The 72089-nt window shown below is 41.2% G+C and overlaps 2 protein-coding genes and 1 pseudogene across 2 annotated transcripts; all 3 read left to right on the top strand.

Annotated features, from left to right (window-relative positions):
• Positions 1-14018, top strand: part of LOC119886543 — a 62951-nt pseudogene extending 48933 nt beyond the window's left edge.
• A 13027-nt stretch (positions 14019-27045) lies between these two features.
• On the top strand, positions 27046-50400 carry LOC119886473 (NACHT, LRR and PYD domains-containing protein 1-like). The gene is made up of 12 exons (XM_038697275.1): positions 27046-27108; positions 27618-27922; positions 28426-28620; positions 30306-30482; positions 30843-30889; positions 31332-31456; positions 35667-35722; positions 37303-37517; positions 39158-39423; positions 46240-46359; positions 46445-46586; positions 49323-50400. The coding sequence occupies exons 1-12, from the start codon at positions 27046-27048 to the stop codon at positions 49631-49633; spliced, it is 2022 nt and encodes a 673-aa protein (XP_038553203.1). The 3' UTR covers positions 49634-50400.
• Positions 50401-55888: 5488 nt separating this feature from the next.
• On the top strand, positions 55889-62826 carry LOC119886407 (protein NLRC3-like). Its single transcript, XM_038697154.1, has 5 exons — positions 55889-56004; positions 56474-56623; positions 57756-57934; positions 58111-59914; positions 62547-62826. Exons 2-5 carry the CDS (start codon positions 56493-56495, stop codon positions 62824-62826), a joined length of 2394 nt encoding a protein of 797 aa, XP_038553082.1. The 5' UTR covers positions 55889-56004; positions 56474-56492.
• The last annotated feature ends 9263 nt before the right edge of the window (positions 62827-72089 follow it).

The following is a 72089-nucleotide window of genomic DNA, read 5'->3' as shown; positions in this document are numbered from 1 at the left end:
TGACAGGAGCGACAACAATGATCAAGCAAGAATGTAAAAATGGTACAGATATTTATAGTAGTGTTAATGATAACAATTGTAATATTAATGATAATAACAACAATAATAATAGCAATAGGACTAGTAACAATAATTGTAGCAGAGGGTGTTGAGCAGGAACAATGAGGCAGCAGGTGACTCGCAACCACAGATCGAGACTCCACAGCTCCAGAGCCAGAAACACCTGCAGGAAGTGATAGGAGGAGAGAGGAGAGAGACGAGAAAGCACAAGACTACCGGAAAGGGGAGAAGTTGTGTTAGTAACATGCAATAATGGGATGAGGTTGCATACAGAGGGAGAGAAAGTAGAGGAGAGAGGAGCTCAGTCCATCATGGGAAATCCCCCGGCAGTCTAGGCCTATAGCAGCATAACTAAGGGATGGTTCAGGACTCACCTGAGCCAGCCCTAACTATAAGCTTTATCAAAGAGGAAAGTCTTAAGCCTACTCTTAAATGTGGAGATGGTGTCTGCCTCCTGAACCCAAACTGGAACCTGGTTCCACAGGAGAGGAGCTTGATAGCTAAATGGTATGGCTCCCATTCTACTTTTGGAGAATCTAGGAACCACAAGTAACCCTGCATTCTGGGAGCGCAGTGCTCTGGTGGGGTAGTAAGGTACGATAAGCTCTTTAAGATAAGATGGTGCCTTCCCATTAAGAGCTTTGTATGTGAGAAGAATTTTAAATTCCATTCTGGATTTTACCGGAAGCCAATGTAGAGAAGATACCCTGCTGCAGACACTGGATGAGTGGCATGGTGTTGCAGGAAGAAGTTCATTCATGATGCTGTGCTCATTGAAGGGAGAGTCATTCTGACATGAGATGCTGGCCAGCTTGGATGAATAGGTGAAGTTTCATTCCACGCTCCTGGAGTGTGGAGGGACTTCTCCCAATGACACTCTTTGGTTTAGATGAATCAGACTCTTCTGGTCCTGGATACTTCATGCTGTCTTTCTCAACAGTTGTTGAGCCTTCTCCCATAACCAGAGAGTTCTCAGGCCTGACTGGAATGAGCTATGTGGTGGCGTTATCTCTTAGACTTTGGGGGTTCTCAACCACAGGAAGGGTTGGCCCCAGAGGGTGTCTTGTCGCCCCAGCTTTTTCAGGCGAAAACCTCTGTTCTTTCTCTACTGTTCTTGTAGTGAAGTGTTCTCTAACTCCTCCAGAGCAGCTGGGAGCAGGATGCACCTCTACTGAAAACCTCACACCTTGGCTTGGCTCCATGATCGGCTCTTTTTCTTTTGAAGGTGTGGTTTCTGACCAGGCCAAGATTCGAGTTTTATGTATGTCAGGGCTTAGGGTGTGTCTTGGTAAGTAGTAGTAGTTGTTGTCATCTTGGTATTCTGAATCTGAGGGATCTTCTCGCATTTCGGGTTCACTATTGACTTCCATACTGGAATGCCTCCTAGTTTTTAGTCTGCTGACAGCTTGTTTGGGAGCTGTTCCAACTCAGCAATGGGTAGAAACCCACAAGGCAACAAGAGATCACGGTGTAACGTCCGAGGAGGACTATCCTTCCCTTTTGGTTGGACTGTATACACTGAAAGGTTAACAGCTCGACTAATCACCAGGTGGATGTCAGGTTCCCATTTGTCAGCCAATTTGTGTTTTCCTCTTATTCAAACATTTTTCAGAAGAACGCGGTCACCCACCTTAAGGGTGAAGTCAATGACTCGCTTGTCAAAATGAAGCATATTGTGTTCAGCTATCTTTGATGCATTCTCAGTGGCAACTCTGTAGCTTTCTTCTAAGCGTCCTTTCAAATCATGCACATACTGGGAGTGTGACCTGGGCGAACTGTTTGCAGGTAAGCCAAATGCCATGTGAACTGGCAATCGAGGTCGTCGGCCGTGTACAGTTGTATGTATGTACAAGATGCTTGACGAACTCTCGCCAGTGATACTTGTCTTTGTTTTCCAGAGTGCCCAACATCTGCAAGAGGGTCCGATTAAATCTTTCCACCGGATTCCCTCTTGTGTGATACGGTGTGGTCCTCACCTTTCGAATACCAGCAATTTGGCACAACTCTTTAATGGTCCGGCTTTCAAAGTCTGGGCCTCTATCACTCAGAAGTTTCTCAGGGAAACCATAATGCACAAAAAAGTTTTCCCACAGACACTTTGCCACAGTTTGCGCTTTCTGAGTTCGAGTTGGTATGGCAACTGCGTATTTGGTGAAGTGGTCTGTGAGCCCAACACATCTTTGGTGTTACTCTGGTCAGGCTCCAAGGAGAGAAAATCGATGCACACCAATTCCAAAGGTCTACTGGTCCTAATGTTCATCAAGGTGGTCACTCTCTCCGGTGGGATCTTTTGTCGCACACATTGTCCACATGTCTTAATCTTTTGCTCTACATCTGCGGACATCCTAGGCCAATAGAATTGTGACCTCACAAGGTCAAGGGTCTGTTCTATGCCTAAGTGACCTATGTCATCGTGTAGGCCTTTCAGTGCAGTGGCCCTCAGGTCTGTTGGTAGCACTAACTGATGTGTGATCTGCCCATGCTCTTGTCTTGTTTTGTATAACACACCATCTTGTAGCTCCAATCTCTTCCATTCCCGAAGCCACAAACCCAAGTCAGGGAGTTCCTGTCGCAACGTAGGGGAAGGCTTGTCTCCAGATTCCAAGTGTTCAATAACTGCTTTGAGATCTGAATCAGTTCTCTGTTTATTTCTCAGTTCCTCTTCAGTCAAGTGGGGAACTACAGGGAGTCCATGACAATCCTCCTGCTGAAAGCTACTGGGTAGAGCGTCGGAATGGACAGCAAGAGACTCCACAAGAGCAACTGATGGATATGAGCCTGCAGAGTTTTGATGAGACCTCTGGACAACATGCCTTTCACAGAGAGCTTTTATTGCTTGGGGTAAGACCATGCCTTCAGTTCCCGGATCTGCTAGGTAATGTAGTGTAAACTGCTTGATTCGCTCACTTTCATTTTGTGAAACTGAATCATTCTTTAGCTCTCCATGTGGTCGCCTTGAAAGCCCATCTGTATCCTAATTCTGAGCTCCTGCTCTGTACTGGATCTTAAAGGAGAATGTCGACAGAGCAGATAACCATCGGTAGCTGGTGGCATCCAACTTGGCTGATGTCAAGATATACGTCAACGGATTACTATCTGTAACCACAGTGAAGTCAGCTCCATAAAGGTAGTCACTAAACTTTGCAATGACAGCCCATTTTAAAGCCAGGAACTCAAGCTTGTGAGCGGGATATTTTGCCTCACTCCTGGTCAATCCTCTGCTTGCAAAAGCGATAGCTCTCATCTACCCATCTTGGTCTTGGTATAATGCTGCACCAAGCCCTGTTGTACTGGCGTCAGTGTGTAGGATGTATGGCAGCTTGGAGTTGGAGCAGTTTGCAAACCCCAAGACAGGAGCGGTAGTGAGTTTGGCGATGTCATCAAATGCTCTCTGACACTCTGAAGTCCGCCTTTCTCTGAACAAGTCCTTTGGGTGGATGTATTGATTGCTGTTCGTGTTTCCTCTACCACTGTGTTTTCCCGAAAAACCAAGGAAGGACCGCAGTTCCTTTAGATTATTGGGTACTGGCCAGGTGTTTAGGGCTTTGATCTTTTCTGAATCAGTCTGTACTCCATATTGGGACAAGATGTGACAAGATACTTGACTCATGTCTGAAAAAATTTACACTTTTCTGGAGATGGTTTTAGTCCATACTTCTTCAGTTGCTTCAGAACCTGCAGTAGTCTCAACTCATGCTCCTCGGGGGTATCTGAGAAGACTATGAGGTCGTCAATGAAAACCAAGACATCTCTCCGGTTGAGGTCTCCCATACATCTCTCCATAAGTCGTTGGAACGTGCTTGGTGCATTTGTGATTCCCTGGGGCATTCTGTTGAACTCCCAAAACCCAAGGGGACACACAAAAGCAGTTTTCTCTTAATCAGCTTCTTCCATCTCTATCTGGTAGTATCCTGATTTCAGGTCGAGGATTGAAAACCACTTGGAGCCAGTCAACAGTGAGAACATTTCTTCCAAGTTTGGTAGCGCATAGCCATCTTTTATGGTCTATGGTCTTCTATGGTTTAGATATCAGCTTCCTAAAATTAATACACAGCCGCACAGAGCCGTTATTCTTTCGGACCACGACTATGGGGGATGCAAATGGGGACTCACGGATGATACCGGAATCCAGCAGTTCTTGAAGATGCTTCCTGACTGCATCCACATCTTGTGGATGGATGGGTCTAGGCCGATGCTTAAAAGGGGTGTCATCACTAATCTTGATGTGATGCTTCACATTGTCGGTGTGGCCACAGTCCAGATTCATGCTGAGCAAATACTTCAGGCATGGAATTTAGCTGCCTTGTGATCCTCTTTCCATTCAGGTGACAAGGGGGAATCACCAAAATCAATGTTGATATAGCTGGATTGGGTGGGACTTGAGTCTGCCGATTTTTCCTTCCCCATCACCTGCTGCACAGCATGAATCTCTGCTGAGGTGGAATGATGATGTAATTCTGAGTTTCATTTCTGAGTAGTACTGGCACATGGCAAGGCCGACTGACAGGTAAAGTACACAGAGCACTAGCTACAAGCAATCCACCTGGAAGAGACGACTCAGATGGAGCATCAACAGCAACCCACTTCTCACTGTTAGCACTTGTCACATGGACAAGCCCATAAGCCCATAAAGAACAACCGTGCCGCCTTCTGGCACCACTTCAGGGGCATTGCCTTTCATCTTCACCCACCCCGAAGCACCAGTGCCTGCTTGCCACCGTCTCACCTCCAGGATTTGCAGGACTACTCTGTATCCAGGAAGAGTTGAATGAGGACGACTTTCATTTTTTGCAAGATAACTGGAGTAAAGGACATCCAATGAGTTAGTTCCAATAAGGATTTGAGACATGTCCTTCACATCAGGGACTACCAATGCCAGAGTGGGAACTTCAACCTCTGTCCCCAAAAACCCATCTGGAAACATCAGGCTCAATTCCACATAGCCAACATATAGGACTTCCTACCCATTGGCTCCCTTCACTTCAAGCTCAACATCCAACAGGTCATCCAGGGACTTCATGCAATGATGTGGTAAGTGACTCTCGTAAAAGGACAGCGGGATAGTGGTCACTTTAGATCCCGTGTCGAGAAGACAGTTAATTTCCTTGCCTTCAATAGTGACTCAAGCATTGCATTTTGTTCCTACAAGCCTTGCTGGCATGCTGATCAATGCTGTCTCAGCATTTGTACACTTGCTGATCACCCTCTTGGTTTTTCTAGGGCACTTACTTTGTTTCACAGTCCCTGTTTGCCCTGCAACAGGAGCTTCTAGTGGTTTTACTGCTGGGTGCCTGTGATGTTTCTTGTTGTCCCGTTGTTGTTTCTCTCTGAGTAACTGTCTCTTCTCCTCAACTAAAAGAGGGTTTGGTTCACTCTCACAATTGAGGGCAAGATGCCCATCTTCTCCACGGCAGAAACAGTACCAGGGACGAGGTCTGGTGGCTGTTTGTCCACCAAGACTGAGCTGTCTGCCTACCTTCATGCCAACCGGCTGGTGCTCAGCCTTTGCTGAACCTCCCCGCATGTGCGCTGATGTTAGATGACTTTGAACTTGAGTTGTAGTCACCTGGGCTTGGATGTTAGCAAGTTGATGTTTCAGTGAAATTCCTGCTACTTCTGGGTGATTATTCTTTTTGTCATTTAGTGCTGTCTTCATGTTTGCCACCTGGGCCTGAATGTCAGCAATCTGTCTCTTCAGTGTATTGATTTCTGTTGTATCCGAACTGACTTATGTGAAGGCTTGGTCTACATAACAACAACCTGAGCTTGTATGTCAGTTATATAAGTTTCTTATAGAAACTTAAGTTCATAAGTTTCATTAATTCTGTCTCAGTAAGCTCACTCTCAGATGTAGCACAGGAACACACAATCAGTCGGTGTGTTGTGGTGCGTGGTTTGGGGACAGAAGAGCCTTGCTTATGTAATTTAAGATGTTTCCTCATATGATTTTCTTTTGCTGATTGTTTGTCTTCCTCTGTGATGATGAGCAGTACCAGGTCAGCAAAGGAAAGTGGTCTGTTTGTCTTCTGCTCCAGTTGGAGGTCAGTGATCAACCCATTATCCCAATAGCCTCTGCAGAACTGCTTCAAGAGATAACAACTTTGTTCGCTTTCTGCAATACCACCTCTTCTAACGACAGAACTTAAGGTGACTTGCAAGCAGTTTAGGTAGCTGGAAGGCTTCTCATTGCTGTTGAAGGGTCCCCATGAACTTGGCCAACAGCTCGTCTCCATCCTCTACAGAACCATAAACCGAATCTAGTAGCTGGAGATAAACGGATAGCAAAGCTTGAGGGCTTACATGTTTGATTACATCAGTGGCTGGAGGAAGCAGACTGTCAAGGATCTTTTGAGTTCTATGCAAGTCAGATATCGATAGGTCAGTCATCAGCAAATCCACATTCACTCTCCAAGTGTCATAGTCCAGTCCATTACTAGGATGTGGTGTCTTTCCCGAGAAGATTTGGAGGCGAAATGAAGACTGCATGGGAGGCATGCTTTCATTAGCACGCATGACGTGTTCAACAACCACACGCTGTACAACTGGAGGGTTGACATCACTTGCTGTGAGAGCTGGATGGAGCACTGCATTGCTGTCATCATTAGTGTTGCCCTGATTGAGCAAAGCGATGTACCAGAATACAGGGGTTCTTGGCAATGAGTGTTTGACTTAATTTGCATGGCAGGTGGTGTTATGGATGCCAGTGCAACAGGCATTGTCTGATGGTTCACCCTAGCCCGTGGGGACACTACATCTGATCTCCTAGCAATGATCGAGAACCGCTGTGTGTCAGCTGCTGTTATTGCTTGTTTGGCTCTAGTTGATCCAACCCCAGCACGTTGGGGTGGAGGGGATGGGGGAAACACCACTGGCATGTTCCTGATTAGTTCAGGTGAGGCAGAGCTGAGCAGTAAAGGAAACTGTGTCACCTGAGGAGCCGCTTCAGCTTACAGGACTCCAAGATTAACCTCTGCTGGATCAGGGCTCTTTAGTGGGTCATGAAGTGTTTTCTCAGAACCTGCATTTGCTGTTTTATCTGTTGCAAGTTGATTCACCATGCCAATCTTCTGCAGCTCATCTTGAAGCACCTCCTGAAATGACTTGCCACTCTTGTTAGCAATCACTTGCAGTTCTTCAGTATTCCCCTTGGTGGCGCTACTACTGGCTGAACTAGTGTAAATACTGTCTAGGGCACACACCTGGAAGGTAATATTAGCATCTGCTGAGGTCTTGTATTCCATTGGCAGTTGGGGCCTCAGTGTGTGCATTGCAGAGCTATGTGTGAACTCAATTATAGAGTGATGGTGAAACTCAGATTTTGGATCATCTATAAGCACTACTCGATTAATAGAGCCATGAGCTGCCAAGTGTGTCTCAAGTTCCTGATCTAATTCAGTATGTGTTAGACCACTTGCTATAGCTGAGTTAGGGACATTTATCTCTGCTTCTTTCACTATATCCATTGTATTTGAATGGTATTTGGTTCTTTACTTCTGCTACACAATATTACTCAGCTACTCAGCTTTCTCCCGGCTGGCTCGCTACTCTCTGTTACCAGTCCAGCTCCAGCTGTCCGCCCACAGGAGAAAGGAGCGACAAAATGGAGATATTAAGTAGCAGAACCAAAGAAGAATCGAAAATGGTTTAAGACTTAGAAATTTAAAATGTATTGAACTTGTATTGTAAAAAAAAAACAATGAGTAATGCGCATATGACCGTACAGCACAAGGTGCCCTTTTCTTATTTCTTTGACTGACAATGTAACTGTCCACTTACAAAGGTGGTCAAAATCAATTTTCAATTTTAAGAAAGTTTTTAGAGGCAAATTTATCCTATTTTAGAGTTCTGACTAGGTTTGGGATAGACAGCCAAGTTACTCTTTTTCTTACATCATGCACCTTTAAACCTCAGGAACACATAACTCCAATGCATGAAATATAGTGTGGTATATGTGACAGGGAATATGTTCGAATTCCACGTATCAGTCATTAGCAACAGTTAACAAGAGAATAACATAGTTCCAGCACAGTAGGCAATGAGTTAGGTAGCTGAACAGTCTGTATGTCCCTTATTTCAGGCCACTGAAAATTATGAAAACATCAATAAAAAGTCTGTTGAGGTTAGCCTTCGCAGTTCTGTTTTATACAGTCCTACCAGTACTCCAGATGAAGACAGTTCAGACCTCCTCGATTTCTATAAACAGCTAAATTGGCTCGCCACTCCTGCTGGACTCTAGGGCCACAGGTGTAGCTCTGAGAAGCAACAGAAGATATCCACCCTCCTCAGAAAAGTTCAGTGTTAATCCTACTCTCCTAGCTTGTAGAAAAATACACTCAATGGTTCTCATCCAGGTTTTCTCCTCCGCTCCACCCAACGCGATAGCTGGCTTCCTTCCGGTCAACTACCTTAAAACATGGATATCTCACCGTAAAAACACTTATCTCCGCAAACAAGGTAGAATATTTCAGGTTTAACGACACAGCTCACTCCGACATGTGTGACACAGCCTCGTGTGGGACCAGAAGAGAAAGGAGAACAAGAAAAAACTCTCCGCTACGCAACGCTGGATACGGCACCAAAAACTCTGATTGGACAGCATGATATGTCACTCTGCAATCACGAATATGACACAAAATATAATCACAATCACCTTACCAAAATCATTATTCCTTAGATTAAGTTGGTTTTCTTCTGTCTCCTATTTAACTGCTGTTTGTCTATGATTAACCCATTATTAATTTTCTTTATGGAAAATATTAGTTAGAATCATCGTTTCTTTTTTTGGGGGGGGGGGTTATTTTTTTTTCTACAGCCTTACACTTAGCGGGTGGTAATATGGGTTACACAGTAATCCAGCCTAGAAGTAACAAATTAATGGACTAGTTTTTCTGCATCATTTTTAGACAGGATGTTCCTGATTTTTGCAATATTACGTAGGTGAATGATCCTTGAAATTTGCTTAATGTGAGACTTAAACAATGCCTGGGCATGCTCCTGATGAGGTGGCGGATGGATTGCAGGGCTCTGGCAGTGCTCCTCCTGCTCCTCCTTGCACAAAGGACCGGAGGTAGCGGTCCTGCTGCAGGGTTGTTGCCCTCCTACGGCCTCCTCCACGTCTCTTGATGTACTTGCCTGTTTCCTGGTAGCGCCTCCATGCTCTGGACACTACGCTGACAAACACAGCAAACCTTCTTGCCACAGCTCGCATTGATGTGCCATCCTGGATGAGCTGCACTACCTGAGCCACTTGTGTGGGTTGTAGACTCCGTCTCATGCTACCACTAGAGTGAAAGCCCCGCCAGCATTCAAAAGTGACCAAAACATCAGCCAGGAAGCATAGGAACTGAGAAGTGGTCTATGGTCACCACCTGCAGAACCACTCCTTTATTGGGTTTTTTTTGCTAATTGCCTATAATTTCCACCTGTTGTCTATTCCATTTGCACAACAGCATGTGAAATTGATTGTCAGTGTTCAGTGGTGCTTCGTAAGTGGACAGTTTCATTTCACAGGAGTGTGATTGACTTGGAGTTACATTCTGTTGTTTAAGTGTTCCCTTTATTTTTTTGAGCAGTGTATATCTTTAGATAATGCGTCACGGAGGTGCTTGGGCCTTAACTTCAGTTTTATCTGAGTTTAACATTAGAAAATTACAGGTCATCCAGGTTTTAACATCCTGAAGGCACATTTGAAGTTTAGCTAACTGATGAGTTTCATTTGGCTTGATCGATGGATATAAGGCAAGGCAAGTTTATTTGTATAGCACATTTCAGCAACAAGGTAATTCAAAGTGCTTTACATAAAACATAAAAGCAACAGGGAAATATAATAAAAGTTACAGTGTTACAATCAGGGTTAAAAAAGTTAAATGGAAAATAAAAACAGGCTGAGGGGTTGAGCAAATAATTGAGTTACAATCATTTTGAAAAGAGAATAAACAGAGAAGTACACTTAATCTACTCTTTCTAGCTAGTCTGTACTTGGGTCCACAGCAATCTTTGGGTCCACTGAAACTCCAAAAACCCTCGGACACTACAGAGAAACCAGGACATGTCTGTCAGCAGGCCACTTTGACCCAGTTATACACTAGACCGATCTGCGCGTTTACAGGTGGACAGAGGTTCCTGCAAATCACTCGGGCGCGAGATTTAAGACCACTTCCTTCACTCTGTTCAATCTCATTCCCATAATCATCCAACTCAACTACCTACTCATTTCTCACTGTGTAAATATTTAATTAAAAGCAATGGTAAAAAGAAAAATCTTCATTCTTAATTTAAAAGAACAGACTGTTTCAGCAGACCTGCAGTTATCTGGGGGTTTGTTCCAAATATACGGAGCATAATAACTGAACGCTGCTTCTCCTTGTTTAGTTTTGACTCTGGGGACAGAAAGCAGACCTGCCCCAGATGACCTGAAAGGTCTGGATGGTTCATAATGAAGCAGAAGATCAGAAATGTATTTTGGCCCTAAACCATTTAGTGCTTTGTAAACTAACAGCATGATTTTGAAATCAATTCTTTGACGTACAGGAAACCAATGTAAAGACCTCAGAACTGGAGTGATGTGGTCCACCTTTTTGGTCTTAGTGAGGACTCGAGCAGCAGTGTTCTGAATCAGCTGCAGCTGTCTGATGGATTTCTTAGGGAGCCCTGTAAGGTCACTGTTACAGTATTCGAGTCGACTGAAGATAAATGCATGGATAAGTTTTTCCAGGTCCTGCTGAGACATAAGTCCTTTAATCCTTGATATATTATGCTGAATTTGTAATTGTCTTAATATGGCTGATATGGTCTGAGTCCATGACTACACCAAGATTTCTGGCTTGATTTGCGGTTCTTAACATTACTGATTGAAGGCACTGACTTTCAATCGTTCCTCCCTGGCTCCAAAAACAATAACTTCAGTTTTATCCTTGTTTAATTGAAGAAAATTCTGGCACATCCAATCGTTGACCTGCTCAATACAGTTACTCAGCGCCTGTATGGGATCATAGTCCCCTGGTGAAATGGTTATGTAAATCTGTGTGCACATGCAGCCCTTTCAACCGTTCAAATGTCTTCATAATGTGTGATGTCAATGCTACTGGTCTGAAGTCACCCGGGGTGTTTTTTCTTGGGAATCGGATGAGACATGAAGTCTTCCAGTGCACTATGACAAGAAAATCATGCGATTAATAGCAATTAAAATTTTTAATTGTTGCCCAGCACTAATAATAATGCATAATAATACTTTTATTTGGGGGACACCATTCAGGACACTCAAGGACATCTTCCATACCAGGAAATAAATGGTGCAATTAGATGAGGTGCATAATTCTAGCAAGTTTTAAAAAGTCTGAAATAAGAGGACAAAAAATTCACACAAGTCAGGGATAAAAAGTCTAAAGATTTTAGGCTTCACAAAAATTATGTGTTTTGAGGAGTTTTGTGAACAATGTGAGTCTGCCTGTCAAATATGAGGGGGGTAGTGTGTTTCAAAGCCTGGGTGTCGAGCAGCTAAAGGCTCAGGCTCCCATGGTGGAGAGGCGGAATGAAGGTGTGACAAGGAGACAAGGAGTAGGGGAGCGGGAGGGGGCATGGACTGGGAGGAGGTCAGAGAAGTACAACCCCAATTCCAATGAAGTTGGGACGTTGTGTAAAACATAAATAAAACCAGAATACTATGATTTGCAAATCCTTTTCAGCCTATGTTCAATTGAATACAGTACAAAGACAAGATATTTAATGTTCAAACTGATAAACTTTATTGTATTTTGCAAATATTCACTCACTTTGAATTTGATGCCTAAAACATGTTCCAAAAAGGCTGGGACAGGGGCATGTTTACCACTCAATAAGTGTTTGGGAACTGAGGACACTAATTGTTAAAGCTTTGTAGGTGGAATTCTTTCCCAACAATTTCAGTTGCTCAACAGTCCGGGGTCTCCATTGTCGTATTTTGCGCTTCATAATGCACCACACATTTTGATTGGGAGACAGGTATGGACTGCAAACAGACCAGTCTAGTACCCACCACGAAGCCAAGCTGTTGTAACGTGCAGAATGTGGCTTGGCATTGTCTTGCTGAAATAAACAGGGACATTCCTGACAAAGATGTTGCTTGGATGGCAGCATATGTTGCTCCAAAACCTGTATGCACCTTTCAGCATTAATGATGCCTTCACAGATGTGCAAGTTACCTATGCCATGGGCACTAACACACCCCCATACCATCATAGATGCTGGCTTTTGAACTTAGCACTGACAACAATCTGGATGGTCCTTTTCCTCTTTGGCCCGGAAGACACGACGTCCATAATTTCAAAAAACAATTTGAAATGTGGACTCGTCAGACCATAGCACACTTAGCGTCAGTCCATCTCAGATGAGCTCAGGCCCAGAGAAGCCGGTGGCATTTCTGGGTGTTGTTGACATATGACTTTCGCTTTGCATTTCGCTTTAACTTACACTTGTTGATGTAGCGACAAACTGTTTTAACTGACAATGGTTTTCTGAGGTGTTCCTGAGCCCATGTGGTAATATCCTTTACACATTGATGTCAGTTTTTAATGCAGTGCCGCCTGAGGGATTGAAGGTCACGGGCATTCAATGTTGGTTATCGGCCTTGCTGCTTACGTGCAGATAAATTCTTGTCTTTGTAGTGTATTTAATTGAATATAGGTTGAAAAGGATTTGCAAATGAATGTATTCTGGTTTTATTTACGTTTTACACAATGTCCCAACTTCATTGGTATTGGGGTTGTAGGTAGGTGCAAGATTGTGGAGGACTTTAAATGTGAGTAGGGTTCTAAACTTAATCAGGTATTGCACTGGGAGCGAGTAAAGTTTGAGAAGAGTAGGAGTGATATGTTCCAATGATTTGGTGAAGCGTAGGATTCTTGCAGCAGAGTTCTGAACCAGTTAGAGTAGATTGATGAGTTTGGTGGGGATACCAGTGAGGAGAGTGTTGCAGTAGTCTAGACAGGAAGTGACAAAGGCATGGAGGAGAGTTTCAGTGCTGGAGTGTGAGAGAGTCGGATTTTCGAGATGTTGCAGAGGTGGAAAGACAGTCTAGGTGAGGTTTTTAATGTAGGACTCAAGGGACAGGGTATTTAATTCACCGTGACACTGGATGTTCTGGGACTCGGCTCACTGGCCAATTATAACCAAGTTAGCTGTGCTTGCGTAATAAGCTCTGCTGTTGCATGCTCTGTCTGTACTATGGCAACTCTAAAACAGAGGGTAAATCCTTTTAGGTGTCACAAAATGTATTATTTTATACCATTTAAGTTAGCATGGCAAGTTAGCAAGTTTGTTTAGATGGAGCCACTGGTGGAGCTGCAGAGTTTAAGAGGTGAAGTCACTAAGTCTTTATTGAAGCAGCAGCACGTTGTTATTAATATTAATGAGAGCTCTTTTTACAGTATTTTACAGTTTGAACCTGCATCCCGTTGGGTTCAGGTGTTTGGAGTTTGCATTTTCTAAACTTCTACATTCTAAACCTTCTTCAGCTCTGAACAGATTATTAAACACTGAATGATTTCAAGCAGGAACATTGTCTTCTAAAGTTACATAATTTATTCTTTATTCAGACTGAGTTGGTGCAGTTTGTCAGAGATCAGCTGTGCTTCTCTGGCCTCAGCTCTGAAGTCCAACCCCTCCCATCTGAGAGAGCTGGACCTGAGATACAACAAGCTGCAGGATTCAGGAGTGAAGCTGCTGTCTGCTGAACTGAAGAATCCACACTGTAGACTGGAGACTCTGAGGTCAGTTCAGACTCTCTCACCCCATTTACACCTGATATTAAAATGGGATTTCTGTCCTTCAGAGCAAAACCTATGAGTTATTTGATGTGCTGGCAAATCAACCTGCTGGACAGCTGGAGGACAACAACTAATAGGCCTGGAGAAGTGGGTAGAAAGGGAAATAAATGCACACTGACACTTTTATCTCTATCCTTTATTCTTTATTCAGATTGAGTTCCTGCAGGTTGTCAGAGATCAGCTGTGCTTCTCTGGCCTCAGCTCTGAAGTCCAACCCCTCCCATCTGAGAGAGCTGGACCTGAGTCTCAACAACGAGCTGCAGGATTCAGAAGTGAAGCTGCTGTGTGATTTTCTGGAGAGTCCACACTGTAGACTGGAGACTCTGAGGTCAGACACCATTTTTTGCTTCACTGTTGAGATTAATATGATGTGAAAGTTGTGGTGACACTAAATTGCAGACATAAGGCTGATATTATACTGATCCAAACTGAGTATCTTAATGCCAAAATTGACTTCTTCAATGGTTTAGTCCTGTGTCTGTGGCAGAGCAATGTTGAGCTCCACATTTAAAACCTGAACACATCTGATTGGATTAGAAATGGATTTTTATCTCCATCATTTATTCTTTATTCAGATTGAGGGGCTGCTATTTGTCAGAGATCAGCTGTGCTTCTCTGGCCTCAGCTCTGAAGTCCAACCCCTCCCATCTGAGAGAGCTGGACCTGAGTAACAACAAGCTGCAGTATTCAGGAGTGAAGCTGCTGTGTGGTTTTCTGGGGAGTCCACACTGTAGACTGGAGACTCTGAGGTCAGTTCACTGACTCTGTTACTGTTGTATATCTGATATATTTAATTAACAATTTAAGCTAATTTCTGTTCATGCATAACTTCCATCCATAAAGTTGAAAATGTCCTTTTGTTCATATTTTCATCTTTCTTGTTCTAAATTTTTGCCAAGTCAAAGTAATTGAATTTTTCTAATTTTTGGTAAATGGGCACATCTGTATACAGAAGATCCTCTGAACTAATATAGGGCTGAAAGGATTTATCGAGAAATTCAATTAATTTTAGTACTAAAAAGCATTGACTATACATTGACATATATATATATATACATATATACACTGACTATTTAACTATATAGCGCACTGTTTTGCACGGACCATTATTATTGTTGCACATCTTGCTTACGCTGTGATCAAGTGAACATGACGTGATTATGGTGGGGCTGTTTGCAAAGTGGAGGAAGAGAGAGAAAGTAGGGAGGGACAAAGAATAGACAGGCCAGAAAGAAACACAGAAAGTGCCCAAAGTATGTGATTAGCTAAAGCTAAAAGAAAACAACAACTCTTTAATGTTACAGTCTGTCCAATGTAAAACGAAATTAAGGTAGCCTAGCCCAACAGCACGATGGCAATGCTTCAGCATCTGATCAGAAAGCACCTGATCTAACATCAAGTCCAAACAAGGTAACAGTAACGACAACTTTAGCATTTAATGTAATTCATGATTGATTGTTGAGTTAAAGGCTAGCAATCAGACGCAATTCTCTGCTGTAGATGTATAAACGTGCATTTGTTGTTATTGTTCTCTGCCTGGTTGGGCCATGAGTCTAGGTTGTAATGTTATGAGTGACACAGCTGATCCCGGGCACCAGGCACAAGTACTTCTTATACGATTGCTCAATGAATTGATTAAATAATCTGTAGAATACTCGATTGCAAACATCATTGTTAGCTGCAGCCCTAAACTAATATTTCCTATAATGACTTGTGCATTTATAGCACGATATAATGCTTCTATAAGACATTATAACAATTGTTATAATCAACTGGGGGGTAGCCACTGGGGTCCCCCAGTGGCTACCCCCAAGAGAGAAAGCCAAGGCCCAGTGCAACAACACTGGCTATGCACCACTGAAACGACTGCATGTTGTGGTAGAAGGCTGACATTATGATGATCCACAATAACACAATGACAAAGTCCCTCTACTCATTTTAGGGCATAGTAATGTTGAACTCCACATTTAAAACCCGAACACATCTGATTGGATTAGAAATGGATTTTTATCATTTATCTATTTTTTAAAATTTATTCATTTATTCTTTATTCAGATTGAGGGGCTGCAGTTTGTCAGAGATTATCTGTGCTTCTCTGGCCTCAGCTCTGAAGTCCAACCCCTCCCATCTGAGAGAGCTGCAGGTGAGTGGAAACAAGCTGCAGGATTCAGGAGTGAAGCTGCTGTGTGGTTTTCTGGAGAGTCCACACTGCAGACTGGAGACTCTGAGGTCAGTTCACTGACTCTCTGTTACTATTGTAGATCTGATATGTTTAAATAATAACTGAAGCTAATTTCTGCTCATACATAACTTCCATCCATAAAGTTGTAATTGTCCTTTTGTTCATATTTTCATGTTTCTTGTAATAAATTTAGTCTGCAGTCACAAGACTTGTGTTTCTTAAAGAAACTGTAGAAAATGTCCGCTGTCAGGCGTTAAAGTAAATTAATGTTTCTAATTTTTGGTAAATGGTCACATCTGTATACAGAAGATCCTCTGAACTAATATTTGTTTTAAACTGATTAAGTTTACTTGTTGAGGTAGAAACCAACACATTGAAACCAACAGAAACCAAATAAATATTTGGTTTCTGTTGGTTTCAATGTGTTTTCACAAATAATGTCTGATCACTGAAATTTATCCTTCAGAACACACACAGGATCACACAGGATGATGATCCACAATAACACAATGACAAGGTCCCTCTACTCATTTTAGGGAAAAGATCATTGATTTGGACATAGTAATGTTGAGTTCCACATTTACACCCTGAACACATCTGATTGGATTAGAAAGGGATTTTTATCTCCATCATTTATTCTTCATTCAGATTGTGGGGCTGCAGTTTGTCAGAGATCAGCTGTGCTTCTCTGGCCTCAGCTCTGAAGTCCAACCCCTCCCATCTGAGAGAGCTGGAGCTGAATGACAACAACCTGCAGGATTCAGGAGTGAAGCTGCTGTGTGGTTTTCTGGAGAGTCCACACTGCAGACTGGAGACTCTGAGGTCAGGGACCTTTTTTTCCTTCTGTGCTGAGATTAATAGGATATAAAAGTTGTGGTGACACTAAAGTGCTGACATCAGGCTGATATTATACTGATCCACACTGAGTATCTCAATGCTAAAGTCTATTTTCTTCTTCAGTGGTTTAGTCCATTGACTGTGGCAGAGCAATGTTGAGCTCCACATTTAAAACTTAATATAACAAGAAACATCTCCACTGGATAATTCACTCTGAACCTCTTAAACTCCTGATTTTTGGCTTCTATTCCACATCATGTCTTGAAGAAATGATAATAAAAATACATAAATACAATGAATGAATAAATAATCTCGGTAACACTTTCTATGAAGGTCATTGCTATTATGACTTGTGCATTTATAGTACGATATAATGCTTCTATAAGACATTATAACAATTGTTATAATCACTTACAAACATGCATTAGGCGCTATAGCAAAGTTCATAATGTATTATCACCTTTTGATTTAATGTTTTATAACTAATAGTAATAGCAGTTTATATCAATGTGCGGCAAGAATCTCCGACCATGTTCCATAACACATTATAACCAACAACTCTGCCTTGTTATAAATAGACTTTAGTCACCATTTAGAATTAGTGATGTAAAATGGAATAATAGCTTATAGTAATATTTAAAGTTATGTTTGCTTTGTTTGCTTTAAGTAAAGTGAAAAAATATCTATCCCTGTATAATATATTACAGGTGGACATAATACCATATGAACTAATTATAAGACCTTATAACATGTAATTGTTTGCTTTAAGTAAAGTGATACACATTTTGCGCAGGAAAACAACTTTTATTTATGTTTCTTCACTTTATGAACAATTTCTATGAATTTTGAACATTATGTAGTTTAGCACAAAAACACAACATAATTACATCAAGAACAATCATCTCAGATTGGCTCAGATTTTCTCACAGATGAATGGCGAGCCTATGGACAGGCCCTAACAGATGCAGTGGACAATTAAAGACAACCACTTCACAAAAGGTAGCCTATTAAAAGACATTTTAAAGTAACGTTAATTGCACGGGAATACTATTAGCTAGTGCTAACTGCCTTTACTTTTCCAGCAGTTGCGGAAACAACAGACTTAACGGACACACCGTGACCTACACTGCACATGTTGTGCCAGACTGACAACTTACGCAGTAATAATATTATTAAAAATAATATTTTACTCCGCTAACTTTAACCGTCACATACTGCTGCCCGCTCTCTCTCATTCATAATCAATTCAGAATCTTCCATGTCCGCATCGCAAAGAAGTATACTGTACTGTACTATACTATAATGTTCACGGTGTGCACATAACAGAGACCTGTGATCGCTGTTACTGGTCTGAGACCAGTGTTGTATTCGACGCATTTCACGCTGCTGAATGAAATTTGACATGGTCATCAATATGACTGCGACATTGACTTTCACCGGCACACCGTGCAGCAACACTCATCGTTGTTTTGGTTCCTGTGTGCAAAGCGAGTGTGTGCCAGCAAAAGAGAGAGACAGCAAGCAGCAGAATGGGGAGAACGTGAAGGTGAAAGTTAGCAGTGTGCAGTGTAGGTCACAGTGTGTCCGTTAAGTCTGTTGTTTCCGCAGTTGTACATCCTGATAGTTAAGTTAAATTATATTTACTTTATATATTAGTGTCCAGAGGAGTTGCACAACTGGTTGTTAAAGGAAGGACGCTGGTGACCACGGAGGAGCTGAGGCTACTAAAGTAAATCAGGGATGTAAACTAGTCCTTTAAAGCAATTGAGGAGACATTTCTTTTGGATTTTAATGTGAAAACGAAATGCTTAGTAATTATCCAGAAAGTACACAGAACAAATGCATCAAGATGGATCACTGCCCTCTGAATTGTATTAAAATTGAATCGTGAGGTGCCAAGAGATTCTCATTTCTACTGCCCAAACAGTATTCCCATTCAATTACTTTAAAATGTCTTTTAATAGGCTACGTTTTTTTTAAATTGTCCACTGCATCTGTTAGGGCCTGTCTATAGGCTCGCCATTCATCTGTGACAACATCTGAGCCTCTTCTTACATGATGTTGGTCGGCAACAGGTCTTCTCTTGAGCAATCTTTCAACACCCTGAGAGTGGGTGTCCTTGATGTAATTGTGTTGTGTTTTTGTGCTAAACTGCAAAATGTTAAAAATTCATACAGATTGTTCATAAAGAGAAGAAACATAAATAAAAGTTGTTTTCCTGCACCAAATGGGTGTGTCACTTTACTTTAAGCAAAAAATTAGGTGTTATAAGGTATTATAATTAGTTCATATAGTATTATGTCCACCTGTAATATATTATACAGGGATAGATATTTTAACACTTTACTTAAAGCAAACAAAGGCGTGCTATACAACATTAAACATTACTATAAGCTATTATTCCATTCCCAATGGTAAGGCAAGGCAAGTTTATTTGTATAGCACATTTCAACAACAAGGTAATTCAAAGTGCTTTACACAAAACATAAAAGCAACAGGGAAATATAAAAGCAACAGGGAAATATAAAAAAGTTTAAAAGCAACATAAAATATAAAAAGTTACAGTGTTACAATCAGGGTTAAAAGAGTTAAATGGAAAATAAAAACAGGTAAATATTAAAATTAAAAGCAATGGTTAAAAGCTAAAAACAAAGAAAAAGAAAACAGGACAGTAAAAGTTACAGTGCAGTGTAAGTTATCAATAAAAAGAAAAATCTTAAATATTTAATTAAAAGCAATGGTAAAAAAAAAAAAAGCCATCTGTCTTAAATTAAAAGAACTGACAGTTTCAGCAGACCTGCAGTTATCTGGGAGTTTGTTCCAGATATATGGGGCATAATAACTGAACGCTGCTTCTCCTTGTTTAGTTTTGACTCTGGGGACCGAAAGCAGACGACCTGAGAGGTCTGGATGGTTCATAACGAAGCAGAAGATCGGAAATGTATTTTGGCCCTAAACCATTTTGGTCTTAGTGAGGACTCGAGCAGCAGTGTTCTGAATCAGCTGCAGCTGTCTGATAGTTTCTTAGGGAGCCCTGTAAGGACACTGTTACAGTAGTCGAGTCGACTGAAGATAAATGCATGGATAAGCTTTTCCAGGTCCTGCTGAGACATAAGTCCTTTAATCCTTGATATATTCTCCAGGTGATAGTAGGCTGACTTTGTAATTGTCTTAATATGGCTCCTCAAATTCAGGTCTGAGTCCATGACTACACCAAGATTTTTGGCTTGATTTGTGGTTCTTAACATTACTGATTGAAGTCGAGCACTGACTTTCAATCGTTCCTCCCTGGCTCCAAAAACAATAACTTCAGTTTTATCCTTGTTTAATTGAAGAAAATTCTGGCATATCCAATCGTTGACCTGCTCAATACAGTTACTCTGCGCCTGTATGGGATCATAGTCCCCTGGTAAAATGGTTATGTAAATCTGTGTGTCATCTGCATAATTATGGTAACATATTTTGTTGTTTTTCATAATCTGAGCCAGTGGAAGCATGTAAAAGTAAACAAAAGAGGTCCCAGAATGGAGCCTTGGGGAACTCCACATGGCATTTTTGTCAGCTCAGATGTGTGATTACCTATAGACACAAAGTAGTCCCTGTCCTTTAAGTAGGATTCAAACCAGTTTAGTACTGTGCCACAAAGTCCAACAGTTTTCAAGTCTGTCTAGTAATATGTTGTGGTCGACCGTGTCGAATTCAGCACTGAGATCCAATAATACTAAGACCAAAATTCTGCCACTGTCAGTGTTTAAATGGATGTCATTGAAGAACTATAATTGCTCATTAGTGAACTGTCTAGATTGCTCTTTTTTAAGAGTGGCTTAATGAATGCAGTTATCAGAGCCTGTGGGAAAAAACAGACATGTTGACAATTTGTAGTAAATCTGAGGCCATGCATTTAGACACATTTTTGAAAAAAACTGTTTGCAAAATATCAAGACAGCATGAGGAGGATTTCAGATGTTGTATAACGTCCTCCAGTTTTTTATGGTTAATAGAATCAAATTGTCTCATGCTATATGAATTGTTTTTATGTGGACACAGGGACAGGACATATCCTGTAACTGATATGGAGGCACTGATTGCTTGTCTAATTGTTTGAATTTTGTCTGTGAAGAAGGAAGCAAATTCATTGCAGGTCCTGGTAGATAGAAGGTCAGAGGCTACAGACACAGGAGGGTTGGTTAGCCTGTTGACAGTAGCAAACAGGGCACGTGCATTATTAGTGTTTTTGGTGATGTCAGAGAAGAAGGACCGCCTTGCATTTCTCAGTTCTAAATTATAGATGCAAAGTCTCTCTTTATAGATGTCATAATGAACCTGGAGATTTGTTTTCCGCCCCCTGCATTCAGCTTTTCGACACACTCTCTTTTTTGAGTTCTGACCAGCGTGGCAGTTCAATGGAGATCTTCTCTTATCCAGAGACCACCTTCACCTTGGGTGGTGCAATAGCATCAGTAACATTTGTAATTTTAGAACTGAAATTATCTACAAGCTCATTGACTGAGACCCGTGAGAGGGCGGGTGTCGAAGAGAAAGCTTCAATAAATTTTTCACTAGTGTTTTCAGTGATGTGCCGTTTTGTGATTATCTCTGTTTTAACATTTGTGTGGTGACTAAAGTGTATTCATAACGAGGCAGAGTCGATGGTTATAATGTACTGGTCGGAGATTCTTGCCGCATATTGATATAAACTGTTATTCCTATTAGTTATAAAACATTAAATCAAAAGTTCATAATACATTATGAACTTTGCTATAGCGGCTAATGCATGTTTGTAAGTGATTATAACAATTGTTATAATGTCTTATGGACGCATTATATCGTGTTATAAATATATGCATAAGTCATAATAGCGATGACCTTTATAGAAAGTGTTACCAAAGTTAGGTGCTCTGAAAAAGACAGTATAAAAATCGGCTGTCTGTAGTCCTCTTAGGGCTGCAGTAAACACAGCCACTTGTTCCATTCGGACCGAATGCAATGATTGGCTGGGTGATTGTCACGCTCCCTCGCTGCCATGGCTTCCAGCCCTGCTGCCGGCCCTGTCTCAGACCTGACAAGCAGTCAGACCGGAGATAATATTTGCGTGGCTTTTCAACTATGGTGACAACTGAGGTACCCCATAGGTCTGACAAGTTACACTGTGGTCGCTTCATTTCTGCTGGACAGGTAATCTTTTTTCATTTTGATGGTAATTTGTTACTTTCATTGCTAGCCAACGCAGCTACCTACTTAGCATACAGCTAACGGCAGCTACAAGTGTTGGCCGATGTAGCAAGCCAGTGTAGAATGATGAATTATTGCCGACGCTGATATTAGGTAAGACAATGTAGGTGTAGACTACGCCGGTTTAGTTATTCACCACCTAGGTTTATTGTTATACTATGTTTACACTTATCTTTACCTTGTATCTAATCTATTTGTGTGATTATTTTGTGTCTGCAAGCCTTGCTTGACTGTATGTTACTCTTTTACAAATGTGGGGATTTAGCTGTGTTTTTGTAGTTATGAGAAAGACATGTCAACGTCATTGTACATAAACAACACTGGCTAAAGGTCCCCAAGTATCTGCGTTTCTGGTATAATAGCTACATATTATATACTTTGACCTTGTTTGTAGCTAAACCTACTGTGTGAAAACCTTTTACTGTAATTGGTGCTGTTGTATTTATTTTACCAGAACTAAAAAATCCTTTATGTTTTATTTCTAATTCCATAAAATATTAAACAGTATGAGGAATACAGATAAGGGTGCTAATTTGTTTTGATTGCATTGTATGTGGAAATGCTAACTACTGTATAAGAGAACAATGTCAGGTATTACAAACTTTTCACTAAGCTGATCCTCCCTTCTGTATTATCAGGTACAGCAAGGTGTACTACAAAAAGTCAAGGAAGTGGAGCTTGTACTCATTTTGAAATGTGGTAATCATGTCAGAGAGGTGACTGTGACTTATCATCTCCACAGCAGCAATATGATGCTACGAGTAAAGTCTGAACTTTCTTGATTATCAGTCAAGATACCTCTGGACACACCTTGTCTTTCTTGCTTTATATACTTATTTTTAATTATGTTTAAAAATTATCTATTTGTGATATAGGTTGTAGTTTTAGTAGTATATAATAACAATAAACAAGTGTAATACCACATTTGGATGTCATTATTGGAGACATAAGACATAAATGTAGTTGTTTGTTTATGCTGCAAGTGTAAAGAAAAGGCATTTACCATTTTCAATGTTTTATTTAAAAAAGAATGAAAATATTCTCCAGAACAGGGAAAAATATACTTTGTATTTTCTCTACCCTCCTGAGAATAAAACAAAAACAATGTAGAGGTATTCATCCATTCACAGTGGATGGAATTATTTGTGCAGCAGTTGGTGACATTACATCTTACACCCTGCTAGGATTACACCTCTGTATTGTCCTAGTGGATCAGGATAACACTTGCATATCTTCCAGAAACAGCAGCTCAGTATCACGACTGTCTAAGTAAGTATGTCTAAGTGCTCCACACTGCCACACTACAAACTGTCTGTCTGCTGCCTGACTGAACTGTCTGTTACTCTGTCCTGGGTCTGGAAAATCAGCCATGTGGTGCATGGAAACACAGTAGTCTGGATGTTGTCCACAGTTCTCAGGTTCTGACCTGTTCTTAGAACCCCACATTGGAAAGATTGGTGTAATAGGACTGAACATTCATCAACATGATCAGATATTTTTATTGAACAGGGGTTTGTTGTTCTCTAACAGGACTTCTGTGTCCACATTACATACCAGGTCAATGTACATCACACAGATGAGCCCATGGCTGAAGCAGAGCTGTCGTTGTGGTGTAAGCAGTAAAAAATAATAATAATAACAATAACAATAGTGATTACCTTTATATAGCACTTTATGTTTGACAGCCAAAGGGCTTAAGGGGAAACACCAGAGAAACGTTGAAACAAGTACACTGGGAAATAATATACTAATATTAAAATATATGTGTGTGTATATATACCTGCCGTTGTTGGAGTGTGAAGCTCGACGCAGGTCCTAGAATATGTGCTCCTGCACCTCATCCTCCCTGTTCTGCCTCTTCATCCCTCCCTCCTCTGCTTCGCCTCGACCCCGGTCCTATCCAGGTCTGTGCTTGGCTCTGGAGTGCATTCCTCATCAGAGACAATAATGCTGTCACCGTGGAAGCTCTAACATGTCTAACATGAAATTCATGTTCGTGTAATGTAACTGATGAAAACGGGAAAATGTGTATCAGCCTGTTTTTAGCTTTGCCCGATGTTACCGCAGCTGTTAGCACAGCTGTTAGCACAGCTGTTAGCACAGCTACCTGTCGCTAACAGTTAGCTAGCCTGCTCGTTACTGAATCAAAGTCATCCTTTTTAAACCTATCCAATATTAACATACTAGCTTGATAGTGAGTACTAACAGCTTAAATAGTTGTTTATCTTCATAATGATAAAGTTAAATAAATTTAGTCTGTTGCATTTTAGAAAACAAAAAATATTTCTAATACAAAGCAACCGTTTAACACACATGTCAAACTCAAGGCCTGCCACGTCAATTTATGTGGCCCGCAAAAGCTTTAAAGATTCATGATTGTCCTAAATTAAAAGTCTATGCTGCCATAAAGTACATGTCCCACAATGCATGTCGATTTTGTGACCCAAGAAGTGACTGCATCCCGCCACGAGATTGCGATGCTTCCACACCCACTACGGTAGTTTTCCGACAAGTGGAGATGAGAAGTGGATACAAACAATCCCTAAATGTCCAAGACGAGATAAACTGATGCAGAAGGAAAGTAATTTCACGAATGGTGGGAAAGTGAATACATGTTTGTGCTTCAAGGAGAAAACCCGGTAGGCTAGGCCTATATCTTTTGTGTTATGAGGCAGCATCAGTGATGAAGGATCAACATTAGTTAAGGCTTGTGCAGACTACACGACTTTCAGCGTCGGCCGATGGCCGTTCACACTACACAACTTGCCATCTTGTGTCGTTGTGGCGTTCACACTACGTGACTGATTAGTGACAGGGGGTCACAGACTTCACCAGCTGTAAACGACTCTGTCTCACCGACGCTGGTCTCCAAACCACGTTTTGTGAAGAAAACACGTGAAATGTGAAACGGGAAATGACGCATTTGTTATTATAAAGATAGCAATCATAAAGACAAAGAATCTGTGTGAAAAAATGGATTAGCACACGCAGGTAGCAGGGATCGTCTGAGCTACAGAGAGAGCTGGAGGTGAGTAAAATGTGTGTTGCGGTGAAAAAGTAGCTGCCTGCTCTGCCAGCTGCCTGCTCCCATTGGCTGGATGTGGATGTCGAGTCAGACGACTTCTGCAGATATTTGGCATGCTAGATATCTGGCTGGTGTTGGCGATCTGTCAGATATGTGTCGGGGAACCGTTTTGATGCGTTGTTGAGTAGTTCACACCTAACGACTGGCGACCGCAGATCAACCGCTGATTTACTCCCAATCACAGCCTGACGCTCGCCGAGCGGTAAATCGGGCTAAAAATCGTGAAGTGTGACCTAGGCTTAGGTTACAGTAGCCTATACGTCTGCATTTTTCCAGGTAATCAAACTATCTCTCATTAGTTGGATGTATGCCCTCTGCAAGGCTGTGTGCAGCTGGACTATTGTTTTATCAAATTCATCTGTCCCTCATGTTATTAGTAGCTCACAATTATTTGTTTTATCATGGTTCTGCACCTCTGGACTGTGGAAAAAGTGAAAAGTTACTGTAAAAGCTTATTTTTTCCTATGTGATTTCTGGATAATTACTTATAATTTAACTGCCAGGATGTATAGTATGTGTACAGGACACCAGTTTAGCTTGAACCTGATGTTCTCATTCCTGGACAAGTTAGTTAATGACACGCAACTAATTAACATTACTCCGTTACTAATTTAGCTAACGTTACACTGCAGCCAAAAAACAACATGCTTTACAGGGGACATGTTAGCTATCGCTAACCACCTTCACTTTTTCAGGAGGTGCGGAAACAACAGATTTAACGACCTACACTGCACAGACTGCCAGACTGACAACCTACTAAGTAACTTCCTCTGCTAACTTTCACCGTCACGTTCTGCCACTCACTCTCTCTCATTCATAATCAATTTAGAATCTTTCATGTCCACATCGCTATACTAGATAACGTAATGTTCACGGAATGCAAATGGCGGAACTTTTGGAACTGCAGAAGTGCAGCGCCTGGACATTCAGAGGTGTGCACATAACAGAGACCCGTGATCTCTGTTACTGGTCTGAGACCAGTGTTGCACCTGTATTTGATGCATTTCACTGCTGCTGCTGAATGAATGACCACGCTCAAGAGAAGACCTGTTGGCAACCAACATCATTTAAGAAGAGGCTCAGATGTTGTCACATAAATGGCAAGCCTATGGACAGGTCCTAACAGATGCAGTGGATAATTAAAGACAACCACTTCACAAAACGTTGCCTATTAAAAGACATTTTAAAGTAATTGAATGGGAATACTTTTTGGGCAGTAGGGATGAGAATCTCTTGGCACCTCACGATTCGATTTGATTAACGTTACAATTCAGACGGCAGCGATCCATCTTGATGCATTTGTTCTGTGTAATTTCTGGATAATTACTAAGCATTTCGTTTGCACATTAAAATCCAAAAGAAATGTCTCCTCAATTGCTTTAAAGGACTAGTTTACATCCCTGATTTACTTTAGTAGCTCAGCTCCTCCGTGGTCACCAGCGTCCTTCCTTTAACAACCAGTAAATCAGGGATTTAAACTAGTCCTTTTTAGCAATTGATGAGATGTTTCTCATGTGCAAATTAAATTCTTTATTAATTTATTTATTAAAGTCAGTATCCAGAAAATCACATAGTCACTCTCTGGACGAAGCCCTCGACCTATTTCTATCGGATGAGCGGGAGACCCCCAGCGGCTCCCCGCTTCCCCCGTTCCAATCTCCGGTGACGCCGGCCTCGACGTTGCTATCTTGCTGCGGCGAGGCAAGCGATTGTTAGGCTACAAGGATGCTACTGTCAGGCTAACGTTAAGCTAACAGATAACGGTAAGCTAACTTGTCGCTGACATGCAGTCTGCCCCTGGATCAGCCGACCAGGGAGACCCCATGTGTCCATGTTAGCTGCGGCTAATGACATCTAGCAACCGGATTCATTGCCGCTGGCTGACCCTCATCAGTCAGAGCGAACGACTGGTAAGCTATGGGTTGAAAAAAGCTGTGTATGAAATCTTGTTGCTCATTTTGTGGAAGTTGTAGAACGCTCTCTGTACCTGTCTCAGTCGAACCAGTCACACAAGGCACACTTTTCCGACACTGTGTGAGCCAGCTGTGTGTTAACCTAACTGCAGGGGCAGCAGAGTGGCTTCCCTTCATGGCCACCAGGGCCCCCTCATCAGCAGGTCTATTTTCAGAGCGCTACTCAGAGTGGCTCGCTTCCTGCTCGATGCACAGATGGATGGACAGCATGATCCGCTGGGGTCACAGGCTTCAGTTCGCCTCCCCCCTACTCCGGGATTGTAGAGACTGTGCTCTCCTCCTCGGTTCAGAACGCCGCCCTCTGGGCGGAGCTTCAGGAATCAGGGGTTCTACTAATGCTACTTCCTGGTTAGGAACATGACGGGGGCAGGAGGCGCTTCCAGGATCTGTCACTGTTTAACAAAGTGTTTATGGAGAGATCTTTTCGCATGTTGACCGTTAAGTAGGTGCTGGAGTGTGTGCGTCAGGGAGACTGGCTCACCTCCATAGACCTGAATGACGTGTACCTTCACGTTCCCGTCATCCCCGAACACAGGAAGTTCCTGCGGTTCTCCTTCCAGGGGTGTCCAGTACCTGTAAAACTGCCTGACGCTCGGTTACTCCCTGGCCCCGCGCACTTTCTACAAGTGTGTGGAGGCGGCTCTGGAGCCACTGTGGCGGTTGGGCATCAGGGTCCTGTTTTATCTGGACGATCTGCTGCTGCTGGCACGGACGAGACGGTGATGCAGACGGCCAAACTCGTCGCACACCTGTCTCACCTGGGTTTCACGGTGAACTGTTTTTCCAACATTGTTATGAAGCTATATGATGCTTATACTGACTGAATAGTTTAAAGTGAAGAAGCTTTAATTTGATGACTCCACTATTCCTAAAATAAATATTGTAGATGTCTTTTTTTCACATTTATCCTGACATATTTGGGATCTTGAGTGGAATCTTAAATCAGTTTCTGTGGGTTTTTCTTTGTGTTTCACTGCACAACATTTGGAGTTTGGAGTTTGTATAGATAGAGCTACTGGTGGAGCTGCAGAGTTTAAGAGGTGAAGTCACTACATCTTTATTGAAGTAGCAGCACATTGTCAATATTAATGAGAGCTCTTTTTACCTTTTTGTATTTTACAGTTTGAACCTGCACCCTGTTGGGTTCAGGTGTTCAGTTTCCATTTTCTAAACTTCTACATTCTAAACCTTCTTCAGCTCTGAACAGATTATTAAACACTGAATGATTTCAAGCAGGAACATTGTCTTCTAAAGTTACATTTACTCCTTATTCAGACTGAGCTTCTGCAGTTTGTCAGAGATCAGCTGTGCTTCTCTGGCCTCAGCTCTGAAGTCCAACCCCTCCGATCTGAGAGAGCTGGAGCTGATTGGAAACGAGCTGCAGGATTCAGGAGTGAAGCTGCTGTGTGGTTTTCTTGAGAGTCCACACTGTAGACTGGAGACTCTGAGGTCAGTTCACTGACTCTCTGTTACTATTGTAGATCTGATATGTTTAATTAACAATTGAAGCTAATTTCTGTTCATACATAACTTCCATCCATAAAGTTGTTAATGTCCTTTTGTTCATATTTTCATGTTTTTTGTAATAAATTTAGTCTACAGTCACAAGACTTGTGTTTCTTAAATCAACTGTTGAAAATGTCTGCTGTTAGTCGTTAAAGTAAATGAATGTTTCTAATTTTTGGTAAACGGTCACATCTGTATATAGAAGATCATCTGAACTAATATTTGTTTTAAACTGTTCAAGTTTACTTGTTCAATTTGAAATATTTATTTGGTTTCTGTTGATTTCATTGTCTTTTCACAAATAATGTCTGATCACTGATGTTGATTAGAGCTGAAACAATTCATCGATTGTCGATACTATTCCTCATAGTAAAACGACCGAAGGTCCTGAAAGATGCATAAAACAGAAATATAATAATATTACTAATAACAATAATTATAATAGTAGTATCATTTATTATTTTTTATTAATGCAAATACCAAATGTACCTTTTCTTTCTTATTTTGTGAACATAATTTATATGAAATTTTAACTTTCACCAGCGTAATTACAGTTAGTTCAGCGTTGTCATGACTTCTCCTTCCTAGTGTCCGCTACTATCACTGGTACAAATATTATAATGTTTTACTGTAACAGTGAAAATTAAACTGACAGTTTGACCAAAACAGTTCCTTAATAGGTGACACCACCAGATTCATATCTCGTACTTCCTAGTGTCCTCTACTATCACTGGTACATATATTTTTAGATTTTACTGTAGCAACTTGGAGAAATTACACTTTAAAAACCCTCCATCAGCAAAAAGTAAATACAGTTAATATTTCTGTGAACTTTGACCTATTTGGAACAATTCTGCTCAAATGTCAAAATTCACAGAAATGTTAACTGTCTGTTATTTTCACTGTTGGAGGGATTTCATAGTTACAGTAAAACATTATGATATTTGTACCAGTGATAGTACTAGACACTAGGAAGAAGAAGCCATGACAACGCTGATCAAACTGCTGAGGAATTACGTTGGTGTAAGGTCAAATTTGATTTAAAAATTATGCTCACAAAATAAACAAAAAAAACGTACATTTGTATTTGCATTAATAACAAATAATTATAAATTATACTACTATTACATCTATTGTTATTAGTAATATTATTATTAATATAATATTGCCGCCGCCGCAGCCGAGCAAAAGTAATTGTTAAACGACGCTGAATAGATGAAATAATCTGTACTAAGTTCTAAAATCATCGTTAGCTGAAGCCCTAATATTGATCCTTCAGGACACACACACATTTACAGCTTTTTAAAGGATCAATATGGTTTTTCTCCTCTAATTCCAGACTGTCCTGAGATCATCAGCATGTTATTGACCTGTGTTGACATGAATAGCTGTATGAATGTTGTGCTGACATTCGGATGATGCCTGTAGAGGACTGACATTTGGATGATGTCTGTAGAAGGCTGACATTATGATGATCCACAATAACACAATGACAAAGTCCCTCTACTCATTTTAGGAAAAAGCTCATTGATTAGGACATAGTAATGTTGAGTTCCACATTTAAAACCTGAACACAACTGATTGGATTAGAAAAGGATTTTTATCTCCATCATTTATTCTTTATTCAGCTTGAGGAGCTGCAGGTTGTCAGAGATCAGCTGTGCTTCTCTGGCCTCAGCTCTGAAGTCCAACCCCTCCCATATGAGAGTGCTGGAGCTGAGCTACAAGAACAAGCTGCAGGATCCAGACGTGGAGCTGCTGTCTGATCTTGTTAAGAGTCCACACTGCAGACTGGAGACTCTGAGGTCAGTAGTGAGTTAAAGTCGGTCCATGCTGCTTCCATTTGTTGGTCTCACAGCTGGTACATTTGACAGCATCCAATCAAAGCTCCAGCATTTCTAGGTACAGTGAGGGCTTTGCTAAAAGTTGGAGGTGTGAGAGGAGGCAATCTGACACTGAGACGCTCACACAGAGTTTTTATTGTTATTAGATTTAATGTTCATGTTTATTAAGAGGGGTTTGGTTTAGTGTGTTTTTTGGGTGTCAAACACACTAAACTAACACCTGGTAAACATCAACATGTTAACATTGAGTTCAGCCTCACAGAGCTGCTCGCAAGGCTGCAGACTCTTATGTATTTGCTGTATTTGTGTTTATTCCTGCAGGCTGGATGACAGAGTAATCAGGGCTACACCTGACAGACATGAACGACGTGAGTAATAGTCCACTGGAACAACTTAAAGAAATGTAAACTGAAGATTGGCTGCTGTACTTCATGGCTCTGGTTAATCCCAGTAACCACAGCAGGTCTTTGGCTTTGTTCTGCTCTGCATGTTGGGAAAGATGATGTGTTGTTGCTGTGTTGCCTCACTGCACTTGTTATACCTGTGTACATTTGATTGCATGGACAAGGCTTAACTTGGTATCTTTGGACTTTTAAACATGACTGTGCTTAGTCTTCTACATTGTGACATTGCTGGAGAGTTTTCCAGTAGATAAAAACAGGAAACACGGGGTAAAGACCTGCTCCAAAGGGCCCTGGCCAGCCGTGAACTGGTTGCTGTGATTTTGAATGTTGGGTCACCAGGACGTCCAAAAGTGAGTTTGACATCTGCTTCTTCTTCTCCCCATCTGATGGCTCTGATCACCACCAGATCCGTCCACATCAAACACAAAGCTTGCTGTGTCTGAGGATGACAGAGAGAACCAGCTGTGTCCTGATGATCCAGAGAGGTTGAAGCAGCAGCAGCTTCTGTGTGGAGAGGCTCTGAATATAAAGGTCAGTTTTTAACCTTAACATTTTTACATTTAGCTGATGCTTTTATCCAACTTACAATTGCTATATATGTCAGAGGTCACATGCCTCTGGAGCAACTAGGGATTAAAGGAGACCTATTATACTGCTTTTCCAGTCCTATTTAGTAGTTCTGTGACTCCTGTATGGCAGCTTTGAAAAATCTTCATGTAGGCCTTCATTTCAGCCTCTGTCTGAAACAAGCTGTAGATGTAAGCCCCCCCACCCCCAAAGTGATTTAAAAGAACTGACCGTTTCAGCAGACCTGCAGTTATCTGGGAGTTTGTTCCAGATATACGAAGCATAATAACTGAACGCTGCTTCTCCTTGTTTAGTTTTGACTCTGGGGACAGAAAGCAGACCTGCCCCAGACGATCTGAGAGGTCTGGATGGTTTGTAATGAAGCAGAAAATCAGAAATGTATTTTGGCCCTAAACCATTTAGTGCTTTATAGACTAACAGCAGGATTTTGAAATCAATTCTTTGACGTACAGGAAGCCAATGTAAAGACCTCAGAATTGGAGTGATGTGATCCACCTTTTTGGTCTTAGTGAGGACTCGAGCAGCAGCGTTCTGAATCAGCTGCAGCTGTCTGATGGATTTCTTAGGGAGCCCTGTAAGGACACTGTCAAGTCGACTGAAGATAAATGCATGGATAAGCTTTTCCAGGTCCTGCTGAGACATAAGTCCTTTAATCCTTGATATATTCTTCAGGTGATAGTATGCTGACTTTGTAATTGTCTTAATATTCAATTCAGTTCAATTCAGTTTTATTTATATAGCGCCAAATCACAACAACAGTTATCTCACAGCGCTTTTCATAAAAGAGCAGGTCTAGACCGTACTCTATGATGTTATTTACAGAAGCCCAACAATTCCCACCAAGAGCAAACACTAGGCGACAGAGGCAAAGAAAAACTTCCTTTTAAGAGGCAGAAACCTCGAGCAGAACCATGTCTCAGGGTGGGCGGCCATCTGCCTCGACCGGTTGGGGGTGAAGAGAGAGAGAGAGAGAGAGGGGGAGAGAGAGAGAGAGAGAGAGAGAGAGAGGGCAAGAGAGGAACAGAGAGAAAAAGAGAGGGATGGAAGGAGAGAGAGAGGGGAGGGAGGCAGCCTACACAATATACACACAGAGGTACAGACAGTGAAGGTGATGTTGCTATAGACTAAATGACTAAATGAAAAATGGTGTAGATATTTATAGTAGTGTTAATGATAACAATCGTAATGTTAATGATTATAATAACAATAATAACAATAGGACTAGTAACAATAGTCGTTGTAGCAGAGGGTGTCGAGCAGGAACACGGGGGCAGCAGGTGACCCGCAGCCACAGATCCAGACTCCACAGCTCCAGAGCCAGAAACACCTGCAGGAAGTGGTAGGAGGAGAGAGGAGAGGGACGAGAAAGCACAAGACTACCAGAAAGGGGAGAAGTTGTGTTAGTAACATGCAATAATGGGATGAGGTTGCATACAGAGGGAGAGAAAGTAGAGGAGAGAGGAGCTCAGTGCATCATGGGAAATCCCCCGGCAGTCTAGGCCTATAGCAGCATAACTAAGGGATGGTTCAGGACACACCTGAGCCAGCCCTAACTATAAGCTTTATCAAAGAGGAAAGTCTTAAGCCTACTCTTAAATGTGGAGATGGTGTCTGCCTCCTGAACCCAAACTGGAACCTGGTTCCACAGGAGAGGAGCTTGATAGCTGAATGCTCTGGCTCCTAGTCTACTTTTGGAGACTCTAGGAACCACAAGTAACCCTGCATTCTGGGAGCGCAGTGCTCTGGTGGGGTGGTAAGGTACTATGAGCTCTTTAAGATAAGATGGTGCCTGACCATTAAGTACTTTGTAGGTAAGAAGAATGATTTTAAATTCTATTCTGGATTTTACTGGAAGCCAATGCAAAGAAGCTAAGACAGGAGAAATGTGATCTCTTTTCCTGGTTCCTGTCAGAACACGTGCTGCAGCATTCTGGATCAGCTGAAGAGTCTTAATGGACTTTTTCGAGCAGCCTGATAATAAAGAATTGCAGTAATCCAGCCTAGAATTAACAGATGCATGGACTAGTTTTTCTGCATCATTTTTAGACAGGATGTTCCTGATTTTCGCAATATTACGTAGGTGAAAAAAGACGGTCCTTGAAATTTGCTTAATGTGAGACTTAAACGACATGTCCTGATCAAAGATAACTCCAAGATTCTTCACAGTGGTGCTGGAGGCCAGGGCGATGCCATCAAGGGAAACTATATCTTTAGATAATGCGTCACGGAGGTGCTTAGGCCCCAGAACAATAACTTCAGTTTTATCTGAGTTTAACATGAGAAAATTACAGGTCATCCAGGTTTTAACATCCTGAAGGCATATTTGAAGTTTAGCTAACTGGTGAGTTTCATCTGGCTTGATCGATAGATATAACTGAGTATCATCTGCATAACAATGAAAGCTTATGGAATATTTCCTGATAATATTGCCTAAAGGAAGCATATATAAAGTGAAGAGGATTGGTCCGAGGACAGATCCTTGAGGAACTCCATGACTAACTTTGGCCGCATGGAGGATTCATCGTTAACATGTACAAACGAATCTGAAATCGATCTGATAAATAGGACTTAAACCAGTTTAGAGCAGTTCCTTTAATGCCAATGAAATGTTCCAGTCTCAGGAATAGGATCTGATGGTCAATGGTATCATATGCAGCACTAAGATCTAATAAAACCAGTACAGAGACAAGTCCTTTGTCTGATGCAATAAGGAGGTCGTTAGTAATTTTCACCAGTGCTGTCTCTGTGCTATGATGAGCTCTAAATCCTGACTTAAAAACCTCAAATAAACTATTGCTCTGTACAAAGTCACACAGCTGTTTAGCAACTGCTTTCTCCAGAACCTTAGAGAGAAATGGAAGGTTAGATATAGGTCTATAGTTGGCTAAAACATCCGGATCAAGTTTGGGCTTTTTCAGAAGAGGTTTAATTACAGCTGCTTTAAAGTACTGTGGTACATAGCCTGTAGATAAAGATAAATTGATCATATCTAGCATAGAAGTGCTGACTAAGGGTAAAACATCTTTAAGCAACCTAGTCGGGATGGGGTCTAAGAGGCAGGTTGATGGTTTAGATGAAGAAATTATTGAAATTAGTTGGTAAAGATTGAGTGAAGCAAAACAGTCTAAACATGTATGTGGTTCTACAGCTGTTTCTAAGGTTCCTGAGTTTAGAGATAAGTCGGTGCCAGTTGAGGGCAGGTCTTGGTGAATTTTGTTTCTAATAGTTAGAATTTTATCATTAAAGAAGCTCATGAAATCATAACTACTGAGAGCTATGGGAATACTTGGCTCGTAATAGAGCTGTGACTCTCTGTCAGCCTGGCTACAGTGCTTAAAAGAAACCTGGGGTTGTTCCTATTTTCCTCTATTAATGACGAGTAATACGCTGCTCTGGCATTACGGAGGGCCTTCCTATAAGTTTTAAGACTATCTTGCCAAATTAAACGGAGGTACATTTGTGTGTCATCAGCATAAATATGAAAAGAAATACCATGTTTATGGATAATATGTCCAAGGGGAAGCAGATACAAGGAAAACAAAATGGGTCCTGAGACCGACCCCTGAGGTACACCATATTTAACTGGACAGAACAAAGAGACATAGTTGTTTACAGACACGCAAAACTTCCTATTTGACAGGTAGGATGAAAACCATTCTAGGGCAGTACCAGAGATCCCCACCCAGTGCCTCAGTCTGTCTAACATGATGTTGTGATCAATGGTGTAGGTAACTGTGTTGTACAGCACAGGTCTGCTGGATTTGGATGGTCAGCTTTCTCCATTAGAGCTGCAGCACAATACCCATCAGGCACTGCTCTACTCTCTAGTTTAAAATCACAACTGATGGCTGAAACCTAACCAGTCATGTGACCATTAATCACAAACTACTGAACATTTCTTTTTTGTATGATGCAATGTTTTAAATAGAAAGTGCTTTTACTTCTGTTCTGTTGGGTTCTATAGCTACCTAGCTAACTCTGGGAGAATCAGTGACTGTCCACTGTCCCTGTTAAATAAACAAAAGAATAAATAGTAAAGAGTGCACATAGTAAAAGTGAAGCAAGGAGGATCCTGTCTGTGAGAGTTGGGCGGCCAGTTTCTGCTCCTATCTCAACTTGTTCTGTAATTAATTTTGTGCCTTTTTTATTTCAGGAGAAGTTAAGTTTCACACCTGAACTGCTGACTGAGTCTGGAAAGACTTCATACAGGTAACCAAGTCATAACATGCAGAATGCTCCATTCAGTGATCACACTTAACCTAAACTTCACCTCCTCTCAGCACTTTAACTGAAAGTTGGACCTTTTCAGTAGAGTTTAGCTCAGAAGGCGCCAGCATACTTCAGCAGAACTACTCTTCTGATGGTGGAACAGCTTCAGAAAACCCTGGAGGCTCTGTAGGACAATCTCTTTAACTTTCTGAAAGACAATCCCACATGACCCACCTCACTCAGTGATTGGTCAGCTGTGTGGGCAGGCGAGAAAATAGAAAGTTTTGAACTCTTCTCTCTTTATTCATGCTCTGTTATCTTAATATTTCAATGATATCTGCCTCTCTATGCTGGACAGCTTTCCCCTCCACCTGCCAGTGTGAACTACTTGAAACACTTATTATTAGTTATTTTCAAGCATACAGTATTTAAGTTTAACTGTCATGTCAACTCCATTTAGTGCCTACTCTTAATTTTTAACACTCATACACTTGCTACTCTTCCCTACTATTTCACCAGGACAAAAGCTAGATGTTTATTAGCCCCAATCTGGTCACCGCTGTAACTAATATTCATAATGGTAACACTTTCTATGAAGATCATCGATATAATGACTTGCATATATGCATATATTTATAACACAATATAATGCGTCCATAAGACATTATAACAATTGTTATAATTACTTACAAACATGCATTAGGCGCTAAAGCAAACCTTTTGATTTAATGTTTTATAACTAATAGTAAAACCAGTTTATATCAATGTGCGGCAAGAATCTCCGACCATGTACAATAACACATTATAACCACCGACTCTGCCTATGCATAAGTCATTATAGCGATGACCTTCATAGAAAGTGTTACACCATAATGAACTGTAGTGCTTATGAGCAAAAACCACCCAAAATATGCAGCCTGAATAAATAAGCCTTAAAAGGCAACAAAATATGCATCATAAACACATGAACTTGGTTTTTGTGACTGTAATTTCAGGGAATTTCTGACTTTTTGTTCTTGTAAATGTGACACTTTCATCTAGGATATTTTTTCTCGGTTTAATAACCCCCGCCCTGGCTCTGTATTTTTTGGACACATAAAAAAGTCAATCTAAATATGTGAAAACACTTAAGAGAATTCAATTATAGCCTACAGATGGGGTCGGCAAATAAGTGTAGCATCGGGCCAAAATCTTTTAAGCCGTTACATGGCAAGCCAGAACATAGTCTAATTTTTTCTGACCCTTAGATACTCGCGTGCATGTTTATCTCAGTCAGTAGTGAGCGAGACTCCCGTAAGGAGGGTTGTATGATCGATTCATAAATTGCCATGGCAACAGACCTCGGCTAACACCTATCCACCTTTGGTAGTACAGGCTAATCGGGAAGTTACACCCGACGTCGCAAAGTTACTCCTAAAGTTACCTGGATAAGCCAGTTACCTCGCTTTGTAGTACAGACCACTGATGTCCTCGTTTGGGTCTTTTCTAGATTGGCTGAAATGTGTAAACTGGTCATGTTAGTTCTTTGTCTACGGTGCTTGCAGGCTGAAAGCTTGTTGTAATCAGCCCCTGTCCTGCAGGTTCAGGTGTCCTGGTCCAGGTGTGTTCCAGTGTGCTTTGACTGGACTGGTGTTTGTTGTGGCTCAGGAGGCGGAGCTGCTGTACCGGACTGTCCAATGGGATGAGAGCCTCCTCCAATCAGCCGGCAAGACGGCTGCAGGGCTGCTGTTCAGTATCAAATGTCCTGAGAACGCTGTCTGTCAGCTCCACCTGCCACACTGTGAAACAAAGGACGGTGAGGACATTATTGTGCTTTGTGATGAAAACAACATCCATGAATGTGTTCAGTACATTTCAGGGAAATTATTTAATATCTTGTCTTTTTGGCCCAGTCCCAACCTCCAAATAAAGCCTGAGCCCTGAACCCTCACAGTCTTAGTTGAGCTCACCTGGTGAGTGATTAAGCACAAGAGGCTGCAAGGGCCCAAAATGGTATCAAGGGACATATCACGTTCCCATAACTACGCCAAAACATTTGTGGGTTCGAGACTTTTTATTTTACATTTTTTACTTTCTTCATGGCCGAGGGTTTGGGTTAGTTATTAAGTCGTTTTTAAACTGCATAATACATCTTCATCCAGGTTTTTTTACGCCAGCTTCCCAGTTTAACATCATTATGAATTATGGGTAATTACCTCGGGCAAAGTCTGCAGACATGATGACTTTCTCAAAGTGTGCATAAAAAGCTCTGAAAGTTTGCGCTTCAGGGATCTGACAGTGAGAACGCCCAAAGCCCTCGCGGACTCACCAGGAACGTGCCTCAAAGTCTTGGACTGTGGTGATTGGGATTCAATCAATATCTTAATACTTTGTATTCCTGTGTTTTGCCTGATGGTGGCACTAGAGGAAAGGCCTCTGGGACCATGAATGACCACAGAAGGGTTGTGGATATGCTGCGAGTCCTTTGTGGAGGAGCCAGACATGAAATAATTGTGGTTCCTTTGCTTTGTTTTTCCTAATCCTGTCCCGCCCAGCATCCTGGTATACAGTATGAAGAGCTGAATACCATGCAAGGGTTAGGGCCAGACAGATTTAGCTTTAACGAGGAGTTTTAATTTACTCCTTTTGTATTCTTTATTTATTATTTAATTATATATTTATTTGTCACCAGGCCGAACGGGGGGGGGGGCAGAAATTAAAATGAATTAATTTATGGGCTAAAGTGTGTTTGAATAGTATTAGTAAGGTTAGTAAGGGAACACCAGGACACATTAGTTTTTGGGGAATTAGTACAAGGCTGTACAAGATGTTTTCCCATATCACAGGATTTTTGATGATGATAGGGACAATGAGAATATGGTATGAAGCACTGAGCACAACTGGTCGCCACAGACTTTAAAAGCGTGGGGATGGACAGCATCTGTTCTGGCAGCTTTATTAAGTTCAAGATGCTTCAGCTGCTGTCGTAACATTAATGCAATGGCTGGGCTACAAACTTAATTATAAACTTCAGGGATTAAGACTTCAGTATGTTTCTTAGAGCACTTTATGCTAATCGTCCCACAATATATTATATTTGTTGATACAAGTGGGAATTTTGTCAAGTTTGAGCAAGAAAAAAATTCAGGAGGTCACCAAAGTCATCAGGATAAATCACCAAGGGATCATGAATAAACTAAAAACTTTTTTTTAAACTTACGTTCTTTGGATTAGCTAGTTCCCCCAGGACATCCCCTCTAGAACACACAGAAGCCCAGACTGATGGAAAAGAGCAACACGAGAACAATCCCTCACCGGCTTCCCATCCACCAACGCTGACAATTCAATCAATTTCTCAACCTGGGCAACAGTTATAGTCTTCAATGTTTGGACTTCCTGGAAGTACAACAGGACTAACATTGTAATGAGGTTGTTTAACGCTCTGTGTTTTCACAGCTCTGCTGCCTGATGGTCTGCTGTCTGTCGTCCACATCACTGATGATGGAATGAGCATCTTTGACCCGATGGAGATTACAGAGACTCATGTGGTTGTCAAAGTCCCTCACCTCTCTGCCTTCGGCCTAGTCTGGGATATCGTTAAGAGGTTGTGGACGACACCAGTTTGCAGCCAAGTTCTGCTGTTCCTCGGACCCCCAAACCCAGAAACACAGAGGCAACAACTCAAATTGTTTCTCCTGCCGAGCAACATTCATCTGGACGAGGTAAAGCTTCATCCTACAGCTGTCAGTTCAGTTTTTCAACAAGTCAGGTGTCCACTGAACACTAACCAGCTGTTCTTCCCCTTGGCGTCGCCAGGTCATTTCTCCGGGGCTTTACCTCCGGATGTTTTGACTGTAGCCACAATTGTAACTCAACAACAAAAATATTTTCCATGTTAATATGCAAAAATACATTCTGTTTGAAGTTCATGTAACGTGACCCCCCCACCATTATTCAGCTTGCCTGCATTTAGAGAGAGAGACAGCGCGCATTGCTCACAGCTTCAGGACTTGTCCACAACTTGTGAATTATCCCGAGCAAAATTATAATCAAAACATTTAAATATAAATGTTGTCGGTCAGTGTCTAGTTAATGTTTTAACACAAACGGTATTAGTGAGAGAATATCATGACACCTGACGCTCTGTGTCCTGCTGTCTCTGTCCCCCACGCTCGGAGACACTACTCTTTTACTGTACCCTGGATGCTTCATTCCCTCTGAAGTGGCTGTGAGCTGCACTTTATCAGAGGTTTCTGAAGTGAACATTTGTGTGGAATTGTGGTGATATTTGTGTCTGATCACAAGTGTTTTCAGTTTCGGTTTTCTTCTTCTGAAGAGCAGCGTGCTCGTCTCATCAAGTAGGGTACAGTCCCAGTCAAACAGACTTGACACACATTCATACACAGCCGCCAGGGGCAATTCGGGGTTCAGAACGCTAGGACACTTCGACATGCAGCCTGGGTGAGCTGGGATTGAACCAACGACCTTCCAAATAACGGGCAACCTGCTCTACCTCCTGAGCCACAGCCGCCCCGTCGAGTGAGAGAGAAGTGAGAGAGAGAGCAGGAGGGGAGTAGCTCATCCTGCAGGGAGGGTGGGGGGGTTAATTTACACTGGGGACGCTGGGGACATATAGCCACCACTTTTTGAAAGCATTAATAATGTTCTGAAAAAAAGCTTGCACCAAGAAATGTTAATTAACAAATAAAAGTGCTATGACAAAGGTTTATTTGCACAATAAGCCTGTAATGCAATGTAAATATAGAAGAAATCTTGATATTTAAAGAAACTAACATAAGCTAAAAAAAAAAGAATAAGCTTTTGATTACTGCATTACATATTTTTGTATTCTGAATTGTCACCTGCCACCTAAGTTTTGTCCTTCCCTTTATAGACATTTCCACCATAAATTGGTGCAGAAAAGATGTCTGTGAAGTTTAGACAGAGGTCGAGTAATTTACAGATCTGGTCAGGGGGGCTGAGGCTAGTTCTGTTGTCCAGGGTGTTGTCAGACAGTCATCTTGCTAATCAATTTGGGATGAACACCCTCAGATTGGTACGGGAATATGAAAGGACAGCCAGGAAAATTACAGACTACAGGAACCATCTACGATTTAACCTGAGATGCCGACAAAACAAACTTATTCCCAACAGCCTACACTCCACGGTGAAAGGACACAGAGCCGGAATAATCCTGGAGATGAGTGAGAGAGTGAGACAGATACATATCACCATTGAAGCCCTGAACAAAGAATTGGACAACATACACCACAAACTAGAAACACATCTGCCCAGTACAGCACGGGAAAAGGTCATGGATTTCATCAAGAAAGCACAGCTATCTCAGCACAACAAGAGCAAAGAAAGACAGACCCGGAAATTCCAAAACCTACAATCCAGAGCAAGCTGCACTAACAAAACAGGAGAATTGTCTTGGAGGAGAAAGGACAACAACCCCACAACACTTGAAACAGACAACAGATGGGTGAAAAACCTGTCAGATAGGAACTCACCCAACCAGAGAAAGACGTTCTGGCCAAAGGATTAAACTTTTCCATTACACCACAGCATCTACCTATAGTGGACCTCATCACAGCCACAGAATCGGCCATTAGGAAAAAACAAATGAACAGAAACGGAAGCGGAACCGCTCAGACTAAAGGTATCTGCAGCCCTTTCTAATGCAAAGGCCCCCCCTTCCAACCTCACGACTGTCGTCACAGCAACCAGGAGCACTAACGAACCAGCGGTATCGACGGTCCTGGCAAAGGACCCCACTGAGGTTAAATAGCTGAGTTTCCCTACCAGTCAGTCAGAACTGAAGAAGTCCTTTGGATGAGGGACGAAACGTCTTCCAGTATCTTCAACCAAGTCCAGTTGCCCTTGACTTTAACCTTCATTGGATTGGTGCAGAAAATGTCTCCAGAATTAAGGAAATTAAGTGTTTAATGCTGTTCAAATTAATTTGTCATTGAGGCGAAAAGGTGCCATATGCACATTTGAAATGACTTTAGGCTACTTCAGGCATGCCTGTATGTGTGCTGACTCAGCTGGAAATAAATAAAAGGAGAAACATATCTGACATCAAAACAGAATGCCTGACAGCATTATAGCTTCAGCACCCCCACAACCCTGCAGGGGTTGATAATGGATGGATGTATTTATAGACGGGGTTTCTTCATCACAGAGATGCGCGTGCAACTAGGGGGCAGAAAGCAGCACTCTGTCTTCGTGGCACATCAGTTTATACGGCATATCTAGCAACAGTGTTGGGCAAATTACTCAGAAATTGTAATGATTTACATTTTACTTATTACTCATTTAAAAAGTAACAATATTACTTTATTATTATTGTTATTATTATTATTACTGGGTATTAAAAGTAAATAGTCACGTTACTTGTTCCATTACAATTACTTTGAACCACCGCACCCCATCCTTAAAAGTGACAGGAAACCTGTTCAGCAGCGCATTTTAGAAATGAATCCATTTGTATCGTCTGTATCGTATAGGCTATGGATATAGGCTATTTAAATTTAATTTAAAAAACAAAGCAGCTCCCTCCCGACATTTTAACTGATCACGTATTCATAACAGCATCAATGAGTATGACTTACATAACATTTTTTTAACGCCACTGTCTGAGATAAAAAAAATCACGCAAGTATCTCGACTTTTGAACTAACATTACTGTTTTGCACATGCATTTGAGTATTCAGTGCTTTTACCAAACCCAAAACGTTGATTAACGCTACTCTGTCCTGCCGAGTGGATGCTACACTGACAGTAACGTTAGCTGCCGGAGTTTCTTTCTACAGGCTAACTTTCATGTTTCTTAGCAGAGGCTTCAATACAAAATTGTTTGTGGTTGAAAGCTTTTTGCTGGTCTCACAACGTTTACGGAAGACCATGTTGTTGACATGTGACACAGCTAGTCCTAATGGCAATACTTAGTTATGGAAAGAAAGCCTCTCTCCCTTGTTCTTTCTTTAGCTTTTTGGCTAATAGCCCACTTGAACAACATAAGGTCCGGTTTCGCTGACCTGCAGTGCCGTCGCACGTGTTATGCAGGTTCTGGTCATATAATTAGAATATCATCAAAAAGTTGATTTATTTCAGTAATTTCATTCAAAAAGTGAAACTTGGATATTATATTCATTCATTACACACAAATATAATATATATAAATATAAATATATATTTCAAATGTTTATTTCATTTAATTGTGATGATTAAAACTGACAACTAATGAAAATCCCAAATTCAGTATCTCCGAAAATTAGAATATTACTTAAGACCAATACAAAAAAAGGATTTTTAGAAATGTTGGCCAACTGAAAAGTATGAACATGAAAAGTATGAGCTTGTACAGCACTCAATACTTAGTTGGGGCTCCTTTTGCCTGAATTACTGCAGCAATGCGGCGTGGCATGGAGTCCATCAGTCTGTGGCACTGCTCAGGTGTTATGAGAGCCCAGGTTGCTCTGATAGTGGCCTTCAGCTCTTCTGCATTGTTGGGTCTGGCGTATCGCATCTTCCTCTTCACAATACCCCATAGATTTTCTATAGGGTTAAGGTCAGGCCAGTTTGCTGGCCAATTAAGAACAGGGATACCATTGTCCTTAAACCAGGTACTGGTAGCTTTGGCACTGTGTGCAGGTGCCAAGTCCTGTTGGAAAATGAAATCTGCATCTCCATAAAGTTGGTCAGCAGCAGGAAGCAAGAAGTGCTTCTGACGCTGCGTCTTGTTCAAGAGTGGCTTGACACAAGGAATGCGACGGCTGAAACCCATGTCTTGCATACGTCTGTGCGTGGTGGTTCTTGAAGCACTGACTCCAGCTGCAGTCCACTCTTTGTGAATCTCCCCCACATTTTTGAATGGGTTTTGTTTCACAATCCTCTCCAGGGTGCGGTTATCCCTATTGCTTGTACACTTTTTTCTACCACAGCTTTTCCTTCCCTTCGCTTTTCTATTAATGTGCTTGGACACAGAGCTCTGTGAACAGCCAGCCTCTTTAGCAATGACCTTTTGTGTCTTGCCCTCCTTGTGCAAGGTGTCTTTTGGACAGCTGTCAAGTCAGCAGTCTTCCCTATGATTGTGTAGCCTACAGAACTAGACTGAGAGACCATTTAAAGGCCTTTGCAGGTGTTTTGAGTTAATTAGCTGATTAGAGTGTGGCACCAGGTGTCTTTTCACAATATTCAAATTTTCTGAGATACTGATTTGGGGGTTTTAATTAGTTACTCAGTTATAATCATCAAAATTAAAAGGAATGAACACTTGAAATATATCAGTCTGTGTGGAATGAATGTATACATTATTCAAGTTTCACTTTTTGAATGGAATTACTGAAATATAACAACTTTTTGATGATATTCTAATTATATGACCAGCACCTGTATTAATATGCAAAATGAAACACAAACAAACAGATCCAACTCTGAAATGGCAGTTTATCATTAAGTCAACAAGAATTTACAAACGATGCATAATCTACTTTGATTACAGCGGTTGACTACAGCTTTCTGACCAGCTACCAAAGCGATTTTGCCCCCTGGCTGCGCGTCCAGCAGTGTTTGTATACAAGAAACCCGTCTATATGGCCTAGGATATTTAATAATTAAGATGTAGCTCAATGATTTACAGGTAAAGTAGGTATAAGGTTCATTTTAACAAATAGGAAAAGAAGGTAGCAACAGAAAATGAGACTACTGTCAGGGCTTGACATTAACACCCGTCAACCAACCAAATGCAGGTGGATTTTAGCCGTGGCGGGTAACACAGTCACTCCCACTAGCCACTTTGGCGTGTTCAAAAATTGTAGTCATGTCAAGGTATGTTAAATAACAAACGTGGAGATTAAACTAGTGGACTGGTCGTGTTGGGCTGTTTTGGCCTGCTGTTAATTATCAAGGTTATCCAGACTTTTGTCAAAGAGAATATAAAAGTTGAATCTGTCACAGGGCAGCCACAGTCCCTCAGACAAGTAGACCGTCGGCCTCCCGCCTGCTTTTAACATGATGGTATGATCTCTGTCATCACACACGACTGGTCACATGCACACACATCAACACAGAGTTCAGTCAGTGCGGGAGTGTGTTTGGCCGAGCAGTGTGGAGAAAAAATGCACAGGAGAACGAGAGAAAGAGAAAAGGCAGAGCTGAGGAGGAGAAACGGCAGGAGGAAAGTGCCGTTAAATGCTATAAATTTACAGAGATCTTCATGATTAAGGGACATGGTGGTGTTTTAAAAAATCACATCGTCATATCACAACTACCTTTCCAGAGAAAATAAAATAAAGACCTGTATACTCGTTTCGTATCGCCGGTTACTCAGAGCTACCAGAGCGTCATGATGATAAACATAAATCCAGTCAGAGCTCTGAGGAAATGCAGATACAAAACAAACAAAAGATCCAAAAGCGCACAAAAATGATATAGACCTACATAAAATTTTTATCCTGTTGCCTTAATTGTGGATTTCTTTCATCTTTGCTTTTTGTTTCTAATGCAGATAATTTTTCTACTCTGTATTACAGTATTTAGCCTGCTGCTGTTATATAAAAAAAAAAGATTTAAATGTTTGTGGTGATTTGATTTCAGTTTAGTTTTTATCTTTTCAATTAATCTTTTAAACCCATGCAATACTTTTATTCTATACAATGCGAAGCTAATCTTTTAATGTTTTTATCGTAATAGACTACATGTTATTTTTTTTTTTAAAGAGCTTTACTAATTGACTATTGACTAATATCATCAACTGATAAGGTTGTGTACCTTATCAGTTGATGATATTAGTCAATTTTAGCACGCCATAGTCATCATCATATAAAATGTAATTTCCCAAAAACAAAAATGTGGCTACTGAAAATGCTGTGTGGCTAGTAACTTTGGAAAACGCCCCTGGTTCTTCCTGTAATGATTCCTCCTCTTCATACTTTAAACAGAAGTGATGAGGGACAAAACCCAAAGTCTTTCTTCTGTTACTGTCCCTCCACTGCAGCTCAACAGAGAAACAGAAAGAGGGAATTTATACTAAACAAGTGTGGAGTGGTTGAAAACACTGTGTTATTTTCTGTCCATTGTCCAACACTAGAGACCCAGTTTATGTGTTGTATATCCGAAGAAATGGAACGTTTAATCTTTCGACATAAAATTCATCTGCAACTATTGTGAAGAGTCTGAATCTGAAGATTTACTGCTTTTCTTATATTTACGACAGTAAATGGAAAATCTTTGGGTTTCGGACATTTGATCGGCAAAACAAGACAATTTAACACGTCACCTTTGGCTTGAGGAATGTTTGATGGGCATTTTTCTCTATTTGCTGACATGTTGGAGATTTAACTAATTAATGGAGAAAATATTCAGCAGATTAATCTATAATAAAAAATAGTTAGTTGAAACCCCACTGTACTGATATCTTGTTACTTAAGGGCCTGATACTCGTATGTCTGTAACGAGATTAAATTGGCCTGTTGATTTATCAGTCGGCTCTACTGAGAATAAACCCTTAAAATGTTCTGATGTCTTGGAAGGTGAACAAACGACAGCAACAGCGACATGCTGAGAACATCGAGGTTCCTTCCACATGCATTCTCATCGCAGATGAAAGTTACACTGTCGACTGTCCTCAGGCCATCAAAATCCAGCCTAAGGTGAGTATTTTAAATAAATGCTGCTGACACAATTCATCAAACCTTTGGTTTACTGTGGATGCTGTTCTGACATTTTGGTTTTCAGAATGCACCTTTTAAACTGCAATATGGACCAAATTACCACCCAACGTTTGAGATCCGCCTGCCCACAAACACAGAAGAAGTGACTATAAAGGTCCAAGACCAAAGAAAGACGGAGGTCTGGGAGCATGCAGTTGATCTGAAAGGTAAAGTCTTCATCCACCTGCACAGGGTGCGAATTATACAGTGACATCTGGGGGGGTTAACTGTGTTTCCAGTTCAAAAAAGAAACCCAGTACAGCGCAGGCGCGTGCTTAAGTAAACTAAAATCTTACAATGCTTACAACTAATGTGTGCACTCTGTAGATGATGATGAATCAAATATTATACCAGTTAATACCACATGACAACTTTTGTAGTCAGGGGTCACCTAGTATTCTAGAGCAAAACTGGCAGAAAGTCAGACCCACACAATGCTGAACCAGAACCAGACTGCATTATCATCTCTACTTCCTAATTCTTATCATTTCAAGTGTTGACAAATGTTGACATGTTAACTGTGAATGCAACGTATTCCTAATCTGGGTTAAAGAAAGCAGTTGTCATACATTGTTGGGGAATTGGGAAGTTTTGGGTCTCTGTAAATAATATTAACCAGAGTGCAACAAGATGACTTTTGGAATGAAACTGAATACATTTGAAATAACATGATGATTTTAACCTTTTCCCAGCCAGGTAAAACTCCTGAATTCCAGAGTGAAAACAAGTGACTGCTTAGTCTTTTGTTAAAATACCCACAAAAGACTTAAAATTAACTAATAAACTCTGTATTGAAGTCAAAATGGATATCTTTGATAACTAATCCTCAATTTCACGGCTCATGCCTAAGTACCAGTGTAAGCTGACAATTACATAAAGTATGAGATGACATAAAGATAATGAAATGATAGATCAGCTAGCTCACATCAGAGGGCTCATTTTAAGTCAAATAATTTTAAAACTCTGAAGGAAGGAAAGTATTAAAGAAGCTAAATAGCTAACTGACAGTGTCTCCATCAGCATGTGATGCTCTGGACTGGAGCAGCTGCTGCAAGTGATGTGGGCAGATTAGACGTTCAACTAACGTGAATGTCAGAAAATGGTATGGTCCATTTGTCTGAAATTGTATTTCAAGATTCTTGAATATGAGGCATGAGTATGGGAAATATATTGTATTATTCACAATTACAGATAAGAAAGACCCCACTGAACTGTTGTTTTTGCCTCTTTTTGGTGAGGTCCAAGCCTTATTTAGGGGGGTCAGCTTCCTGTTCTGGTTCACTCTCAGCGCTCTCAGAGCGTCGTTTCAGAGAAGAAGCTGTAAAAAGACACTGTAAACTTCCTGAGTGAAACCGAGTTTGTATGCTTTGGTATACCTCGGGCTCTGAATGTATCGAATATACATCGAGTATTTACAGTATGTGGTGTTGCACTCTTTTCAGGCCACAGAGGTCAGACTAACATCAGTGTTTCACATTAATTAACAAGACTATGGCAGCCCGCCCTGGTCTAATTTGTTTTGCCATAGTTTTAATATGAACAGAATTTTTTTCTACAATTCTCAAAACATTAAAGACTTCTCACGTTGTGTTTTGCACCGCTGCTCCCCACTGCTATAAGCTCACACACTCACACACTTTTGCATCTGACTCGAGACAACCACTTTTCTTTAGAGGTAACTACGGTAACGTTAAGGGTGTGAACAGTTTGGAGTCTATGGTGAGAACACGATTAAGCTAGCGGCACATACAGTTGGAGTGCACACATATTCTAGCCTTATTGGTAAATGCAGTGAACCGGAGAAAAGCGAGATGACAGGTGACTTTGTTCAGTCATTTACAGTATGAGAGTCTCACAAGAAGGGAGGCTAATAAGTCTTCATTGTACGTTATACGAGCACCACATACATTAGAATTTATCAAATTGTGTCAGACGGTAGCGCGAGGATTCACATGTGATGACGTCTGGTTTTCAAAATAAGGTGTTAACACAATGTTTATACAGTATGGAAATAAGATTAACTGGATTATATTCACAAGAAGTATAAAACAGGTCACATGTGTCCATTAAGTTTTAAAAAATTAATCATTATTATTATCATTATTCTTTAATTTAGAGTTGGTTTTGACTGTTTTGCTGTTTCATATAGCTAAAGGCTACATGGCCATGTGTTAATGATCAAATTGTTCACTAAGGTACAAAATTGTTAACAAGAGCGCAAAATTCTTCATAGAGCTAGCCTCTTTATTTTGCCAGATTAATACATTTAACTTAAAAATTTACAAAATTTTCTTTCGGGGGGCCATGCCCCTGGACCCCCCCAAGGCGGTCCAAAATCCAGCCACCATAGTCTCACAAAATCCTCTGGGAAACATTACCAGGGTTTTTCCTGCATAGAGAAATTGTTGGCGCCCCCCAAAGAGGTTTTAGTGAGCGCCAAAGGAAAATCACCAGCGCCAAAATGATCAGAATTGGAAAAAAACAACAACTTTTGAATCCTCTCCGAATGTGTTTTTATCAAACAACTGTTGAGCAAGCAGAACATAAACTTAAATACAACTACATATGTAGCTGGTGCTGTATTTAGAAACTAGCTGCCGCGTTGATTAAACTGCGCCTGAACGCTCCACCACGAAGCTCGCGCTAATGACTTCCTGTTATTTCTCACAAGATAAAAGCCATTTGTGTTTGAAGTGTATATTATTATATTATTATTATTTCCCTCCAGTGTCTCTGCTGTTTCCTCTCTGGATGTTGATTGAGCTTCAGGATCAGCCTGAGTTTGTTTGCATCAGGCTGCACTTGGAGAATTTGTGTCTAACATTCATTTGAATAATCTGCTTTGCTTTCTGAGCGAACACACAGTCACAGGTCTGTTTTACTGAACTCTTTGTTCTGCTTAGATCCGGCTGTACGTGAAGAGAATCCAGCGAGGCCTCAGAGTGGCTCCCCACGGAGCAAGTTGGCATCAGTTCGGTCCCAGTTTGTAGATTCAGTGTCTGAACCTGTTCTGAACCAGCTGCTGGATCGGCTTTTGCAACGGGGCATAATAAATCAAGAAGAAATGGATTCAACCAGAACCAGAACCAGGGCTGACGGGGCTCGAGCGGTGATTGACATGGTGCGAAACAAAGGAACACAAGCCAGTTCAGCTCTGATTGAGGACTTCAGGAAGTTGGATCCACACTGTTCCAGAAATCTGAATCTGAGCTGAAGCAGAACTGAGACTATGCAAATGAAACAAGAAGACATGGACGTCAGTTAACTGTGTAAAAATACACATGTTAAAGGATTTATCACTTAACAAAATACAAATTGGTTGAAAAGAATAAAAATCTATCTCAAATCAATATTTGGTGTGACCAAACTTTGCCTTCAAATGGGATCAGTAAATGTAAATCGGTAAACTTTCACAGTGAGGGACTTTTTAGGCACATTGTCAGGTGTATGATTAAACAGGTGCTAATGATCATAAATTCAATATGTATGTTGAAACACATACATTATGTGAGAAACAGCTGTGTGGGAGGAATACAACAGGTGAGGAACAGCTAAACTCAGCTAACAAGGTGCTGAATACAGTTTCCTGTCAGGCAAACCTCAGAGCAAGACTGAACACAGCAACAAGACACAAGCAAGGTCTCTACCAGGGATACATTTCAAGCAGACAGGGGTGTCCAGATGTGCTGTCCAAGCTCTTTTGAAGAAGCACAAAGAAACAGGCAGTGCTGAGGACTGTAGATGCAGTAGTTGTCCAAAGAAACTTACTGCAGCAGATGAAAGACACACCATGCTTACTTCCCTTCACAGTCAGAAGACGTCCAGCAGTGCTTGATACTTTTTTGTGTGGTGGGTTTTACAGTTTGTTTTACATATTTGTATTATATTTAATGTCTTTTGTGTTTTATGTTCAGAGTCCCTGCAGGCTTTTCTCTCTTTGGAAAAACAAAATTGACATGATCAATAAATGAGCCTTAAATCATGGTTTAATCTCTTTATGCATGTAACACCTGAATTTTACTCAATAGCAAACTGGTGTAAAGTTTCTCTGTTTTTTTTCTGACTTTTAATAAAACTTGTCCAGAGTAAGTCTAACTTAATCCACATCAAAAATCCATTTTTAGTTCAATCTAAGCAGAGCAGAAATGATGGAGCAGCAGCTGACACTGAGCTGGGTTTAGAAAAAATTCAAGTTTAAAGAAATGTTGAAGATCCATCTTGTTTAGACACCAGAACACTGAATCAGTCTGATGGAAATCTGGGCTTCCTTTAAAATAATATTTCTCTCATGTTTCTTATCTTTGTGTGTTTCCTCTGGTTCCCCGGCCTTCATCAGTCCTGACAGCATCATGTTCACCAGGGTTTGTCTTCTGGACTCAAGTGTGAACTTGACTTCTGTTGCTTTTGAGTCAGTAAAGACTTTTGTAGTGATAAATTTAACACAATGGATGTTTTTGGGGTGAAATCCGTGACATAAACTGGCGGCTGGTTCTCAGTAAAACCAGACAGCAGCATGTTGATGAACTTCTGTCTGTCAGAAATCTTTAAACAGCAACTTTTCTTTGAGAACTCAGCAAAAGAAAAGCATCTTTCACTTTGACTAGACTTTTGTTTTCAGCGGACTGAGTGCTGCCCTGATACACTCATGTACTTGTACTTGCAGTATATCCTCCAGGCTGAGTACCCAGAAAGCCTGAAGTGTACTAAAATCAATCAGTTTAAACAGCACATCAGATATAAAGTTAAAATGTCTAATCACAAATGATGGAGTCAAATATCTTTCTTTTAACATCAGCACACGTTTTTATTGGAAACTCAGCAGCTAAAATAAAAATCCTTCAGATGATTTGCAGAGTTTTTCTCTCCAGGGATGCTACCAGACACACAGCGTCCAGAATGAGAGAAATATCTGGATTCTTCCTGAGAGCTTCTTCAATCTTCAGCTGCTCTTTGTTCAGTGTTGGACTCTGGTAGTAAGTGCTGCTTCAACGACGCCAAGAAACCTCAAACTGCCCTGAAGGTTTGGAAGAACTTCTTTGTTTATATCTGTTCACATATGTCTGCAAACGAGCCTCGTAGTGAGACAAAGGGGGTCCGTGTAGACCGCCATGGTCCCTCTGGAGACGCCTCACTTGTATGAAAACCTCTTCCTGTTAACATCAGCACACATTTTACTTTCTCCAGTGATTGTTGCCAGAGATACGCAGCATCGATAATGACAGATCCATCTGTGTTCTTTAGGAGAGCTTCTTGGATTTCAGTTCTCTGTTCAGTGTTGGGTTCCGCTAAAAGATCGGTGAGCGTCGCTTCGACGTCACCAAGAATCTCCTCAGGTTCTGGATGAAGATCTAGAGCGGTGTCTAAAACTGCCGTTAGTGTTTTTAAGACCTTCTTTGTTCAGATCTTTTCACGTCTGTCTGTAAAACTATCTGGTAGTAAAACAAAGGGGCTCCATATAGACGACTCTTCCGTCTCTGGCTCCATGTTTAATGTGACAGGTGAGATTTTCAATCCTCTAACATGTGGCTGCTTTCTAAATGTTGCCAGCTTGTGGCGGTGGAGGCTGTGACAGATGCTCTGTAGGTTCATCGGTTTCCTCCATCGTCTCATGAGCTTTGTCCTCTTGTTCATCAGAGCTGATTCCCGCATCCTCCTCTTCTGCTTCTTGTGTCGGGAATGTGAGCTTTAGTTTGTTGCTGTCAGACATCCGGCCTGGATTTTCTTTGTCCTCGTCACTAATGAATCCCCTTCTTGTTGACTCCTCATCTTGTGCTGGTGCGTGTAGGGCTTCATCAAACTGTTCTGTTCCCAACATGGTAGAAACTTAGACACTGAAGTTAAACCCAGATGATGAACTTTCATCCCAGCAGTAGTCACCTTGTTCCAGTTTCTGCAGACAGCTGTACCTGATGGTGGAGACTTGACAGCAGATGGTTGACGGTCCAATGCTGCAGCATCCATGACTGAGAGGTTTGGAGGTGACGCTGAACAAAGTAGTCATTTAAATCCCGGCCTTGTAGTTTAAAGTGGATCTCTGAGTGTTTTCCTTCTACTGCATTTTATCAGCTCGCTGTGAAGTTTGACTTTTGTGTTCAAATGCAGGAAGTCCAACATGTTGCTGCTTATCTGACAGATGGAAACATGCTGACATCAACATATGGGCCTAGGATGGAGAAAAGTCCTGAGGAGAGCGAGAGCCTGTAAAAGCTCATCAGGTGTGCTGTTGTAATGACAGCTACAGGTCGCTGCTGAGACTCTCTTCTGGCTTTGTCCTGCTGAAGGTCCATGTCTACTACAGATCAGATCCTGTCACTTCTCCAGGGTTTAAACGCCGTCCAGAACCACCAGTTACATCATCACAGTGAAGATTTGATTGCCCACCTCCACCTGTGATGTTCATCAGGTCTGAAGGAGCTTTGAGTCCTCTATGGGTGAGCAGCTGGTCCAACATGCAGCTGCTGGGCTTTAACTGGAAGACACATCAGCCCAGTTTGAGCTTCCCTTCATTGGCTTCCCACTGCCTCCAGAATCCAGCTCAGGTTCTATTAATCAATCACTTCCGAGGCTTTAAATTTTAAGGCTTTAAACCATCATGTGTCCAGTTTCAGACCAGTTTCACACTGCCATTGATTTCCCTTCTTGTACGGCTGCTTCTGTTTAGTTCAGTCAAAAAAAGGCTTTATAGAAAAACAGATTTCTATAATTTGGTATCCGAGCCGCCGCTCAGGTGTTGGACCTGCATTAGTAGTGAAAACGTCAGAGCCAGCCAGCGCTACACGAAGCCATCGGACAGGTTGCTGCTGGGAGTGAGTCCTACCTCCTGGATGATGTGGGCTCCTCTGGGATGTTTCAGGTCCACAGAAATCCTCTGAAATCAGCAGAGGCTCGTTATTAACACTGTGAGAACAACATGAGGCTGAACCTGAGTTTACTGACAGGATGCTAAAGAAGGAATCACAGCTTTTACATTCATCTCCTTCCTTCTTGGTTTCACTTCATTTCTCTGAAGATGAAGCTGCAGAGACTCCAAACACTCGTCAGCTTTATGTTGTTGTCACATTCATGTTGTTGCAGTGAGTGTTGTACAGTAAAGGTTTTAAATACATTTTACATTCACGGGCTTTTATTCAAGAGCTGCTGGGAAACTTCATCCGGAGTCTGGACACACGTTACAGAGTCTCTCTAAAAACACAATCTAAGATTCAAAGCACAAAGTGACTGAGATCATTTCTAAGCAGGCAGAATATTAATGTGAGTAAAAAGCAGCATCCAGGACTCCATTATACTACACTGGCAGGTATTTAAAAGCTGCAGCACAGAGGCTCAGAATACAAGAGCCACACAGAATGACATGAATATTAATGTTGATAGAAATCTGGAGTCAATAATAACATGCTGCTGCTTTATTAGACACTAAGTGAAACATGCAGAATCTAAAATACATACATCACTCTGACATTACTTTCATATATGTAGAGGAGCAGCAGAGCTGGAAGAAGTACTCACAGGGACAAAAATACTGCAGTACAAGGAAAAGTCCTTAAAGTATTATCAGCTAAATTTTTAGTTATATTATTATAGAATATTATATTACTCTGTTTGTGTCAATAACAAATACATGAGTATTTTAAGAGTATTTTAATGCTGTCGTTTCAGATACTTTGTGTACTACGAGGTACATTAGTAGTAAAGTACTGCATCGTATTATAAAAGCACATCATGTGTGTTTTTATGTCAAAGTAAGTGTAAGTGTCAAATAAATGTAGCGCAGTGAAGAGTTACGTGTACTTGTACTTGTACTGCAGTACATTTCCCTCTGAAGTGAAGTACAAGTACGTCAACAGCGTACTTGAGCGCAGTACTTGAGTAAATGTGCTGCATCAGTGCGAACAGCAGGATGATCCAAACATAACAACAGAGAGTGGAGCAGTGCAGCTTCAGGAAGCGCTGACATCATTATTAATATTAATATTGTTGAGAATCAATTCTGATGTTTGAGTAGCAGCTAAACAAGGTAACTGCTGAGCAACACAAAGGGAAGAACCAGTAACGTTTACCAGTATGACCAGTGGAGAACAACACATCTACATATCCTGACACTGGGACTCTCAATGGCTCGGGTAAGTGGGGCCAAACCTGGTCCAATCAGTACTGGCTTAGATAGTATTGATCAGGTTCAATGCCACTTTACTGAGTGAAGCAGCTAAAGATGGTGAAACTCTTTGAGCCTGTTGCTGTTTGCTCACAATAATTCACCATTAACAGCTTCTTCTGAACCTCCGACAGCTTTGTTGCCTCACTGTGTCTTATCAATGAGTGTGATTGGAAGTTATTGACTGAAAGGATTCCTGGGAAATAACTGGCTGTTAATGTTTCTCACACACAATCATTGATCCCTTATTTCATCTTTATTTAGAGAGATTTGTGGAGAAACCGGCCGATAAACATGATGCTGATTATGAGCTGGGATTATTTGGCCTGTTCACATTTTAATCAGCAGTTAGAAAGCTCTTTATATACATTGATATATTGATATATTGATATATTGCTAAATGATTGTAAGAGGAAGAAGCCTGAAACTTTCCAGTGAGCAGCTAGCTTAACAAACCTGAATTAGACTTTGACCAACAAAGCTAATTAAAGTTTCTGGAGCCAGTTAATGTGAGAAATGTGAGTCCTGTCAGCGCAGTGACACATTTAACAAAGTTTAAAACGTGTCCGCTCACTTTTCACACTTCTTTTATCAGGTGAGGAACAACACTTTCAAAGTAAAGGTCCGGATGAAGGAAAGAAGTCTGGACTTTCACAACTCTTCTGATAACTTTTGCTCCAAGTCTCATTTTTCTTCTTTGTCCTCATCAAAACAAAGATGGCAGCTGGGCAGCTCCTTACTCAATGTGGAAGACATGAACCAAGATCAGAAAGTTAGATTTCTCTCTTAATGTTCCTGTCGGCTCTTTTCTTTCCACACAACAACATGTTTACTGTTTATTGTTTATTTGTTTCATGTAAAATAAACAAAGAGACTCTGATGTTGTCGTCTTTGTCTTATAATGAAGATGTTTAGAAGCCAAATAATAAAACATAATCAGATCTTTAACTTAAATCATAGATCTGAATACAACAATGTAAAAAGTATTCATTTCAAATTCAAATCTTAATTAAAGAACAGAAGTATCAGCAGTAAAATGTAGCTGAAGGATCCAAAGGAAAAGTCGGCCTCCTCATTCTGCTGCAGAATGAAACCTGTCAGTGTTACATTATTATTTATTGGCTGTTATTGTCACAGCTGATTTGTTGGATTGGACCATCACATCTACCTTAACCTAATCATAATCTTAATCCTAAAACCAAGTCTTGTTTTTTTGTCCCCATATTAACATTAAGATTTAGGTCCCCACCAGGATATAAAAACATGAATCACACACATACAAAGGAACTTAGCTGATTTCCTGTAACTGCAGAGGGACGGAGCTACACCGAGCAGGTGAGAACAGGTAGGAACCTGAAGCTGAAAGAGTTCAGTCAGTTCAGACTCCATTTAGAGTCACAAAGCAAAAGGAGGAGAACTGAAGGCTGAGGCAGGTGAGTGTTAATCCAACATTTTATTATGTTACTGTCAAAGTCTCTGAGGCAGTTTTTTCCCTGTGGACTGGAGAGGAAAGAAACCTTAGAGGGACTCAGCACTTTGTGTGTGTTTCATGTTCTCATATCTTGTTGGGGACTTTTTCCTAAATGCACTCTAACCCATGAGGACTCGTGTCCATGTGGGTAGAAACTGATTTTTGAGGGTTCAGAATATGTTTCAGCTTTCAAGTTACAATTAGATTTAGTTTAGAGTAAGGGGCTGGGGAAGGCGTTATTTTAAAGAGATACCTAAATGTGTCTGTCTGTCTGTCTGTTACTTCCTGTTTTCTCAGACTTGTGACTGTTGCAGGTAAAGTTCAGGCTGGTTAAATTATACTGTGTGTTTGTGTGTGACTCATGTACAAACTTGTTTCTCCTGATTCTTGTGTTCTGAGCTCACAGTCAGTTTTTCTGTTTTACCTCTCAGACTGACTGAAGTCCAGAAGATGAGTGTTTGTGTGGAGGAAGAGGAGGACGGAGCAGAGTCTGCAGGATCCAGCTGTCTGTCTATGAAGGGTGACCGGTCCAAAGATAAACCTCCAGGGTTCAGTCCTGAACCTGGACCCTCAGACTCAAAGTAAGAGACTGTTTTTACTGTAAACTGACCTGATGGAAGATGATGCATTGAGGATGAAGACAAAATGTTCTGCTAACAGATTTATATTCCTGATGCAGAACTATTAGTGCAGATACTGTTTCAAACTAAGATGGATCTGATTTGATTTCTGGAGCAAAACACCTGAGAACCTCCATTTCAGAATTTACACTTCAAGAACATCTTCATATATTTTTGCCCTCACGTTGACGTCACTGTAAAGATTTAGAAGGATTCAGAATCTGAAAGAATCTGCTTCAAATGTGTCCTTCATTTTCTCCTATTTGTCCTCTAAACACTGAGCTGTTTGGCTCTTCCTCAGATCAGCTGTTCTGATCCACCAGATGCATCTTGAATCACTTCAGATCATAATTGTGCAACATGTGGTGAAAAAGCATTTGTAGTTCAGCTTTGCTCACCTTGATGAACACTTTGCTTTGAATCATTAGTAAGTGGAGCTTTGAGCTCAGATTCTCTCCACCATATATTGTTCCTAAAGGTGAAGAACAAACATCCACGGGCAGCACTGATGGAAAAGTTAGCAGTGGATGGAAAAAGGGCAGAAAATTGGACCACTTCTCTTTTTACAATATTTGAATAGTTTTCATGTGATAGTTGACAGTAGAGAGTGACAGGAAACAGAATGACATCCAAACAAGGCTCCGTGTGGACTTGAACCTGTGACACCGCTGTTACATGCTGTGTGTTTAGACCACTTCTAAGCTCAGTTCAAAGCTAACTAACTCAAGCTAAGCTGCCCAGAGTGACTGTAAAACAGTGAAGGACATAATCAGCTCTCTTTAATGGAGGCTTTTACTGTGAAGGAGCTGCAGGAAGTGTTGAGTTTGTGTTAATAACAAACTGCAGGCAGATCACTAAATGTTTAATCAGACAGTCAGACAGGAAAAGCAGTTAATTAGTGTTTCTGAGAGCAGGAGAGCTGAAATAAAAGGAACAATCATCTTCATTACTGACTGAAAGCTGAATTCAAACAGAAAAGTAACGACACTTTTACTCTGTGACCATCTGAGCTTCTACACAGTGTCGGACACATCTGGAGATTTTTCAACAACAAGCAACAAATCATTTTAGTTCTAAAGAAATGTCTTCACAGAGAGAGGAAGAGGAGTCCTGTTCCTGTGGAGGAGCAGCCGTCCTGCTGTGCTTTGTGTCAGGACGTCCTGAAGGATCCAGTCTCTACCAGCTGTGGACACTGGTTCTGCAGACGGTGCATCACCTCATACTGGGACCAGTCTGCTTCATCAGGACACTCCTCCTGTCCTAAGTGTGGAGGTAAGATCCAGAACCAGAGCTGGACTGCAGACAGCCAGTCAGAGCAGCTCTGTACAAAGTAAGACTGGACATCTGTCTGCTTCTTCAGATATTCTGATATTGATGGTTTTTATATTAGTAATGAAAATAATCAGCACATATTCTTTGTTTTATCTCACATTGTTTCTCTTCTTTAGTGAGAGGTGGTCTGCAGGAGGTTTTAGATGAACATAAGATCAGTCTGAGGAGGAGATGTGAACGTGTGACTGAAGGAAGTGATGAAACAGGAAGTGGAACCCTCCTCAACAGGATCTACACTGAGCTCTACATCACAGAGGGACAGAGTGAAGAGGTTAATACCCAGCATGAGGTGAGGCAGCTTGAGACAGCTTCCAAGAAGAAGACCCTCCATGACACTCCAATCAGGTGCCAGGACATCTTTAAAGCCTTACCTGGCCAACAGAGAGCCATCAGAGTGGTTCTGACCAACGGCGTCGCTGGCGTTGGAAAAACCTTCTCAGTGCAGAAGTTCACTCTGGACTGGGCAGAGGGCTCGGAAAACCAAGATGTCGGTCTGCTGGTTCTGCTCTCGTTCAGGGAGCTGAACTTGATCAAAGATGAGCAGTACAGTCTCCTCACGCTGCTCCATGTTTTCCATCCAACATTACAGAAGGTCCCAGCAGAGAAGCTCGCCGTCTGGAAACTGTTGTTCATCTTTGACGGCCTGGATGAAAGCAGACTTTCATTGGATTTCCACAACAGTGAGGTTGTGTCTGATGTCACACAGAAGTCATCAGTCAACCTGCTGCTGACAAACCTCATCGAGGGGAATCTGCTTCCCTCGGCTCTCGTCTGGATAACTTCCCGACCTGCGGCGGCCAATCGGATCCCTCCTTCGTGTGTTGACAGGGTAACAGAAGTACGAGGCTTCACTGACGCCCAGAAGGAGGAGTACTTCAGGAGGAGAGTCAGTGATGAAGAGCTGTCCAGCAGAATCATCTCACACATCAAGACCTCCAGGAGCCTCCACATCATGTGTCTAATCCCAGTCTTCTGCTGGATCACTGCTACAGTTCTGGAGCACATGTTGACTACAGAGCAGAGAGGAGAGCTGCCCAAGACCCTGACTGACCTGTACTCACACTTCCTGCTGGTTCAGATAAAGAGGAAGAAGCAGAAGTACGATGAGGGACATGAGATGAGTCCACAGGAGCTGACGGAGGCTGACAGGGAGGTTCTTCTGAAGCTGGGGAGGCTGGCGTTTGAACAGCTGGAGAAAGGAAACATCATGTTCTACCAAGAAGACCTGGAGCAGTGTGGTCTTGATGTCACAGAGGCCTCGGTGTACTCAGGAGTTTGTACAGAGATCTTCAAAAGAGAGAGTGTGATCTTCCAGAAAACAGTCTACTGCTTTGTTCATCTGAGCGTTCAGGAGTTTCTGGCTGCAGTCTACATGTTCCACTGTTACACCAGCAGGAACCCAGAGGGACTGAAAAACTTAATATTCTTCGCATACATTTTTATAACCCCAAACCTGGACGAATTTCTGAGGAGTGCCATGGAGAAATCCTTTCAAAGTAAAAATGGCCACCTGGACCTGTTTGTTCGCTTCCTTCATGGCCTCTCTCTGGAGTCCAATCAGAGACTCTTAGGAGGCCTGCTGGGTCAGACAGACAACAGTCCAGAAATCATCCAGCGAGTCATCAACAACCTGAAGAAGATGAACACGTGCTTGAACTGGATCTCTCCTGACAGAAGCATCAACATCTTACACTGTCTGACGGAGATGAACGACCACTCAGTAAATCAGGAGATCCAAGAGTTCCTGAAGTCAGAGAACAGATCAGAGAAGAAACTCTCTGTGATCCACTGCTCAGCTCTGGCCTACATGCTGCAGATGTCAGAGGAGGTTCTGGATGAGTTGGACCTGAAGAAGTACAACACATCAGACCAGGGACGACAGAGACTGATTCCAGCTGTGAGGAACTGCAGAAAGGCTCGGTAAGTCCAGATGTAAAAATTAACAATTAACACCCTTACAGGACCTTCATACTGTGACTTCATCAGTATCATATTAAAGATAGAAAATTCTTGAATGTGAAGGTGGATTATTTGCGCAAAGATTTCCCAAAATATAATGATGCAACATTTCTATCTAGAAGGTCTTCATCAGTGAGCTTCCAAAATTCAGTTGACTTGTCCAAATCTGTGACAAGCAGCATTTTAATATTGTTTTTGTTTGTTTTAACCAATAAGCTCAGGGGTTCAAAATAACATGTTTAATTTTCCAAAGTCAGTTATAATGAGGATGGAAATGTCTGGATATTCCTCGCCTCCTTTTACATCAAATACAGTCCCCTCCAAAAGTATTGGAACGGTAAGGCAGATTCCTTTGTTTTTGTTGTTCACTGCAGACATTTGGGTTTAAGATCAAAATATGAGACAAGAGTTCAGAATTTCAGCTTTCATTTCCTGGTATTCACATCTAGATGGGTTAAACAACTCAGGACATCCCACCCTTTGTTCGAACCCACCCATTTTTCAAGTGAGCAAAAGTATTGGAACAAATAATCTTAAAGTAAATAACATTTAATATTTGGTGGCATAACCCTTGCTTGCAATAACTGCCTCAAGCCTGCGACCCATCGACATCACCAAACTGTTGCATTCTTCATTTGTGATGCTATTCCAGGCTTTTAACGCAGCTTCTTTCAGTTCTTGTTTGTTCAGTCTCCTCTTAAGGAGGTGAAATGCAGCTCTATTGGGTTAAGGTCAGCTGATTGACTTGGCCAGTCTAAAACCTTCCACTTTTTTCCCTGAATTAGTCCTTTGTTTAGTTGGCAGTGTGCTTTGGGTCATTGTACTGCCTCATGATAAACTTCCTCACAATTTCATTTCTCTGTAAACTGGCAGACAAAATGTTTCTGTCCACTTCTGAATTCATTCTGCTGCTACCATCATCCGTTACATCATCAACAAATATTAATGAGCCATGACATTACCTCCACCTTGCTTCACAGATGAGCTTGTATGCTTCTGATCAGAAGGAGTTCCTTTCTTTCTCCACACTTTGCTAGAGATTAATCTTGGTCTCATCAGTCCATAAGATTGTGTTCCAGAACTTTTGCAGCTCATGTCTGTACTTCTTTGCAAATTTCAATTTGGCCTTCCGATTATTCCTGCTGATGAGTAGTTTGCATTGTGGTGTCCGAACGATAATGCTGCGATGATGTGTTGAGAAGAAATCCGCTTGACACTGTTCTTGATTATAAAAGTTTATTACATCAAAGAATTCAGCATCAATTACAAGCTCTGCAGCAGCTTGGAGAGTGACCCAGCCCGATGGCCACTCTGTCTCTCTGTACATCGAACACAACTTATATAGGACATGTTTAGGTCTCTGCTAAATACCATATAAGGGCAAAGTCCCTTCATAGACACTAATCTCTACTCCCCCTACCACTGGGTCAGAGGTCAAATTCCATAGGAGGGTTCACTCTTTGCACACCCATCAATCATTACTTCCCCTTAAGGGTCCACTGAGCCTCTATCCAGAGTTCACTGAACCTCTGTCCAGCTACTAGAGTGTTATTTTAAATGGTTTTTTTGTAATGGTCAAATGCACATATGTTATACACCACAGCATCTTGTGGTGTGGCTTCTGTATTTCCGCTCTCTGCTCTCTTGTTTGATGAAGTGAGTAAGTGACTGTTGCTAAATGCAAAATGATGTACATGCTGGAACATAGATTAATAGTCTTCGGATTATTGGTTATACCAGAACATGTGTGTAAATGTGTATTCAATTAAGCAAGGGTGTGCTTTAATTCTTATTAGTTAAACTTAAAATTTTTAAGAGTGAATATATATATTAGTGTCTTTCCATATATTCTGTTATATTAGAAAAAACTCTTGTTGGTGTAGAAGTAGCAGCAGGAAACGCACAACTTCCACCAATAACAGGTCTGATAAGTGTATGAGCAGAATGGTAGAATTCAGACTACTTTTACACAGCAAAGATCAATGTTGTGTTTTTATGTTGACAATATGTTACTGATCACCGATCACTGCATGAAAAGTGTGATTTTTGTCCCTGTAAACTGCCTTGAATCCCACTAATACCTGGCAGTTATTGGTCGTTTTCGGCGCTGCACGTTTGCATTCGCCTCTGCCAAAATGTTTCTGTCCGAATGTCGTTACAGCAACCAGGAACACTAATGAACCAGCAGTATCGATGAGCCTGGCCCACTGAGGTTAAATAGCTAGATAGAAATAGATTTTCCCTGCCAGTCAGTCAGAACTGAAGAAGTCCTTTGGATGAGGGACGAAATGTCTTCCAGTATCTTCAACCAAGTCCAGTTGCCCTTGACTTTAACCTTCATTGGATAGTGAAAGCAGTGTTTCCCATAATTAACCTATAATTTGGATAATTATGAACGCTGACCTCCACATATTTATATTTTTTTTAATAGGTATATTTAAAATCATATTTCATTGAGGAACTATATTGAGGAGCATATATTCATGCAGCACCTCCTCGCTGCTCACTCTTTCTCGTGAACACTGGGGCACACCGGTCATCAAATGCATTGAGTAAATATAACGTTTCTTTTATAATCGATTTGTTCTGACAGACTTTCTGGCTGTGGACTCTCAGAGACTCACTGTGAAGTTGTGGCCTCAGCTCTGAAGTCCATCCCCTCCCATCTGAGAGAGCTGGACCTGAGTAACAACCGTGAGCTGGAGGATTCAGGAGTGAAGCTTCTGTCTGCTGGACTAGAGAGTCCACACTGTATACTGGAGACTCTGAGGTCAGTTCACCTAGCCACACTGGAACACAATGCCTACAGAGAGATCCTGAGTGTTCTCTATAAATCAACTCTTAAAGCGGCACAGGTGTGTGCCTGCTTCTAGAGAGACAGGGGGGTGGAGCTTCACTGAGAGGCTGCAACCGACTGTGGCCTTACTAAGCCAAAAGCCTGCCTATCACAGAAATAAGGTAGTAAGGAATATAAAGAAGGCTAAAGCTGAGTTTTTTATAGCATTATTTATGATGCCAGGGAAAATGGAAAACTTGTCTGGAAAAATCTCAATAGACTAACTGGACTAAATAAAGATCAGTGAACATACGATCATGACTTAGCAAGTACTTTTAATATCGTTTTTATAAACTCAGTGGAGGAGTTTGCCCAGAGCTTCTCCCCTAGAACTATAGCTTGTATCCCCATCAGTCAGGTGTCCTACGCTGTGGGTGACCTAAGGTAATTTCTGCTGCAGAATAGACTGCCTTCTTCAGTGCTTGCCATTGTTCTTCAATGTTCTCTGATCCTACTACTGTTTTGACTTTTGCACCATTTACTGCAGATGACACAGTTTCAGCCAGTCTTCTGCAGTGCTCTTCATTTGCAAGCTTTCTAAGGTCAAGTTTTTTAGGGGTTGTGCAATTAGTTTTTCTCCTTGGCATGGTTATCAGCATATGCAAACAAACAATTATTTGGAAACACAGTCTGGAAAGTAGCCTAGTTTTCCATCCTGCCACCAACCATATATGTGAGTGATCCCCATTTAAAATACAATTTCGAATGCTTACCTTGTCTAAAAGACATTCCCTGGCCCACAGCAGTCTTTCCACATTATTCACTTTTGAAGCAAGGTAATGGCGGACAGCAAAACACTTGCGAGCAAGGAGCGAGCTGATGTGACGTCATGTGGTCACATGACATGAAAACCTCTGGTTTGAAGTAAAAACACTATTTAAGTGCTGCGTTTACTTTTTTCTAGGGGGTTCGTTAATTTGCTTTAAGGTAAACTGAACAAAACAGGTTTAAACCAGAAATCCAGATTTTCCCTTAGTCCAGTATAAAAATGCACAGAAGTTTCACTTTTTTCAGTGTGGGCACTATGTGACGCTCACCTGTTCCTGTTCTCGTCTGCCTGCTAATCTCTGTCAGCGGAGACAGAGCTGGGACAAGTTCATGTGCCTTTCATGCAGCCGTATGCAGAAATTATCATGCCAATGTCACTTTTCGTGAACTGACCAATCACAGCCTGGATGGGGCGGGACAATAATAAAAGGTTGACAGCCAGGTGTGATTTACACTTTGGACGCTAGGAACATGTCAGCATCAGAATGTACCCACCACTTTTTGAAAGCATTTGTTATGAATGTTCTGAAAAATAGCTTGCAATGAACAATGTTAATGTTAATGTTAAATGAAAATGCTTTTTAGAAAGGTTGATTTGCACACTAAGAAAAATTTTAAAAATGTGCATCATCCAAACAAAGTAACTTCAGGTAAAAACAAGCTGCTGATTACTGTATTATATTCCATTATATTTTAATTGTCACCTGCCACCTGAATTTTGTTTACCTTTAGATTAATAAAACATTTCCACCATAAATTGGTGCAGAAAATGTTTCCAGAATGCAGAAAATTAAGAGTTTAATGCTCAGAATCTCCTGGGGGAGGACCCCCCAGACCGCCCACTCATATATTTCAGAATCAACTTTGTCCTTAAAATTACGCCTCGTCTTGGACTCGTGACCCAAGTGTATCCCTTATGTCCCCAACACTTTTCTGCACAAAGTGCTGCTCTGTTGACCGCAATCGGTAAACATTTGAAATGTTGAACTCGTTCTGCATTGATGGTTATGATTTTTGACAAGTTAGTACTGACCACCATGTAGAGCATTTGTCTTGCCAATAATTTAATGAACATGTGAATAATCAACATGTGAATGGAGAGTACTGGCACCTAATTTTTTCCACTTGAAGCACTGGGTTAGATAAAGAAAACAAAAACATTGCAATGCTCAGTAAAGGTGAAGGTGAAGGAATTGTGATGATCTTCATGATATCAGAAGCTGCTGTGGTGTGGTGTGCATTAAACCAGAGCTAATAGTTCAATTCAATTCAATTTATATAGCGCTAAAATCACAACAACAGTTATCTCACAGCGCTTTTCTTAAAAGAACAGGACCTTACTAGATCATACTCTATGATGCTATTTACAGAAGCCCAACAGTTCCCACCAAGAGCAGCACTAGGAGACAGAGGCAAGGAAAAGAGAGAGAGAGGGAGAGTGAGAGAGAGAGAGGACAGGAGAGGAAAAGAGAGGGATGGAAGGAGAGAGAGGGGAGGGAGGCAGCCTACACACTATACACACACAGAGGTACAGACAGTGAAGGTGATGTTGCTATAGACTAAATGAAAAATGGTACAGATATTTATAGTAGTGTTAATGATAACAGTCATAATGATAATGATTATAATAACAATAATAACAATAGGACTAGTAACAATAGTCGTTGTAGCAGAGGGTGTCGAGCAGGAACACGGGGGCAGCAGGTGACCCGCAACCACAGATCCAGACTCCACAGCTCCAGAGCCAGAAAACCTGCAGGAAATGATAGGAGGAGAGAGGAGAGGGACGAGAAAGCACAAGACTACCAGAAAGGGGAGAAGTTGTGTTAGTAACATGCAATAATGGGATGAGGTTGCATACAGAGGGAGAGAAAGTAGAGGAGAGAGGAGCTCAGTGCATCATAGGAAATCCCCCGGCAGTCTAGGCCTATAGCAGCATAACTAAGGGATGGTTCAGGACTCACCTGAGCCAGCCCTAACTATAAGCTTTATCAAAGAGGAAAGTCTTAAGCCTACTCTTAAATGTGGAGATGGTGTCTGCCTCCTGAACCCAAACTGGAACCTGGTTCCACAGGAGAGGAGCTTGATAGCTGAACGCCCTGGCTCCTAGTCTACTTTTGGAGACTCTAGGAACCACAAGTAACCCATTCTGGGAGCGCAGTGCTCTGGTGGGGTAGTAAGGTACTATGAGCTCTTTAAGATAAGATGGTGCCTGACCATTAAGAGCTTTGTAGGTAGGAAGAATGATTTTAAATTCTATTCTGGATTTTACTGGAAGCCAATGCAAAGAAGCTAAGACAGGAGAAATATGATCTCTTTTCCTGGTTCCTGTCAGAACACGTGCTGCAGCATTCTGGATCAGCTGAAGAGTCTTAACGGACTTTTTCGAGCAGCCTGATAATAAGGAATTGCAGTAATCCAGCCTAGAAGTAACAAATGCATGGACTAGTTTTTCTGCATCATTTTTAGACAGGATGTTCCTGATTTTGGCAATATTACATAGGTGAAAAAAGGCGGTCCTTGAAATTTGCTTAATGTGAGACTTAAACGACATGTCCTGATCAAAGATAACTCCAAGATTCCTCACAGTGGTGCTGGAGGCCAGGGCGATGCCATCAAGGGAAACTATATCTTTAGATAATGCGTCACGGAGGTGCTTAGGCCCCAGAACAATAACTTCAGTTTTATCTGAGTTTAACATTAGAAAATTACAGGTCATCCAGGTTTTAACATCCTGAAGGCACATTTGAAATTTAGCTAACTGATGAGTTTCATCTGGTTTGATTGATAGATATAACTGAGTATCATCTGCATAACAATGAAAGCTTATGGAATATTTCCTGATAATATTGCCTAAAGGAAGCATATATAAAGTGAAGAGGATTGGTCCGAGGACAGATCCTTGAGGAACTCCATGATTAACTTTGGCGTGCATGGAGGACTCATCGTTAACATGTACAAACTGAAATCGATCTGATAAATAGGACTTAAACCAGCTTAGAGCGGTTCCTTTAATGCCAATGAAATGTTCCAGTCCCTGCAATAGGATCTGATGGTCAATGGTATCAAATGCAGCACTAAGATCTAATAAAACCAGTACGGAGACAAGTCCTTTGTCTGATGCAATAAGGAGGTCGTTAGTAATTTTCACCAGTGCTGTCTCTGTGCTATGATGAGCTCTAAATCCTGACTGAAAATCCTCAAATAAACTATTGCTCTGTACAAAGTCACACAGCTGTTTAGCAACTGCTTTCTCCAGAACTTTAGAGAGAAATGGAAGGTTAGATATAGGTCTATAGTTGGCTAAAACATCCGGATCAAGTTTGGACTTTTTCAGAAGAGGTTTAATTACAGCTACTTTAAAGTATTGTGGTACATAGCCTGTTGATAAAGATAGATTGATCATATCTAGTATAGAAGTGCTGGGTAAGGGTAAAACATCTTTAAGCAACCTAGTCGGGATGGGGTCTAAGAGGCAGGTTGATGGTTTAGATGAAGAAATTATTGAAGTTAGTTGGTAAAGATTGAGGGAAGCAAAACAGTCTAAACATATATCTGGTTCTACAGCTGTTTCTAAGGTTCCTGAGTTAAGAGATAAGTTGGTGCCAGTTGAGGGCAGGTCTTGGTGAATTTTGTCTCTAATAGCTAGAATTTTATCATTAAAGAAGCTCATGAAATCGTAACTACTGAGAGCTATGGGAATACTTGGCTCAACAGAGCCATGGGATCGCATCCTTAAATTTAGCTACAGCACTATCAGACAGACATCTTGTATAGAAATTTTTGCCCAATGGCGAGTAGTTCAGCAATACAAACTCAAAAGTTATCAAACAGTGGTCGGACAAAGAGGGATTCTGTGGGAACACCACTAAATGTTCAATTTCAATACCATACACCAAAACAAGGTCGAGGGTGTGGTTAAAACAGTGAGTCGGTTCATGAACACTCTGATAGAAGCCAATGGAATCTAACAGAGAGATAAACGCAGTACTAAAGCTGTCATTCTCAACATCCACATGAATATTAAAATCCCCTACAATAATAACTTTGTCCGTTTTAAGGACTAAAGTTGACAAAAACTCTGCAAATGCAGATAAGAATTCAGAGTACGGGCCAGATGCTCGGTACATTATAACGAAGAGAATTGGTTGAAGTGATTTCCAACTTGGGTGTGAAAGACCAAGAACAAGGCTTTCAAATGAGTTATAATTTAGTTTAGGTTTAGAGCTGATTAGTAGGGTAGAGTCGAAGATAGCTGCAACCCCACCTCCTCGGCCTGTGCCTCGAGGAATGTGAGTATTAATATGACTGGGAGGGGTGGATTCATTTAGTAATAAATAGAAGCCCAACACGTCACAGCAAAGCAGGATTCAAATCAAACTTTAAGAATCATCTAACTGGTTTATCTTTCAAAAATAAAACATGGAGTTTATGCAGAGATCTTTTAATCATAGAGTTCAGTAAAGTTTACGAAGCTCCACGAAGATTAAACTGCACATCAATCTCCTCTTGTTAGGGATCACAGAAAGGACTCGTGAGCGGAAGTAGGCAGGCACACAGGCAGGACTTTATTTAAAGAGCTCAGAGATGGCAAAGGAGTTTGGGGGGCTGGCGGAGAGTTTCCAGTCTCGGGGGGATCCAATCGCACGGTGTCAGGATGGGCAGGCAGACTGGCAGGCAGTGAGCAACGGACTGGTGATACAGAGTACAGGCAGGCTGTGAGCAACAGGCTGGCGATCCAGAGTACAGGCAGGCTGGCAGCGACTCCGCACCAGGGTGGAACTGTGGCAGACAGGAAACAAGAGGCTAGGCAAAGTCACAAAAGGTATTTAGACAAACTAGGAAATAGGCCAGAGCAATATACCACTGTGGGTAAACGGACGAACTGGCGACGAGTGGAGACTGAACCAGAGCTTAAGACTGCAGGCGTTGAGAGTGCTGCAGGTGGAGAGAGGCCAGGCTCGGACACGCCCAATCACACACAGACATGGGACAAGACACACATGACTGACAGAAACAACAGGGGTGGGGAAACAAAGAGAACAAGAGGAAAAGAGGGGAGAGAGACCAACCCACGACACCTCTGGTTCTGCTTCTCATTACAACATGTCAAAAGGAGAAGCACTCTTCAACAACCAAGTACTGCACATTCTGATGATTTATTAGGATCCCCGTTAGCTGATGCAAAAAAAAATCATCCTCTACTCTTGTTGGGCCCTAGGAAATGATTATGAATGACACCTCGATATTTGATATTTTTGAGGCTATTTTATTTCTAAGTTCCTCTCGACCACAGATCTAACTGTTGCTCATCATCTCTTCATGTCAGCACAAATTATATTCAGCCACAGACCTTTAGACTGCAACAAACAACAAATAAATACTCTGCACCAGAAACATGTTTGTCTTAAAGGACAGGTTCATAGTGTCCACATGTAAATTCAAAGAGTTATTGGTGTATAATCTTTCCTTCTGTCCATACCGTTTGTAAAGCAATCCCATTACAACCTTACTCCAATGTTACAAGATAGAGAAAACAAATCCACTGTCTGGTTCTGAGTAAAAATTACTTCTTAAGTTTAGATTAAACTAATATGAGGCTTCGGCAGTCTAAGTTCCACTGATCAAGTCGGTATTTAGTGTCTGAAATTGTTTCTTGCTGAGCTGCAGTGGAGGAATAGTAACTCAGAGGGAGTTTGGTCCTAACTAGTCTGTAACGTTTTAAACACCCACCTAATTTGGCTAGCTCAGACTGCTGAAACATATTGGTTTCAGCTCAACTTGTGAAGTCATTTCTTACAATGTAGTTGTGTTAGGAAGGGACCACTTCACACTCATTAAGGACAGAAGGAAGGATTACTGCCACCAATAACTCTAATGTATATATGAAGTGGCTATTGTTTTAAGACTTGACTTGAACAAATATGGAAGTCTCCTTTTAATGACAAACATTCTAAGCTGCCAAATGCAGTCAGAAGAAGGTCATGTGATGAATGAAATGATGGACAGATTTTAATCCAATGTGTCTGATTTGATATTAATCGTAATTGCGTTCATGCTTTAGATATATGTTTTTTTAAATGACAATAAAAAGGAATATTGAATCTTGGTCCTCTAATTGCTGACTGAGACAAAGTCCCTCTACTCATTTTAGGGAAAAGCTCATTGATTAGGACATAGTAATGTTGAGCTCCACGTTTTAAAACCTGAACACATCTGATTGGATTAGAAATGGATTTTAATCGCTTCTTTAATCTATTCTTTATTCAGATTGAGTTCCTGCAGTTTGTCAGAGATCAGGTGTGCTTCTCTGGCCTCAGCTCTGAAGTCCAACCCCTCCCATCTGAGAGAGCTGGAGCTGAACTACAACAAGCTGCAGGATTCAGGAGTGAAACTGCTGTGTGGTTTTCTGGATAGTCCACACTGTAGACTGGAGACTCTGAGGTCAGTTCAGATTCTCACCCCAATTACATCTGGTATTTTGAATGTGTTCTCACTATCCTCATTGAGATATGTTCTGTTCATGAAGTTACTTTAGATTTATTAAATGAATGTGAAGTATAAGTATATTTTATACAACATTATTTCTTAACCACATTTCGTAGGCTGAGTGGGGAAATGTTTTCTTTCTTGCAGTAATTGTATGTAGGGTCTATGTGTCTGTTTGTTCATAGTAGTAGCAGCAGTATGTTTTGTAAAGTAGCCCAAAAAGAAGGCTTGTTGTTAATGACATATCTAAACAATCAAAAGCAGCATTAGGCCGAATGACATCAGCACCAACCAGGTGTTTTCACTGCTGCTTGACCTGGTCCAGACTCTGTTTTATTGTATGAGCATTTTCTTTTTCTTTATGTTGAGCCTGTTTATAGCCTGAATATGTGCTAAATATGTCAAGGAGATCCAAAAATGGTAAGAAGGTAGACAACTGGGTTTGCAAATATAGAATAAAACATCACCAGCGTGCAACACTATTTGGTGTATTTAGCTGACTTTTCAGCAAAGCTATATCGCTCCAAGACCAAAACCAAATATTCCCAGCGACTGCAGTCAAAAGCTATCTCAGAGTCTAGGCTGATTAACACATCATTCATTTTTGTTTTTCCTGATCTTTTGTATCATATTAACAGAGGGTATAATATTATTCTATTTGGCGGTGTCAGGATGTGTGTGGTGAGGTAGGTTGGTGGACCCAAACGCAGCACACAGAGCGGAGCAGAGTTTGTAAAAAGGTTTATTGAAGCAAACAAAAAGCGAGCACACTTACTGGCAGAGTGGCTGATTAACAGAGTCCAAAAACAAGGTGATCCAAACAGAAGAAATCCAACAAGGGAAAATAATCCAGGGAGCAGGGAACACAACGAGCAAAGCCGACAACACGAGATAGAACGTATACATGCGACAATGACCCAACAGGGAATGAACAGAAACACCAAACATTTATACACAGGGACTAACGAACAGGGCGGGAGCAACACAGGTGACTGGGATCAGAGTTAACGAGGTAGAGAGACAGAAGGGAAAAACAGAGACTGGATAGCAGGCAGATACTGGAGGTGAGCAGACATAACACAAGTACTGAACACTAAACACTAAGACATGAACCGAGACACAGAATGAGGAGCTGAGACACAGAGCTAATCCTAAGATACAAGACACATCCTAAGTAAACTGAAAGATGCATATTAATGAAATAATAAACAAGGCTACACGGAAACTAAAGCAGAAAGATCAAAGTCATAATGACTAAACGGATCATAACCCCACAACCAGACACACAGACAGTAACAGACCAAACAGCCCAAGCACACAGAGTGACTGGACACAAGAAATAACTGAAACTCAGAACGCAGACTAACTATATAACCGATACTGGACACCGGGCAATAGACAGGACAGAACCCAAAACTCAACATACTATGAGACAGATACTAACAAGACTACAAATAACATGACTGAGAACCAAAACAGAGCAGACACTCCCACAGTGTGACAGGCGGCCCTGGAAAAAACAGGTCAGTAACTTCAGGAATAGTCTCCTGGACACGATTTATGCATACATTTTGCAATCCTGATTTAAAATGAAAATCTGTCTATATGATATATTTCTTTTTGCCCTTCTTTGGGAAGACAGAAATTACAGGTTCTCTCCACAAATTACACAAATAAAAAGAGTATGGTAGTCGAATCTTCTCTGAAGATCTTACAAAGATCTTATACCACTCAGCTGATAGAACGTCATTTCCTGGTGTTTATTATTATAGTGTTTATTCTAAGCAGTCTTCAATTCTTTTTTTTATACATGTGATGTTAGGCACTCAATCTGATGTTCTCCAATTGAGGCCAGAATTTTAACATGTTTTTATATTCTCTTTACTTTCTTGTTTTGCATATGAATAGAGGGTCTTGTAAGTCAATTCAGTTCGGTTTTATTTATATAGTGCCAATTCATAACAGAAGTTAACGTATTGCACTTTTCATATAGTCAGAAGCCCAACAATTCCCACCATGAGCAAGCACTTAGAAACACAGTCA

Source organism: Micropterus salmoides, unplaced genomic scaffold (assembly GCF_014851395.1).
Source record: "Micropterus salmoides isolate LMB-PRFRI ecotype aquatic unplaced genomic scaffold, ASM1485139v1 Ms_hic_scaffold_1, whole genome shotgun sequence".
NCBI lineage: Eukaryota > Metazoa > Chordata > Actinopteri > Centrarchiformes > Centrarchidae > Micropterus > Micropterus salmoides.
Note: the sequence above shows the minus strand (reverse complement) of the source record. Positions and strands in the feature narration are given on the sequence as shown.

What these genes read in the sequence shown, in the direction of transcription:
- LOC119886473 (XM_038697275.1), top strand. Translation starts at nt 27,046, where the DNA reads ATGACATCTAGCAACCGGATTCATTGCCGCTGGCTGACCCTCATCAGT. An exon ending in TCAGTCAGAGCGAACGACTG is followed by an intron (nt 27,109 to 27,617) that starts GTAAGCTATGGG and finishes ACCGTTAAGTAG; the next exon opens with GTGCTGGAGTGTGTGCGTCA. An exon ending in ACACTGTGAAACAAAGGACG is followed by an intron (nt 37,518 to 39,157) that starts GTGAGGACATTA and finishes GTGTTTTCACAG; the next exon opens with CTCTGCTGCCTGATGGTCTG.
- LOC119886407 (XM_038697154.1), top strand. Translation starts at nt 56,493, where the DNA reads ATGAGTGTTTGTGTGGAGGAAGAGGAGGACGGAGCAGAGTCTGCAGGA. An exon ending in CCTGGACCCTCAGACTCAAA is followed by an intron (nt 56,624 to 57,755) that starts GTAAGAGACTGT and finishes ATGTCTTCACAG; the next exon opens with AGAGAGGAAGAGGAGTCCTG. An exon ending in CTCCTGTCCTAAGTGTGGAG is followed by an intron (nt 57,935 to 58,110) that starts GTAAGATCCAGA and finishes TCTCTTCTTTAG; the next exon opens with TGAGAGGTGGTCTGCAGGAG.